The following is a 72,089-nucleotide window of genomic DNA, read 5'->3' as shown; positions in this document are numbered from 1 at the left end:
CCCTCCGTGAAGCTCTGGCGAAGTCCACGGAGGAGCAGGCTGTTCTGAGGGCTTCACTGGAGGAGACCTGAAAGAAGTCTGGGGAGGAGCAGGTGACTTTAAAGATCCAGCTGGAGGAGGCTCGGAAGAGCGAGAGCTTGGCGCAAACTGAGCTGGAGGAAGCTCGGAAGAGCTGGAGTTAGCGCGGACTGAGCTAAAGGGGGTGAGGGTATACCTCATCAAGTCTGAGGAGGGAAGGACCAAAGTAAAGGCCAAAGTAGCGAGGTCAGAGGCGAAGTTGGCTGAAGTAGATGTGTCCGTCTCATCGGCTCATGCTGTTGTGGTGGAGGAGTATAAAGCCTCCAAGGAGATGGCCAACCTGGTAGATGTTTATTATAACCATTATAACCTTGGTTATAATAAGTGCCTCAAAGAGGTCAAGGGAAAATATCCCCAGCTTGACCTAAGTGGTTTGGATGAGGGATCTTCCCAAGGTCCCCCTTCTAAAGCGGTGGAAACTGAGCAACCTTCTCGGACTGATTAACCCCCTCCCCCCCACAAAAAAAAATACCTGTACTTATCTTTTTCTTTTGTACTTTGAAATTTCATACATAGAAATTTAATTTTTTAAAAGATTTATGTTGTTCCTTTTGGTATGATTTCCTGTTAACCGTGCATGTAGTGGCTGAGCTTATTATAAGCTCATGGCCAATAAATCATTCATAACATGACTAGTATTGTAGGGCGGATAGTATCAGGTCGGACATAATGGCCGGAGTAGATAGGTCAATCGGTCTTTAAAATAGTCGACATAGTCGTAAGTCGAGCTCAGAGGACCTTCTTTCCGCAAAGCGAGGTGGTCAAAATGTTTGGGAGGAGTTCTTCCCATTTCTTTAGGGAAGCCTTGCCCTCGTAGAACACAAGAAGAATTCACTACACCGACTTGCTCATAATAGGCCGAGCAGCTTGGCGAGAGGATTATTTTCCCTTGGACTAAGAGAAATCCTCATAGTAGGCCTTGTAGTTTGAGTAGCTAAAAGAACAAGTAGAATTTTAAAATTTCTGAGCTTAGGAACTTTTATAGTGGATTCTGTGGTACAAGTAGACAGGCCGTTCCGACCTCTTGGGTCAATTATTTCTGTCTTGAGATCTGATAGGCCTTCACGGATAGTAGATCTTCAGGTGTTCCGCATTCCACGGGTGCGGTAGAGGTCACCCATTCATATCTTCAAGTCAATATGTCCTTCATTGGGTCGTACTCATTATCTCATAGGGCCCTTCCTAGTTCGGCCTTAGAGTTCCAGAGCCGGGCTCCTTGGTATTTTGGAAGGTTCTTTAGAGGACTAGGTCTCCAACTTTGAACCTTCGCACTTTCACTCGGGAGTAGTAGAACCGTGCGACTTGCTGCTGGCGAGTCACAGTCTTCAGCTGTGCTTGCTACCTTTCCTCTTCAAGTAAGTCGAGGCTCAAAGCCATTTGTTTGACATTTTGAGATTCGTTGTATGATTGAATCCGCGCAGTAGGGAGCCACGCCTTGACTCGAACGACAACCTCTACCTTGAATGCTCGGGAAAGGGAGTTTCTCCTTTAGATGTCCGAGCAGTAGTTCGGTATGCCCAAAGGACATAGGCGAGCTCTTCGACCTAGGCCCCTTTAGCTTTTTCGAGCTTGGTTCTGAGGTGGTTTTTTATGATCTTGTTAACCGCCTCAACTTGGCCGTTAGCATGAGGATGCCAAGACGACAAATAAGCTTTAACACCCCGTACCTTTGGTACACGAGTGTTACCTTTTAAACCCACATCAACCTAAATCAGATTGGATTAATTAATTGGCGTGAACACAACAAATGCAGGAAGAGACTTCTAAGCACCACTAAGGGCCACCCATCAAAGGCCCTAGAAGCTGAAATGCACCTCATGATAGTCTAGAAGGTAACCTTGCCTAAACACCTCAAATCAGAATAGTTCCAACCCAACTAACTATAGCAATAGGCTGTGAATCAATCTCCGAGGGCTAGTAAATAGCCAACCGAGTGCCCATTTCGCTCTAAGACTAGAATAAACTGTTGAAATTTAATGCCAAACCAATCCAACCACCAGATCAGTGTACATGGGGCTAAATGGAGCCCGGGACGAGTAGTACGGCCCACCTGGGCCTCGGGTCTGCCCTAAAAATGGGCCAATACCCCCCCATGACCACTTATAAGGTATTTGAATGGACTAGATTTAACGTGACCATCCCTGTGGGGCTCGTAAAGTGTGCATGTGCATCCCATGCACGAAGTGCACTAGAACTGCTAGCCTAGTCAAACAAGCTTTGACCGAGCTCATTGCAAAATAAAAGGAAAATGCAAGATCTCCCACCATCTGGAGATTTGAACTAACCACCTTTGAGCTCCAAAGTGGCCCACCCAGGCCACTTTCTGATCAATCTGAACCGTCCACCTTGTTCATAAGGCCCGTCCGACCACAATGGTATAGGCCCTCAAGCTTATGCTTAGGGATGATAAAGATCGGGAATGACCGCTCGAAATCCTTCATGTGGCTGGGATCTGAGATGATGGGTCCATCTACGAGCATCTGGTTGACCCACGACCATTATCAATCACACGATACCATCCATCCGTTGGATGGATGTTCTTGCCCTTTTGCCAAAAACGACCGAACGGTCACCTGTAGCAGGAAAGGAGAGGGAATATTTTTCCCTTTTGGAAAGCCGATCCCGGACCGTCCGATGAACCACATCCAACCGTTGGAGCCCTCTCCTCCATGGCTATAAACGGAGCCTTGTAGCTCTTAGGATTCGCATCGAGGGAGGGAGAGAAAGAGAGTGGAGAGAGAGAGAGAGAGAGAGAGAGAGAGAGAAAAACTGGGTGACTGACCCCTTGTTGCAACTTAAGAGAAGCAGGCAGCGGCCGTCTCAGGTAAAACATTTTTCCATTTCCCTGTAGCTTCAGCTAGGCAAAGGTAACACTTGCCTAGACCGAAATCAGGCCAAGCAATGGTTGAGTTCGGTCCAGCAACAGTGGTGTTTGGGTCGAGCCAAACAATGGCCGGTTTTAGACAGACAACAGGCCAATTGATGGCCATTTTTCAGGATGGTACTACACACACCTAGTCGGCATTAGTGGTAGCCCCCTTATATTGAGTTGATTGACCACATGTTGGTGGGTGCTACACACACCATAAGACGGTAGCCTCATGGGATAGGGATGGTGGTCATGGGACACTATGCCTAAGCCGTTGGCCTACATTGGGTCATGTGCTCCCCGTAGTGACCGTGAGCTTAATTAAATTGGCTGAGTGTAATTGGACTAATGACAGATTCGCTAATCATGCATACATGACATAGACCATCATCTATTGGTATTGTACGTGATGTACGTATTTGACCGACTGGATGCTTTTCCCAGGTCAATGATGTCCGACTGGATGCTTTTCCTAAGTCGATGATTGCATGGGTGACGAGCCCACTGTCCGCACAGGTGAGCATCCTCGGGGCGATGATTGCATTCCATATATCCATGCACTTAAGAAGACTGCATCTACTATGTTTTGGATTACTTGTGTGTTTTATGTTATTCCTTGTTTAGGGCGGCGGTGTGTAATCTTGAGAGGAGATCACACTGAGCTGGACACTCATTCATCAATGTTCAACTGTACAGAGGACGTAGGTATAGGATCTAATGAGTATGCAGCTAACTTGGAAGCGGTGGCGGTCGAGGAGGAACTCTACAGTGAGGAGCCGCAGCAAGAGGCGACCGCCTATTTTGGGCTGAACCAGTAGATTAGCCCCTTTATTTTTATTTCCGTATAGTTGAAATTTGAGAAACATGAGGTTATGTACTTGGCCCCCAGCTGAGTGGGCCGAAATATTGTTCCCATTTTTGGATCACATCTATGCTACGTTTCATTCTAGTTATGCACTTTGATTTATCGATTATCACTATTAGCAATTAACTCCTGAGTTTTTAGAAAACGAATTGTGTACTCAGGTTTTGAAAACTGGGGGGTTACAAGTTGGTATCAGAGCAGAGTATGAGACAGCCTGGCTGTGGGATCAGCATACGAACCTTAAGAGATTAACTTAGGCAAAACTTAGAAACTTTCCCTTAGAAGGATAGCTAGGATGAATGAATATAAAAACAAGAGCACTTAGACCCCTTAAGCATGCAATTGTCAAGATCTCTGACCCTTTTAATGCTTCATACTAACTAGAACCGTTCTTCTCCCTTCTATTTCCTAAACCACGAAAATCTAATCTCGTAAGAAGCCATGCCACCATTAACGCAATCCCGTCAGACCAACACGGTCGACATTCACCCCATCCCGTCAACAAAGCGCCGGCAGGAGCACAGCCCGGTCTACACGCCAGGCCTTCCGCCTAGAGTAGCAAATGGGGACATGAGGTCTGAGGTGGTAGGAGACTCTCCCTCCCCTCGAATAGTCACTTCTGGGATGCCCTCGCAGTACTTTGGCAGCGAACCCCTTCAGCCGAGCCCTTAGAGGGTGTACACGCAGATCTACCAAAGGAAGCAGCAGCCTTTGCGGCATTTGTACAGATAGCTGCCACTATATAGTAACAACAGGACATGTTCATGCGATAGCAGCAGGACATGCACACACTAATGATGGAGTCCTTGAGGGACAGGGACCGTGGGGAGGCGTCTCAGGAAAGATATAGCAGGGGCGCAGATATCTTTGAGCGGTTCCAAAAGCTTCAGCCGTCGACATTTGAAGGGGCACCAAACCCAGTGTAGGCAGAGCACTGGTTGGAGAGGATTTTTAAAATAATGTGACCCCTGGAATGTACTAAATCACAGATGGTGAGCTTGGCCACATACTTATTAGAGGGGGAGGCAAAGAATTGGTGGCAAAGCCTACAATGGAGTGTCCTAGCCACCTACTCTTGGACATGGGCTGAATTCAAGATAAAATTCCTAGAAAAGTATTTCCCACAGTCATGTCACAGTGAGAAGATCGCACAGTTTTTACGGTTGGAGCAGGGGAGCCTTACAGTTGCCAAGTACGAGGGTCGGTTCGACGAACTCTCCCGATATGTACCCAAAGCCTCGGAGGATGCCGAATACAAATTACAGAAGTTCAAGGAGGGACTTAGGCCAGGGATCCAGTCGCGGCTATGTGCCTAGGATTTTGAGGACTTTGCAGAACTAGTAGAGAAATCCATGCAGATCGAGAAAGACTTCGAGCGCACCCTGAGAACCCGCCCTCCAGCTAGAGATGCCTAGTTCAGACCAAGGCAGGTGCCTCCCACTCCACCTACTCTTGCAGAGAGGTCTAAGCATGTACCGGTGCGAGCTCCACCCTTGCCCTCTGGTAGAAGTTATGGCTACTGTGGCAAAATAAACCACATCACTCGTAACTGTTTTCAGAGGATACGAGACCAGGGCATTCCACTCTCGGCGAATCAACCACAGTAGAACCAGGCAGCAGCTAGAGTAGCACCCAGGCCTCACCAGCCCAGACAAGGGCCTCCAGCTCAGAAGAGAGCTCCCCAGGCTAGTGTATACGCTGTTGCCGCTACAAAAGCAAAGCAGGACCCTTTGCAGACCATCCACGATACTGCCCATATTAACGGTACTCCTGTACTTACTCTTTTTCATTCCGGTGCAACTCTATCCTTTATTGATTCTACTATTGTATCTAGACTAGCATTGAACAACACTAGGATGCATGGTCCCTTAGTTGTAGCATCTGCTATGGGCAAGTTTGTGGAAACCAATAAGGTATGCAGAGCATGTCCCATCACGCTCGTAAATTGTGAGGTTGTTGTGGACCTAATTGTCATGCCTGTTAGGCAATTTGACGTCATCCTTGGGATGGACTGGCTTACATTGGTGCGTACGGTCATAGATTGTCACGACAAAACAGTGACAATATCCATCCCAGGGCAGGCCCCTTTAACTTTGAAAGGGAGGGGCAAATGCCAAGAATTCAAGAGCTTGCAGGCTCTAGAGGAAGCTGAGTCAGTGGAAGTCACCACCAGACAGATATCGGTAGTCCGAGATTTCCCCAAAGTATTTCAATAAATACCAGGGCTACCCCCTAGAAGAGCGATAGACTTCTGCATTGACCTCAAGCCAGGGACTGCTCTTATATCACTCCCTCCGTTTCACATGCCTCCTTGCGAGATAGAGTTGAGGAATCAAATTAATGAGCTACTAGCTTAGGGCTTTATCTGTCCCAGCGTTTCTCCCTGGGGAGCGCCGGTCCTCTTTGTTAAGAAGGACGGGTCGATGCGTCTCTGTATAGACTACAGGAGACTGAACGATGAAATGATCAAGAATAGATATCTCCTACTGCGTATTGATGATCTATTTGATCAGTTGAAAGATGCCAAGTACTTCTCCAAAATAGACCTGCGTTCAGGTTATCACCAGTTGAGAATCAGGGATGAAGACATCCCAAAGATGGCCTTCAGGACTCGTTATGGGCACTACGAGTTCCTAGTGATATCTTTCAGTCTCACAAATACTCTGGCAGTTTTTATGGACCTTATAAACCAAGTCTTCATGCCTTACCTAGATCAGTTTGTAATCGTGTTCATTGATGACATCTTGGTCTACTCCAAAAGCCAAGAGGAGCATGAACAGCATCTGCGTACAGTCCTAAGTACACTAAAGGATCACCAACTGTACGCTAAGCTATCCAAATGCGAGTTTTGGGAGCAGAAAGTGAAATTCTTGGGGCACGTGGTGAAAGCAGAGGGAATAGCGGTTGATCCAACTAAGGTGGAAGCAGTATCTAAGTGGGAGCAGCCCACTACAGTGACCGAAGTTCAGAGTTTCTTAGGTATGGCCGGGTACTACAGACGCTTTATCAAGAAATTCTTCAGAATCGTGCGACCGCTCACTCAACTGACAAAGAAGAATGCCCGATTCACATGGGATAAGAACGCAGAAGCGGCGTTCCAGGAGTTGAAGATGAGACTAACTTCTTCACTGGTGCTCACTCTCCCATAAGAAAGGGAGAAGTTCATGGTATATAGCGATGCCTCGAAGTTAGGACTCGGCTGCGTTCTGATGCAGAACGATGGAGTAATTGCTTACGCCTCTCGCCACTTGAAGAATCACGAGGAGAACTACCCGACATACGACCTGGAATTGGCAACGGTGGTTTTTGCCTTAAAGATATGGAGGCATTACTTGTACGGAGAAGATTTTCAGTTATTTTGCGACCACAAGAGCCTGAAGTACATATTCACGCAGAAGGACTTGAACATGCACCAGTGTCGTTGGATGGAGACTCTTAAAGATTTCCACTTAATATCTCATACCACCCTGGCAAGGCAAACTCTGTAGCTGATGCTCTGAGTCGTGAGCTGGTGGCCACTCTGATGCTTAAGGAGTGGGAGATGATGAAGTTCATACAGGACTTCGATATCCAGCTCACCCTCGACGAACCTAATGCTTACGTGGCTCTATTGACTACAGAGCCAACCCTGGTCCAACACGTGATCTCCACACAGGACCAAGATGAATGGCTAGTCAAAATAAAAGAAAGGCGTAAGAATGAAGAGATGCCTGACTGGAGGGTTGGTGACAAAGGTGATCTTTGGTATCAGGGGCGAGTGTGTGTTCCAAATGACACCAAAATAAGGAAGTAATGATAGAAGCCCACCATTCCAAGTTAGCCATCCACCCAGGAAGCACTAAGATGTACAATGATGTTAAAAGGTAGTACTGGTGGAGCAATATGAAGAGGGACATTACCGACTTTGGCAAAATGCATGGTGTGCCAGAAGATCAAGACTGAGCATCGCAAGCCTTCTGGCCTCCTTCAGCCACTACCCTTAGCCGAGTGGAAATGGGACAACATTTCTATGGACTTCATATCTAGTCTTCGTAGGACGCAAAGGAAACATGATGATCTGAGTCATTGTTGATAGGTTGACAAAAGCTGCTAGATTCCTCCCGATCTGCACGATAGATTCCACCGATAATTTGGCAAAGTTATACATCCGAGAAGTCGTGCGATCCTATGGAGTTCCGCAAGAAATCATATCGGATCGAGACTCCATATTTACTTCTGCCTTCTAGAAGAGGATGCAAGAAGAGATGGGTACAGAACTCAAGTTCAGTACGACATTTCATCCTCAGACAGATGGGCAGACTGAAAGTGTGAACCAGATCTTGGAATACATGCTGAGAGCATGCGTTCTGGACTTTCAAGGCAACTGGGATGCTCACATGGGTCTGGAAGAATTTGCGTATAAGAATAGTTTCCAGTCCAGCATAGGCATGGCACCATACGAGGCTCTCTATGGTCACCCTTGCCGAGCCCCTCAGTGTTGGGCAGAAATCGGAGAAAGAAGCTTGTTAGGTCTCGAGCTAGTTCAAGCTACTACTCAGATCATTGACATAATGAGGAAACGTCTGTGTACCGCCCAGAGCAGACAGAAGAGCTATGCGGATAACCAACGTCGCAACCTGGAGTTTGCAGCTAGCGACCATGTATGCCTGAAGGTGTCGCCTATGAAGGGTCTGATGAGGTTCGGACAGAAAGGGAAGCTAGCACCACGGTTCATTGGGCCTTTCGAGGTTTTGGATCGTGTGGGAGCCGTGGCATACCGCCTTGCACTACCTACTGCACTGGCCGGTATTCACAATGTCTTTCACATATCCATGCTGAAGAAATATAAACCAGACGAGTCGCACATCATTAGCTGGGAGTAGATCGAGCTGACAGATAACGGCTCTTACACCAAGGAACATATTCGTATCGTAGACCACAAGGATCAGGTCTTACGAACAAAGACTATACCTCTGGTCAAGGTTCTTTGGTCGCACCATGGGGAAGAAGAAGTGACATGGGAGCGAGAAGCAGAAGTTAGGGAAAAGTACCATCACTTGTTCAGTTACACACTGCAGGTAATTTCGAGGATGAAATTTTTTTTAGGGGGGTAGATTGTAATACCCCGTACCTTTGGTACACGAGTGTTATCTTTTAAACCCACGTCAATCTAAATCAGATTGGATTAATCAATTGGCGTGAACACGACATATGTAGGACGAGACTTCCAAGCACCACTAAGGGCTACCCATCAGAGGTCCCAGAAGCTGGAATGCACCCCATGACAGTCTAAAAGGTAAACTTGCCTAGACACCTCAAATCAGAATAGTTCCAACCCAACTAGCTATAGCAATAGGCAGTGAATCAATCTTTGAGGGCTAGTAAATAGCCAACCAAGTGCCCATTTCACTTTAAGACCATTAATAAACCATTGATATTTAATGCCAAACCAATCCAACCACCAGATCAGCAGACATGGGGCTAAATGGAGCCCGGGACTAGTGGGACGGCCCACCTAGGCCTTGGGTCCGCCCTAAAAATGGGCCAATACCCCCCCCCCCCCCCCCCCCAAATAAACACTTATAAGGTGTTTGAATGGACCAGATTTAACGTGACCATCCCAGTGGGGCTCGTACAGTGTGCATGTGCATCCCATGCACTTGTGCACGAAGTGCACTAGAACTGCTAGCCTAGTCAAACAAGTTTTGATCGAGTTCGTTGCAAAATAAAAGGAAAATGCAAGATCTCCCGCCATCTGGAGATTTAAACTAACCACCTTTGAGCTCCAAAGTGGCCCACCCAGGCCACTTTCTGATCAATTTGAACCATCCACTTTGTTCATAAGGCCCGTCCGACCACAATGGTATAGGCCCTGGAGCTTATGCTTAGGGACGATAAAGATCGGGAATGGCCACTCGAAATCCTTCATGCAGCTGGGATCTGAGATGATGGGTCCATCTGCAAGCATCCGGGTGGCCCACGACCATTAACAATCACATGATACCATCCATTCGTCTGTTGGATGGATGTTCTTCCCCTTTTACCAAAAACGACCGAACGGTCACCTGTAGCGGGAAAGGAGAGGGAATATTTTCCCCTTTTGGAAAGTCAATCCCGGACCGTCCGATGGACCACATCCAACCGTTGGAGCCCTCTCCTCGACGGCTATAAATGGAGCCCTATATCTCTTAGGATTCGTGCCGAGAGAGGGAGAGAAAGAGAGTGGAAAGAGAGAGAGAAAAATAGGGTGACCGACCCCCTGTTGCAGCTTAAGAGAAGCAGGCAGCGGCCGTCCCAGGTAAAACATTTTTCCATTTCCCTGTAGCTTCAGCTAGGGGAAGGTAACACTTACCTGGACCAAAATCAGGCCAAGCAATGGCTGAGTTCGATCCAGCAACAGTGGTGTTTAGGCCGAGCCAAACAATGGTCGGTTTTAGACAGATAATAGGCCAACTGATGGCTGTTTTCCAGGAGGAGGAACCAACCAAACAATGGTTGTGTACTCAGATAAAATCTAGGCTTAGTTCGAGTTGGAGGCCGGCCAAATGATGGCCGTGATCCGACTCCTCAATGGCTGTGGGACGGGCTGAGTTTAGGTCCCTATTTTTAGTATGAAGCTAAGCCAATCAATGACTCTATTTTGGTCTGAAATCAGACCCAAATGCAGCACCTGTATTGGGCCGGGACCCGGCCAAACGATGGCCATGCATTAGGCCAAAACCAAGAAGGATTGAGGCTCTGTTTTGAGCTGAGAGTTGGCCAATAAATGGCTGTGATTCAAGGCTTACTGCAGGCCTCTCTGGAGCTCAGTTCTAGGCCGAACCCAGGCTGTCATCAGGCTCCCATCCCATACCTTAAACAGGTTTGGAGTTTGTGGTGGAAACATCCTATGGTATGGACCGAGATCGAACCCAGATTCAGCCTCAGTAAGCGGCCTCCTGTTTAAACGAAGAGCGGGCATCGGATTGAGCAAGGACCTACTCATTTTTAGGCCATGTTCTGGGATCAGACAGAGCCTCCACGCCAAGGCAAGGTGAACTCCAGACGAGTCGGATACGGGGCTGCAGGTGGCGGACTGCACACTGGCGGCAAATGGACTCCACTGGCTAATGCAGGGGGCCACACCGTCTTTAGACAGCGGGCCACACCATGCAACGAAAGCATGATAAGAGGAAAGTCCTTCGGACCTGAAGATAGGACCCAGTTGGGCCTTAAATCCCGCCAAAAACAAGCTGGAAGTTGGGCTAGAAATAGGGCCTTTGTAAAGGCCGAAAACTAAGTGCGAGTAGGCCCGTTAGTTGGGCCCAAAACTGGGCCGAGACCAGCCCAAATACTTGGTAGTAGAGTGGGCCCAACTGCAACACCATGAATGTCAATCTGGGCCTAAATTAGCCACCCAGAAGTGGGCTGAAACCGGCCCAGGAATGGACCCTGGTATGGGCCGCACCCTGCCAGGCCGTGTGCCGCACCATGTAAAATGGTGGGCCACTCCCTGCCCCACGTGAAATAGGTGGGCCGCTCCCTGTTTGAAAACAGGTGGGTCGCACCATATATAATGGTGGGCCACACCCTAACAGCCGTGGGCCTCACCTTGGTTAAAGGAGATTCAAGTGGGCCTCACTACATGTAAAGATGGGCCACACACAAGGTGACAATAGACCAGCCCTATTGGGCCTGTTAATGGGTCCAACAACTGGACTAAAACTGGCCCAAGTGGGCCACCTTATTGGACAGGTGTATGGTGGGCCGAGTTGTTTTGGTTCAGGACCAACGTCCTCCGTAGCAAGCCCGACAAGCTCCATACACCTTCTACACTTATCCAATGTGGGCTTTTAAATCAGAAATGGCAACCAGGATATCACCTGCTTAACACTGGGGGGCAAAACGCTCATGAAAGCGTGGATCAAGGAGCACGCTGCTACTTACTTGGTGATGATTTTCTTCCCCTTAAGCTTTTCATCCCTAGCTAGACCAGAAATAGTAGCTTTAGTTAATTTAATGGCTAGTTAGGCTAGTGATGAACTGTATGTGGAAATAGACCGCATTCATTTAAAATGCTTACTATCGTTAGACTCTTGATTTCTTTGAACTGTCTAGGTGAATAATCTAACTATTCATGTCATGTATCTTATGTTAACTCAGTTAGTCTGTATTGATAGAAATACATGTATTGTTCCTTATTCCCTATTCATGTTAAGATCTATGTTGCTGTTATGATGATATGACACACATACTATTGGAATCTCTCCATGGGAAGTTCTAAGGAATGTAGAGTCCGTGTTTAGGATGTAATTGGATTAGTCGTGATGTGAGTAGGCCCCTGACATGGAGGTTTTAGTTGTTGGTATTTGGACATGGGGTTTACCATCCATGTGTGGTTTCACCTAACTGACTTGGGATGAACTTCACAACCTTTCTAATATCGCTGTTTACTCATCTTTGAACCATTCATGCTGTCATGTTTTAATCACCACATTTGGTAATTTTAACATTTCACTCCCAGTCGGCATTAGTGGTGGCCCCCTTATATTAAGTTGATTGACCACATGTTGGTGGGTACTACACACACCCTAAGACAGTAGCCTCATGGGCCAGGGATGGTGGTCATGGGACACCATGCCCAAGCCATCGGCCTACGCTGGGCCATGTGCACCTCGTAGTGACCGTGAGCTTAATTAAATTGGCTGAGTGTAATTCAACTAATGACGGATTGGCTAATCATGCATACATGACACAGACCAGCATCTATTAGTATCGTACGTGATGTACGTATTTATCCGACTGGATGCTTTTCCCAGGTTGATGATATCCGACTAGATGCTTTTCTCAAGTCGATGATTGCATTGGTGACGAGCCCACTGTCCGCACGAATGAGCATCCCCGAGGCGATGATTGCATTCCATATATCTATGCACTTAATAAGATTGCATCTACTGTGTTTTGGATTACCTGTGTGTTTTATGTTATTACTTGTTTAGGGCGGTGGTGTGTAATCTTGAGGGGAGATCACACTGAGCTGGCTACTCATTCATCAATATTAAACCATACAGAGGACACAGGTATAGGAGTCGATGAATATGCGGCTGACTTGGAAGTAGTGGCGGTCGAGGAGGAACTCTATAATGAGAAGCCACGGTAGGAGGCGGCCACCTATTTTGGGCTGAACCAGTAGATTAGCCCCTTTATTTTTATTTTAGTACATTTAAAATTTGAGAAACTTGAGGTTATGTAATTGGCCCCCAGCTGAGTGGGCCGGAATATTGTTACCATTTTTGGATCACATCTATGCTACGTTTCATTCCTGCTATGCACTTTGATTTATCGATTATCACTATTAGCAGTTAACTCCTGGGTTTTTGGAATGCTAGTCGTGTACTCAGGTTCTGAAAACCAGGGCGTTACATAAGCACTACGAATTTCGAGCTTTTCACACATGCCTCAGAACCGATTATTATTGAATTGCTTACCATTGTCTGAGACGATTGTATGCGAGGTCCTGTACCAACAGATGTTATTCTTCCAGACAAAGTCGGTAATCTTCTGCTCGGTAATCTTGGCCAACAGCTCGACCTCGGCCCATTTATTGAAGTAGTTGACTGCAATGATGGTGGACTTGGTCTGGCCTTTGCCCGTAGGCAATAGGCCGATGATGTCTATCCCCCATTTGGCCAACAGCCACGGTCTAGTCATAGGGGTCAGCTGCTCAAGTGGTTGTCAAGATATCACTGCGAATCTTTGACACTCACATCTCCGAGTATACTGCTTGGCATCTTCTTGGATGGTCGGTCAAAAGTACCCTTTTCGAATGACCTTATGGGCAAGGGCCCAGCCGCTAGAATGGTTGCTGCAAATTTCCTAACGTATTTCTCTCAAGACGTACTCAGCCTCCTCAGGTCGAAGGCACCTCAAACAAGGTAAAGAGAAACCTTTTTTTTACAGGGTCTCTTACCATGGTATACTGGACTGACCTGGCACGGGCCCTACGCACCTCGAGCCTATCTTCAGGTAACTTTCCCTCCTAAAGATACTCAGTGATCGGGTCCATCCAGCTCGGTGTCGAGATGACGGGACAAGATATTTCTTGGTTGGACTCCCTGATGCTCGGATTTGATAGGAACTCAACGGGAATTGATTTCGAGATGTCATCTTCGGTCGCTATGGTCAGTTTTGCCAAAGCATTTGCCTTAAAATTTTCTGCCCTGGGGACCAAGACGACTTCACATTTTCAAAATTTACTGATGAGTTCCCGGGCTTTCTGGAGATAAGCGATCATTTTCTCACCCTTGGCCTGATACTCGCTAGCAACCTGGTTGACAATGAGTTACAAATCGCTACGAACTTTTAGGGCCTGGGCCCCCATTATTACTCCCAACCTGAGATAAAGAGATTAAGGGCGACAACTCTACTAGTGAGGCACCGAATCTCTTTCGTTGTCCTGGACGAGCTCATGTTCAGCAGGGCTTGTATTTTCTTGGGGTTTGCCTCGATTCCACTCTTGCTCACCAGGAAGCCAAGGGATTTTCCCGAGCTAACACCGAAGGCCCACTTTCTCAGGTTCATATTTATTTGGTATTTTTAAAAGATCGCGAACATGTCCTCGAGGTTAGCAGTATGACCTACCACTTTGATACTCTTGATGAGTATGTTGTTGATATAAACCACCATGGAGTGTCCAATCTGTTGAGAAAACATTTTGTTGACGAGCCGTTGGTATGTGGCCCCAACATTTTTCAGCTTGAAGGGCATAACCTTGTAGCAGTAGAGCCCCTTATCAGTGATGAAGTTTTTCTTCTGCTTGTCGTATGGGTGCATGGTGATGTGGTTATAGCCCAAATATGCATCCATGAAGCTTAAGAGCTCATGCTCTACTGTACTATCACCAGTTGGTCAATCTTCAAGAGGGGGAAACTATCCTTGAGATAGGCCTTGTTTAGGTCTGTGTAGTCGATGCAGACCCACCATTTTCCATTGGACTTTTTAACCAGGACGACATTGACAGTCCAGTCAGGGTAGTAGACCTCCTCGATAAATCCAGCTTCCAAGAGCTTACCGACCTCCTCCCCAATGATGGCATATCCTCTCGGCTAGAAGGTTCATCATTTCTGCCTCATCGGTCAATAGTTGAGATCAACATTTAACTTGTGGACCATTACTTCTGAACTGATGCTAGGCATGTCCTAATGGGACCATGTAAAAACATCAGCATGACATCGCAGAAGGTTCATGATCTCGTCTTGTAAATTTGGGGGTAACAATGAGCCGACCTATATGGTACGGGTCTGGTTAGACTCAGAAAGAGGGATAGCTATGAGGTCTTCCACGGGAGAGCCTCCGGGAAGTGATGGCCATGGCACGATGTTGTGCCCCTGCTCTCAAAGTCGTGGAGTAACATTGGTGGGTTTCGTGGTAGTCTCCCCTAACTTGTCTGACACCGTGCTTGGTTGGGAACTTTATATAAGGTGGTAGGTAGAAACCACTGCTCGCATGACTTTGAGGGATGATCGTCCGAGGATGATGTTGTAGACTGAAGGATAGTTGACCACAAGAAAGTCGATCATCGTGATCGTTTGATTATGTTCCTCTCCGGTAGTGACTAGAATGTGTATAGATCCTTCGGAAGTAACCTTTTCTCCTGCGAATCCGAGTAAGAGGGTTCAGATGGGTTGGAGTTGGGATCTTCCAATCCCCATTTTGTCGAAGGCGACGACGAAGTGGATGTCGACTGAGCTGGCAATGTCCACCAAAATTCAAAATACTTGCGGTTGGCTATGGTCATGGCCACCACTAGGACATCGTCATGGGGTTGGTGGACTCTTTGGGCGTCCTCTTCAGTGAACGTTACTTCGTAGGGGATCATCTTTTGTTCTTTCAGAGGTCGACGGGTGAGGTGGATATGGTGCTCTGGGCTAGTATGACTGATGCTTTGAGCATGAGCCTAGCGAGCTTGGTTCAAGTCTCCTCCTTCCGTAGGCCCACTAGAGATAGTGTGGATTTCACCCATAGCCTTGTTGTTGTTTCCATTTCCATGCTACTCGTTCCTCTGATCTAGTAGTTCTTCCCTCCTGCTGATATATTCGCGCAAGTGTCCGACGTGGATGAGAGCTTCGATCTCCTCCTTGAGGTTGAAACAGTCACTGGTAGCGTGGTCGTGGTCGTGGTGAAAGTGACAGTACTTTCGCATGTCCTGCTTATCGGCATTAGTCCTCATTCGGTTCAGCTATTTCAAGAGCCTTTTGTCCCAAACTTCCATGAGGACCTACTCGGCCATAGCATTCAGAGGAGTGTAAGAGCGGAACCTGCTCTCAGGTCATCGACTTGGTCGCTGTCTGGACGAGTCGTCATCTCTCCTCCTTTTGTTGTTAACATTAGGAGGGGGCTCCTCTTTACATTTCTTTTCCTTGGGTGAACTCTCGGCATTCCGAGAAGGCTTACGAGTATTGAACAACTCTTTAGTGTTGGAATACTTTTAAGCTCTATTTAGGAGGTTGACCAATGTCGTCAGAGGGTTTTTGCCGATTGAGAAGAGAAATCTCCCCTCCTTCAATCCAACCATCATGGCTGCCATGGCTATCTGATATGAACATCTCTCCACTTGCATTGCTTCTTGGTTAAAGCGTTTGATCTAATACTACAGCAACTCATCCTCCTTCTGAGTGACAATAAGGAAGTGGGTCGCCAGCTTCTACCTGTTCTTTCCTCCAATAAATTCAGTGATGAAGATTTTACTGAGCTGGGTGAACAAACTGATGGATTTCGGTTTCAACTGTTGAAACCATTCTCAAGATGCTCCTAACAAAGTTAAGAAGAATGCCCTGTACATCACCACAATTGAGGCACCATGAAGTTCCATCCACGCCCTGAAAGACTCTAGATGCTTTGCTGAGTTGGTAAACCCGGAGTAGGGAGTAATCTGTGGCATCCAGAATCTGGGCAGGAGCTGAGCTTGCATGATATTGTCGGTGAATGACAGTTTAGTTTCCTCCAACATTGCTTCTATCAATGTCAGAACCTGTGCGTGATAGGCTTGGTGTATGCCGTCGATCTAACCTCGAAGCTCTTTGAGTTTCGCTTCCCAAGGAACTTCGTTTTCTCCCACCGCCTCGGGTGTTTTTCCACGCCTTCAATTCACTAGTGCATGATGCAGGTCGGTTCCTAATACTGCGGTTGGACAACATGCTCGATATGCCAGAAGGGGCTAAGGTGTTCTCTAAACTAGACCTGAGGAGCAGGTACTATCAGATTTGTATCCGACCTGGTGATGAGTGGAAAACGGTATTCAAGACCAAGGAAGGGTTGTATGAGTGGCTGGTCATGCCCTTTGGTCTGTCGAATGCACCAAGTACTTTTATGCGTTTGATGAATCAAGTTCTAAAACCGTTCACTGGCTGATTTGTGGTAGTATATTTTGATGACATACTGATATCTACCTAGGATGAGATGGAGCAAAGAAAACATCTCAGGCAAGTGTTGCAAATCCTACAAATTAACAAGTTGTATCTCAACTTGAAGAAGTGTAGCTTTTTAATGTCCAACCTGTTGTTTCTAGGATTTGTTGTAATGTCCACGGGCATCCGCATGGACGATGAAAAGGTGCGAGCCATTAGGGAATGGCCAATCCCGATAAACATTCATGAGGTGAGGAGTTTTCTCGGGTTGGCAACCTTCTATCATCGATTCGTGTGAAATTTTAGCACAATAGTCGCACCTATTACAGATTACATGAAAAATGATCATTTCAGTGGACCGATGAAGCTGACAAGAGCTTTCATGAGATCAAGCATCATTAGTCCACAACACCCGTCTTAGGGCTTCCTAATTTCGACAAGTTATTTGAGGTTGAGTGTGATGCTTCATATGTCAAAATTGAAGTATTATCATAGGAAGGCGAGCCAGTAGCCGTCTACATCGAGAAGCTCAGCAAAGCCCGAAAGAAGTGGTCGATGTATAAGCTTGAGTTGTACGCAGTTATTCAGGCACTGTGACATTGGCGGCATTATCTGATTCAAGGAGAGTTTGTTCTGTACAGTGATCATCAAGCATTAAAGTTTATCAATAGTTAGACTAACGTGAATCATGTGCATGCTAGATGGGTTACGTTTTTACAGAAATTCACATTCGTTCTGAAGCATAAGTCAGGGCAACAGAATAAGGTGGCTGATGCACTTAGTAGTCGTGCATCACTACTTGTTACGATGAACAACGAGGTGGTTGGTTTCGACTATCTCAAGGAGCTGTATGCCAAGGACGAGGACTTCAAAAATTCTTGGATGAAGTGCTAAGAAGGTCACCCTAGTGACCTTCATATACAGGACGGTTTCCTCTTCAAAGGGAATCGATTGCGCATCCCCCAAAGTTCTCAGAGAGAGCAGATTATTCAGGAGCTACATGGAGGTAGCCTCGGTAGACACCTAAGGCGAGACAAGACGCGAGCTCTTGTGGAAGAGCGGTATTACTGGACGTAATTAGTATTTGATGTGGGAAAAGCCAACAATGTTGTCATGTTTGTCAGACCTCCGAGGGTTAATCTCATAATACGAGCCTTTACACCCCGTTACCTGTGCCTAACGGTCCTTGGTAGGTTTTATCTATGGACTTCGTGCTTGGTCTCCCGTAAATACAATACGGCATGAATTCAGTGTTCGTGATGGTAAATCAATTCTCCAAGATGACACATTTTATCCCATGCAAAAAGACCCTTGATGCAACACACGTGGCGAATCTATTCTTCAGGGAGGTCGTACGACTACATGGTGTCCCCAAGACCATTACTTCTGTTCATGACAAAAAGTTCATTAGCCACTTTTGGTGGACTTTGTGAACTAGATTCAATACATGACTTCATTTCAACAGTGCCTAACACGTATAGACTGATGGGCAGACTAAGGTTGTGAATCACACGTTGGGAAACCTCCTTCACTGTATTTCAGGAGAAAAATCGAAACAGTGGGACTTGGCCTTGTCTCGAGCAGATTTTGCATTCAATAACATGGTGAACTGCTTGACAGGGAAATCACTGTTCCAGATTATCTATGGACGAGTGCCTCACCACGCACTTGACTTGGTCCCTTTACGCAAGCTCCCAGGCATGAGCATTGCAGCAAAACATATGGTAGATAAAATTATGGGTATCTATGCGGAAGTGCAGACCAAGCTACTTGCCTCGAACGAGAGGTACAAGGAACAAGTGGACAAGCCTCGGCGACAAAAAGTGTTCGAGGTCGGCGACCGCCTTATGGTTCATCTACACAAAGAGAGATTTGTGACTGGGACGTACAATAAGTTGAAGAATAAGAAGATTGAACCTGTACCAATCATCCGAAAGATCAATGACAACTCTTATGTTGTTGATCTTCTAGATGATATGGCGATCTCACGAACTTTCAATGTCGCGGACCTGACCGAGTATCATGAACTAGAGAAGGATGAGAACTTGAGGACAAATTCTTTTGAAGTGGAGGACACTGATGTAGAGCAATTCGTGGACAGTTTCACGTCTAAGATGGATCAGCAAAGGCCCGATCGACGACAGAAGTGATTCGGACTGTCGGACCTTAGATCAGGCGTATCTCACAATCCGGAATGAGTTATTGGGCGTAAAATATATGATTTTGGGGTAGAACGAGCTACTTTAGCCAAGCAACCCAGCTATGTCGGGTTATGCAAGCCGAATTTTCAAAATACCACCGGATTGACGGTCATTTCCCTAATTTAATTCCGTTTTTACTATAAATAGTAAGTTTTGGTTTGATTATAACTCTTCATCCGTTGGGCTTTAGGAGTTGCGTCCAACATGAAAAGAGCTTAGAATAATTAAGAGAAAAACTTGGTGAGGCCAAATAGGACACTTACTATTTTTGGCCGAAAACTGTGCACACTAGTAGACACCACGATCATCTATAAATAGTAAGTTTACTATTTATAGTAAGTTGCGAATTGTAGGAGTTTATTTATAGTTTTCTTCTGATTTCTCTCCCATTGCTTGGTATCCCTATTTAAAGGGTTGTGAACTCATTTATTTCATTCATTAATCAATTTCAAATTTTATAGAATTTATTTTCCGTTTTGCTTGCTTTCTTTCTTGTGGATTCGAGAAGCCTCTGTGAGGAGTCCAGAGAAATTCCATGGATTCGGAATAGTTATCCTCTTGAGGAAGATGGTGCTCGACCTCATCACATTCATCCCTGCATCAATTACATGAAGAGAAATGCTTCCTAAATCATAGGCGTACATTTAGCAGCGTTTCTCAACTATTTCAAGAAATCTTCGGTGGCGATAAGATCAAGTGGTCAAGATCTGAAGTCATATGGTAGGAGACCGAGGTCGAGCAGCCAAACTGAGCTTCACGACCTTCATGAGAGAGAGGTCCTTAAGTTGAGCCCTTCGGTGGAATATGGTTGAACATCCTTGATTGGATTACCGACCTGCCTGTGACGGCCGCATCCGAGTACTGAGACCGAGCTCCCTTCCTTAACGAAACAGGCAACATCTCGGATGACCATCCTCTTAATCTTATCATATGGCCGAATCTGAGTCCTTCACGACCGTTCGATTTTTGGGCTACAAATAGTTAACAAGAGAAATACAACAACAGTTGGATCACATGCAAATGAAAGAGGTGCGAGCTCCAGTGGTATTGGTTCCACCATAGGCTTATGACAATACAAGGCATATGTGAGGTCTATATGTAGGACATCCAAACTGCCCATCAGATGCGCGAGCTCATGTTAATCCCATGTATCGAAAATTAACTGGGTGCAACACTCAGGTGGGCAATGAAATAGGGATCAAGATGGGAGGGAATGACCAACCTTGAGTTGCACCCTGGCCGACCTGATTTGCTAAACATCTTGGTTTTGGGACTGACCCTTCATCCAATCCAGATAAAGTCTCGGTTGCAAATATGTTAGGTGTTGTACTTCCCTCTAGTGTAGGTGTCCATTCTAAGCTTGTTCCCTGCCTTTGGTGTGGCCCACCTGAGTTATAAGATGGACTGATGGTTTTGCTACTGGATTAAAGTTAAGGTTACATTTCTAATGGCCCCCTTTTGTCCGGTACCACCGGACAGCACCACCAACTGGAAAAGGTCCTAAAATTGAACACTGGGAAATCTTTGGGGCATGATCCTCAAGTATATCAATGGTCTCGATTGCAAACCAATTTGTTCCATTTGATAGCCGTATTTGCTTTGCAAAGATGCAGGTTGGGATAGGTTTTGGCCTAGATTTTGAACTGTTTTGAGCCAGGATGTTGGGCTAAATTTATTTAAAATTTCAATTATCAGGCCCGAGCCCAGCCCATTAACACTCCTAGCAGTAGGCCTTGTGAGTGGTGTCATAAGAGAGTCTTGAGCTTCCATGTAGAGCTGTACAGTGTCAAGCTAAGTCGAGCTTGGCATAACCTGACTTGGTTCGGCCATTAGCTAACCTCAGCTTGACTTGGCTCAATCCTCGAGCTTGATTGGCCAGCTTGGCTCGGTTCAGTCAGCAGCTCGGGCCAACTCAAGCCAAGTTGGAGCCTACGCCACATTTTCTCAAACACATGACGTGCACCTTCAACTTTTCACAATATACAAAACAACAACAACAGTTTTCAGTTTTTTCATCAAACACTCGGTAGGAAGCATCAAAATCAAGATACGAAATCAATTCGAGCTCAGACAAGCTCAATCTCAACTCGAAATTTTTTTAAGCTCCAAAAATCAGTTCGACTCGGCTCAAACCTAGTTCCAAATTGTGACGAATCGAGCTTTTTCAAGTCAAGTCGAGCAAGTTAACCGACCTAACTCATGTACAGCTCTACTTCCACATGAACCAACAATGTGGGATCCTTACTGTAGGGCCTCCTCGATGTATGCATTTGTTTATCCCTGCTGTCCATGGTTTTTCTAGCTTGTTTTAGGCTAAGATACAAATTTTAGGTGGACCACACCACAAGAGATAGTTGTTATTGACCATTAAAAACCTTTTGTGGGCCACGATAGTTTTGATTCAAGCTTATATTTATTTTTTTCCTTTCATATTGATCTTGTGACCTTATCAATAGGTTGGATAGTTAATAAACATTACTGCGGACCCTTGAGAAGTTTTAATGGTGAGCATTCAATGACCATTGTTTCCTGTGGTGTAGTCCATCTGAAAATTTTTATCTTCTTCATTTTTGGAACATGGCCTAAAATAATCTAGAAAAACATATACAATCAAGGCCCTACGGTCGGGTTCCCACCCATATCATGGTTCCGGGTCGCAGCGAAGTCGCATATCCACTCATGAAACTGGACTGTCCAAATTGTATCATTGACAAAACAAAAAAAAAATTGGTTTAACATTATAAAAATAATAATTATTGCCAACCGTCCAAACTCAACAAACAAATGTCCATTTATCAGAGGTTAGGATCGTTCACCCAATATTGTTTGGGATGAATGATCGCACGCTTTCAATCTATGGTAATTATAGTATATTTTAGCTGGATGGGGGCCACCATGTTGTGTTTTTTTTTTTTTTTTTTTAGCATGCACACAATCACGCTAGTGGAATTTCACCACATATGGATACTCGAACCCTTGACCGGGTGTTGAAACTCCAGAGAGTCTACCACCTGAGCAAGAGTAAGGATCCATTAGATGTTGTGTGAGTTCCATCCAATATTTTAGCTGGATGGGGGCCACCATGTTGTGTGAGTTCCATCCAATATGTCCAGTAGATGCCCTGTCACCCAATATTAGGCCTAGTCCCCACAATCTAATTCGTACATCAGGTGGGCCATACAAAAAGAAACAATTGGTGACATTGAGGGGGACCTGAAGTATAGAAACCTCTGGATGGAATGTGGGTCCCATTGTTGAAGGGACACATCTAAACTCAAGCCATTCCAAAATTTAAGTGAGCCTAGATCCCTTCATCCCACCCGCCCATTAGATGCTTCCTTCTACAAACGTTAGGCCCAGGTACCCACCATCTAATCCATACATCAAGTGGGCCACATCAATAGGAACAATGGGGGACATTGATGGGACCCACCATGGAAACTTCTAGATGAAATTTAGGGTCCTCAGTGTCTTTTATACATCATCCAATCCATTTATTGGGTGCACCCCACCAAGATGAAGGGACATGCCTAAACTCATTTCATTCCCAAAATTTGGATGAGCCACAAAAGCTTTAGGCATGATTTTACATTGCCCTCCGTGGCATTGTGTACCTAACTTTTTGATATGTATGATTGTTGGCATGTGCGGTTAATATGAGGTGATGGATAAAATGTATGGTTTGGATTCCTTGCATACCTCATGGGTGGACCCCACATATCAATCTTATGGGTAATAAGCATAGATTCGAATGCATGTGGTAATTCATCCTGTATGTATCTGAATGTACCAGTCTAATCTTTACAACAGTTCATCTCAATGGTGGACCCACCTTATGAACACCAAGCAGTTCCTTGAGGGTGGCAGGATTGTCAGGTCACACGTGTAACACGTGAGCTGTTCTGAATTTTAAAAAATCAAAAATCAAACATCAAAGTTCTAGACCAAAGTCACTCAAGTAAAGAGAGGAATGTGATGAGATTGGCAATTGCAATGGGAGGGTTCTCTTTCAAATTGTAGCTTTGATTTGTTGTATATTCACTCAATTTCCAAATAAGTGGACTAGAGGGGTTGTCCCTTGCAATACTTAGATCGCTTCTTCTATACGGTGGTTAAACTTTGTCGAGACCTCTATAAATCCCTGTTAGGGTAAGATTGGATATGATTGTTGCTCCTATTAAAAATATGTTGGATTGGACTCCCATTGTAGGGACGATACAATTGAAAAAAAATTTTAGTTGTGGGAGAATGGTAGAATTGGACCCTATTTATGGGGAATACTGAGATTGGAATTGACTTTTCTTCGTGGTAGGTTATTGGAATTGAACCTAGTTTGTGGGGAAACACCGTGCTTGGTTTCTGTTTACGGAGTATGTGTTGGAACTTGAAACTGGCTTCTGCCTGCTATACGTCGGAATCCGACATTAGATTTCGTTAGGGAGAGGATTTGACTAGAGCTAAGCTGGATGCTCATTAAGGGCATGATTTGACTGAAAAGGATTCCTAGTTGCTAGATGCTAAATTGATTGGAAGAGGCTCCCATTAGCACTAAAAACTGAAATTTGGAGTAAGTGTAAGGAATTGATTGACTGTGAGATTGGGTGCCTGTGCTGAAATGATTTGAGCAGGGGTGCGGCCCCACCCTAGAGGAGTATGGTTACTAGGTCTTCCAACCTTTGAACCCTTTGGGCCACCTCAATGAGTTCTGAATATTCTGCCAGAAGGGCCACAAGCACATTTTCTTTGGTGTCCATGACCACTAAGTCTGAGTACATATCGATATGCAAGATGTGATTGTGAAAATTCTTTTGGTGTGCCGAGCTTGTTGGCTGCTTTTGAGTGCAATGGTGAAGGTTGATATCTTTTTGCTCTTTCTTTTACATCTTAGATTTCTTTTTGTTTTATATATTTTTTTTATTCTTTTTATATTTTGATCTCTTGATTACTTTTGTTTACTTGCTATTGCAAGCATGCTAGTTATACATGCAATTAGAGGCTCCTAACAAAGTTTCCAAAGCGACATACCTAGCAGTCTGAATGGATTGATCTTTGATGTGTTATGGTGCTCCTTATAGCCCAATTAGGGTAATCCTACATGGAAATCGTCCTTGTTATATGCAAATGCAAGTGGTTCATGTACTTCTTCTAGTTTAAAAAGGAAATTGCACAATAAAATAAACTATGCATGAAGGTAAGATTAAAGGAAATTTTATTGCAGGAAGCGAAAGCGTAAGAAAGTGTAAGTGTAACGTCTCGGAAAAAACCATACAAAGACCCGAGGACCACCTCAGGCAAAAATCACTAAGGACCAAATCCTTTAGAAATTAAACGAAGATTAATTAAGGGCTAAACAAAATCACCTATCGAATTAGCTTGGATAGCTTTCAAAATGAACTGCAAGACCCAAAATTACTAGAACCGTTAACGCTACATTACCTAAAAACCTAGGATCCATATCAAAACCCAGTTGCTCTCGGGAGCATCACGAAACTCCGTATCGGACCTGGACCGTGCGTCGAAAGTCCGATTACTGCGAAACTATACGGTTATGACCGCCTTACTGGGCTTGATAACCATCTCGGAAATTAAGTCCTAATAGTATCCAGAAACGCACAACTTGAGCCCAGAGTGAAGTGTGTGAGAAATGCGAATATCTTTAGGAAATGAACTGAAACTTAAGTGAATTGAGTCGTTCGCTTGCAGGCCAAATATAAGGTTCCAGACCGTTAGATTCTGACCCAACTACACCCTCGGATCAGGTAAAATTTTCAACACATGTCAGTGTACTTTGGCCCTAATCGAGTAACGGTGACCGTTGAACTGAAACTTATCCTCCGCGGTCGATCTATAAATTCGATCAGATCGAAAACTTAACTTGACCTAGATCTAATGTCAGGGGACTTACTCTGGACCATATGCAGAAAAGGAGCCTCCAGATGTGCTCCGTTGGACTAAAACAGCCAACTTTTGGCTATAACCTAAGTATACCATGGCCCTGGGGCCATTCTCATCAGTTCTGAGCCTATATAAGGGCCTTAAACCCTCTCTTTCCCTTGCCATATGAATTTTAAAACCCTAGGAGAGAGAAGAGAGAAAAGAGAAGAAGAAAGTGAGGAGAAGAGAGAGAGAGAGAGAGAGAGAGAGAGTTAGGGATTGTTCCTGGGATTCAATCCCACCACTCCACGTGCTTAACCACCGCTTCCATGTCGCTATACCGGCGATTTTGATTCTATTTTCGGGTAAAAAATCCTAACCCTAATCTATTTTAGGGATTCAAATAGAGCAGATGGTGGAATAGCTAACCTATTTAAAGTTATAGGTTGTCGTTGTGCCATAGACAAAGACTTTGTATTTAATTAAACTGAGTTCGTTACGAGTTTACCGGCAAAAGGTGCGGACTATAAACGTATAGGTTATAGTTTTTAAGGCTTTCAAAGTCAATTAATGATTTATGACTGACTCGATTGCTATAACAAATGCTTAAATATGATGTTTCCGCGTATTACACATATATATGAACTATATTGAAAATAATGCATTTCATGTGTTTATTTAAATGTTTGAATGAATATGGAATTATGATTTGTGCTTATTATGATGGGTGTTTGGGAATCCTGATTGTTGTACATGTGGCAACTCCTATGTGGAAGGATTTGCTATAATATGTGTTTTAACTAATTTATTACATGTATGTAATATGTGTAGTCTAAGTGTTTGATAAAATGCCTAAATGAGAAAATGCTCAATGTAATATACTTAATGAGGATGTTGAGATAGGATTCTCAATTCCCTTATACATAGTTACAGTTTCCTTTATGTAACCTATCTTACTACTATATGATTTGCAGATAAAATGCCTATATATAATGACATGTGTAGTATGTGTTTGTTGAAATACTCAAATGAGATTTATGTTTAGATTTAGTTGTCACATGCTGTCTTAGATTATCACATATGAATGCTATTTGTTCGGAGTGTGATTGGGGCTACGATGTAGTCCAGGCAATCAATAATGGTTTACGATCGGTAGCCGAACTGTTTAGCCACGACGGATACGTCTGATGAATCCGAGTCATACGGTGGTTACCGACAGTGGTTAGGCCACGAGGGGTGCATATGCACTCCATGTCGACTAATTCAATGTATGTTCGTACTAGTAGAGCTTATCAAGTAACCCGATTGGCCCAATGTATGTTCACCATGTATGAACACTACTACTTGAATCTTAGGTACCAAACTCACTAGTGAAAAGCCCGTTTAACCTTGGTACCTCGATCCACTAAGACTCATGAGCCGGGCATGGTGGTATGGGACACCGTGGTCGAGTTGTCGGCCTACGCTGGGGTAACGAGCCTCCCTGTATTGTCCAGTAAGCAAATCAAACTCGTGAGCCAAATACGGTTGTATGGGATACTATATTCGAGCTGTCGGCCTGCGATTAGGTGACGAGCCTCTCGTAGTGACCTCGAGTATACACTGGGGCTACACTAAGGTGACAAGCCTTTCTGTAGTTACTTTGAGTATAAACTAAGCCTGCGCTGATGGTAACGAGCCTCCCCGTAGCGACCTTGAACTTACCTATCATATGTGATTAACTAGGATTGACGACCTTAGATGGATCATCGTTTAGGTAAACGATATAAAGGGAGGTACCTTAGATTCCCGAATCTGTTGTATGAATAAACCCAATTAAATTACTTGGCTAACACGACCATGCACCGCATTATATGTGCTTTAGCGAGGAAGCGCATGTTTAGGGAGTTTGCCATGTGCGATCATGAGATGATGTCGTTGAGGGAGTGCAAGCGAGGGCATGCATCATTACAACATACCATTCTTACATTAACAAGAGTACTTAAAATATGAGTGTTGTACTGTTTTATCATTACTGCTTAACTGAATTGATAACATGTTAACCTTTGCCTTATAGCTCCACTGAGTTGATCACTCACTCCCACTCTGGGACGGTATTTTAAAACACCAACCAGACTCTGTTGTAGTTGTAGGTGATGTCGAGGCTTACAAGATGGAGCCTGACTTTTATGATGATGAGGAGTAGTTCTCCTACATGCAAATCTCTAGCGGGTCTTTGTAGACCTGGAGTTACGCATCAGGGCTACAGGGATATAGATAGACGATATCACATTTTATCATTTTGTTATTTTAGGAATTGTACATGTAATTATTTGACCTAGTGACATGTTCATACTCTGGGGATTCACAACCACTTATATGCTTTATATATCTATCACAGTCTTCCGCTTGCATAATTTAACTGTCTCTGGAGTATGATATGTTGTTTTGGTATAATTTTACTCATGTTTAATGCACTAATATGAACAACATTTAATCATCATTATCTATGTTGCATAAGTGATGTGTTGGAACTCAAGAGTTGGGCTCCTACTCGACCCCCGATTTTCAAGGTGTTACAGTAAGTGATCTGGTACCCTGAAATTTCTTAAATTTCTAAAACCCGATGTTTCAAGTTAAGGTCTTGGCTAGTGGCTACCACATGATATCCAGTGGAGTCATCATTCTGTATATGCTTTCTACGCAAGGTGGGTGTTATGGGTAAAAATGAACTGACCAAGACAACCTCTTTAAATGGGTGTTATGGTGGGTGTGGCCCCGCCCTAAAGGAGTTTGGTTACTAGGTCTTCCAACCTTTGAACCCTCTGGGCCACCTCAACGAGTTCTAAATGTTCTGGACCAAAAGGGCCACAAGCACGTCTTCTTTAGTGTCCATGACCACACGGATGACCACACGGTCTATGTACGTATCGATATGCAAAATGTGATTATGGGAATTTTCTTGGTGTGCCGAGTACATTGGCTACTTTTGAGTGCAATGGTGAAGGTTGATGATTCTACCCCTCTCTCTCTCTCTCTCTCTCTCTCTCTCTCTCTCTCACACACACACACACACACACATTTTAGATTTCTTTTTGTTTTAGATTTTTTATTCTTTTTATATTTTGATGTCTCTCTATTACTTTTGTTTACTTGCTATTAGAATCATGCTAGTTATACATGCAATTAAAGGCTCCTAACTTTAAAAAAGTTTCCAAAGTGACATACCTAGCAGTCTAAATGGATTGATCTTTAATGTGTTATGGTGAGCTTTTCAAAAGGCCTTCTCAATGGAAAATCCAGAGAGGTACTCTCTACAGCCCAATTAGGGTAATCCTATGTGGAAATCATCCTTGTTATATGCAAATGCAAGCGGTTCATTGTTCACAACCCCAAGTGTAGGGTCGCGATGTAATAATAATTTCGGTGAGACCAATGTCGAATCCACAGGGACTAATCTCGTGAGTATTCCGAAAGTGGCTAGAAGAAGAACTAGAAAAAGATGAAAATGCAAATCTGGAAGTATAGAGAGTAATTGTAAGAGATTTAATGAAAACTTAAGAAATTCAAAGGTGGGAAACTAGGGTTTCCAAGGATCCACTTGTAGAGATCATGGAGATCTATGCTTGATTCACGAACACAATTGGAATCAGAGTCTCATCTTATCCAATTAGAAGATATCTCAGTAAAATTAAATCTGAACTTCCTTTAACCTAATTCTCAATGGAAGAGTGGCGTGAGAACTAGAAGTGATTCCATCACAAAACTATGCCCATAAGACAATGGCTCACAACAAGATTTACCATTCCCGCAATCAATCCAAGAGAATTGTGAAAGTTAGGGAGGATTCCATCATCTAACCATGCCCAAGGGACGATGGTGAACAACAGAATTTCCTAGATTCACAATCCCAAAACATGAAAAGAATATCCTCAAAGATATCGCAGATCCATTCTAATTTGAGTCACAACAAACCATTAAAAACTGAAAGTATTCCTTATAATCAAACTAGAATCAAAGAGAGTTCAATATAAATATAAATCAAAGCAATATAAATATCCCATCACGCTACAAGCTTCACCTCTTAACCCTAGCTAAGAGGTTTAGCCAACTATAGACAAGATTGAACTAGAATCTCTTATGTAATGTCCTGGATTTTCACTATTTTGGATTGCCAAAGATCCTTTTAAAAAAAATTGTAATCAACTTATATTATCACTTACTGACCATTAGCACTCAATGTTAGTTTATACACGGGTGGAACCAGTAAAGAACCACACAAGTCCGATTAATCAACCATAGGAAGCCAACGAATCCGCCCGATCACTTGAACATCAAGTTTAGCTCCATGATTTACTCATATAGGGCCCAAATCTAACCGACCCATCACTAACTAATCAAGACAATCATAATTAAATTAAAGATTTAACCGAAGCCGAGTCAGATAAGGCCCGGATCTTAGCTAATAGACCAAATCAACCCCATTACTCTTTTAGCCTAAAACCGATAGTTTAGAGTAATCATGACTAAATCTCCACTTTCACTAGTTATAAATAAGTCACACTATGAACATAGTTAATCTAAATCCTGATCATTGACCACGAGAAATCTCAATACCTAATTCATTTCAGAAATGCCCCAATTTTTTGAACAAGCTCTATACCGCTTGTTGGTGGGCCACTAGTTCTAAAACTATAGAATAATGTCCGTCTTACTGGGCTTGACATCCATCGTGGGAGTCAGACCTGAATACTGTCCAGAACCGCTCAACTTGAGCCAGAGGACGAGTGCATGAGAAGTACAAATATCATAAAGGGAGAAGCTGAAACTTAAGTGAATTGGGTCTTCACTCTTATGCAAAGTTGAGGATTTTGGACCGTCGGTTTACGACCAAACTTCACATGTGGGGTAAGGATATTTTCTTGCTCATATCCGTATAGTCGCGGCCCCGATTGACCATCAGTGACTATTCAATAGACTTCTAATCATATCTGTCGATCGACGCATCCAAATGGCGGGCCGATCATATCCATACGTAGATCATTATTAGGGCTAATTATCCTATAGTGTATATCAACATGTACACCCCATAGTGGGCTCTAAAGGTTAGAAATACCCTCCCATAGGACTAGTATAGTAAAAACCTAGCCCTTGGGGCCATTTACACAAAATCTGGCCCTATATAAGAGCTTCTTTGGGGCACCCCTCTCCCCATACGAATTTACCCTAAAGAAAAGAAAGAGAGAAAGAGAGAAAGAGGAGAAAAGAGGAGAAAGAGAGGGAGAGCTTGGAAGCATGAGGGTTTGTGCACCTTCACCCTTTCATCTTCTCTATAACAACATCGTCTTTCATTAGTGTCGATTCGGCGACGATTGAAGGTAAGTATGGAGTTATGTTTGTAGGTTTAGGTCTTGGGTTAAATTCTTTCCAATTCTTACAAGCTTGTATGCTTATTTAGGCATTTCAACAAGGATTTCCTAACACCATAACCCTACGAGCGCCGTGGATCGAGCGGTTCGTCACAAGGTGTGGACTATTATCCTTAGGTGGCCTAGCACCAATTTTACTATGAGCTTAATGATTATGAATGTTAGTATGAGGTGCTTGATTAATCTAGAGAGAGCTTAGCTAAGACCCTACATGATAGGTCCCCCTAAATTTCATGAAATGAATAAGTGTTGTTTATTTGCTCTTCAACAGGATTGGGTTTGATTTTGGTGTGGCATGTATGATTGCATTAATCCTTGTATGTTTATCCTATGAGTGATGTGTAGCTCTTGTTCTCTTCGTTAACCCCACACAACACACATACACATTTATTTCATATTATTGTTAGTAGTTGCAGTTGTAGAAAATCTAAATTTATATGTTTAATGTATGAGTGCATGATATCACTTGTGTTAGATGATGAATTCTGATTCGTGGAAGTGTCATTGAATGCCATAAATCCCTGGGTTGGTCAGGGAACTGAAGTGGGAGAAAATGGTCCCATTAGTAGGACCATCCTGTGGCTAAACCAGCGGGTTTGGGCGGATGCGAATGGGCGACAGTAGTTGGACTACATGGGTCGCTTGTACTCGATGTCGTCTGTCACGTACTTGCCTGAACTCGCACGGTCTAGTTCACTCACTGACCAACCATGTTCGTTAACTATATCTGCTCATGCCTGTATGGAACCTGGAACACCCTTCAACCACTAAAGCCTATTGATAACCATCTGAAACTGATCCACTGACTCGAGAGCCGGGCATGGTGGAATAGGACACTGTGTCCGAGCTATCAGCCTACGCTGGGGTGACGAGCCTCCCTGTAGTGACTGCAAGCGATCCCTCTTCTCAGCACTCCCCATGTGCTTGAAATTGAGGATGGAGAACCTGATGGGATCAAATATCATGGGGTCCTGGCCTTGCACATTGAGGGGCCTTGGCCTCGCAACCAGTTCAGGGTAATGATACGTGGGGTGTACCAGTTTCCCCAATCTGCTGGATGAACGGAATTAATTAAACACTCGGCTAACATTATTCATGCATCACATTAGCTAGTATTTGGCTACTTGGCAGTTGAGGTCGCAATGAGGGAGTATTGGTCATGCAACACCATGAGATGAAGTCGCTCGAGGGAGTGTTGTTGCGAGGTCATGCATCATATCATAATACATGCATATACATTAACAAGACTAGTTAGGGATCTGTGAATGTATGTCTTTCATTAAATTCATCATATAATTAATGCTTGTTGTAACTTAAGGCTAATAGTATCCACTGAGTTAGCTACTCACTCTCACTCTGGGACGGTGTTTTAAAACACCAACCAAACCCTTTACTAAATGCCGGTGAGGCGGATCTCGACGAGGCGAGCGAGGTGAGCATGGATGAGGAAGAGGAGCTTCCTACTTTCAGCTTATGGGTAATTCACTGTAGACTGTGTAGGTTGATTATGGGTTGTGGAGTTGTGGATCTAGCGCACCATTTCTTTTGGATATTATTTTATAAGAATTTTGTCGGGCAACGCCTTGTGCGACCCGTTTGATATTCTTATAGACTTGTATTTCTTAGTCGTATTTGTTTTAGTAAATTAGTTGTGGTTGTGGTTTATGTTTTACCCAATTCCTTTATTGCTCATTTAAAATGATTTATGTACAAATTACCATAATTAGAATATAAGTGACACCCGGGAATTCGAAGGTCGAGTTCCTACATGGACCTTAAAAACCCGGGGTGTTATATCATAAGAAAAGCATAAAAACAACTAAGGAAAGAGAAGAAAAACTCTTGGCGATGGCTTCTTCACGCTTTTGCCCCACTCCACAAACCCTAGAAGATGCCTAGGAACATCTTGGGGAGTCCTATTTATAGTTGTGGAACTCCAACTTTCGCACCTAGTTGGAAAACTCTAAAAATCGTTTCAAATTTACACAGTTTTTCAAAATAGGCTTCACTCTGTATAATTTCACAGAATGACCCAGAGTTTCAGAATATGCTTCTTCAGGACATTTCATGAATTTGTTTATTTTCAGGATAATTTCAGGATTCCCTTTCTTCCCTTCAAATATTTAATTCTCTTCATTCCTCACTTGATTTTCTTGGATCTTTAGCATGTGAATTCTTCAATCTTGGCCTTCTAAGATCCATCCCTTGCCTTGGTGATTCTTAAGTATCAAACCATGCTTTTAGCACCCTTTTCAATCTAAGCTCTTAAATTCACCTTGCAACACAAACATAAGTAAAATAGAACATTAAGCATTATCATGTTCATAAAACCAAGTAATAAATGGGGGCTAATATGCAATATTTAACCCTCAACCCAATCCCCAACCAGCATTTTGCTAATCCCGAGCAAAGTATGCGAAAAATATTTCAAGAACCATAAGACAATTTCTATAAGCTCAAGTGGCTTTAAAACAATCCAAATGATAGAGTTTAATAATACATCAATGTTGAGCATTATTTTCTCCTAAACTGTAACATGCAGTAAATTTCATAATCAAGTTAAAAGTATTAATCCAGAAATTAGAACAATTCTAAACATTGAGTTCCACGGGTGCATAGTAAAATCTGGACTTATCACAATCAAAGGTTCAATTCTTAATTTTCATGATAATATTGATAATTAAAAGAGCATTCAGGAAAACCAAAGCCTAAACCAAAACTTACCTTATAGTTCATCTTTTCATTCTTCCAGCTTTTGATTTTTCCATTGATGGCTTTCACGCTATGTCAACCTTTTTTAAAGATCTTTAATAGGTAGCCGTTTTCGACAATAATTGCTTTTTTAGCTAGGTATTTATTTATTTATTTATTTATTATTTTTCAGTTCTTCTCATTGAACATGATGGAAAAATTTCCCAAGTTAGTTCCTTCCATGCTTAATAATCACCAAGTTAATAATTCAATATTAAACTGACACCTTAATGTGTAAGTTAGATATGACATGTGAAATCATGACTCAATCAATGTTTAAAACTTCTAATCATGGATTAATAATTCGAACTTAAGAGTCATAAATCATCAATATTAAGTATCTAACAATTGAACCCAAGAGTCATAAATCACCAACATTAAGTATCTTATACTTCTAAATTATGGATGAACTTCAAAATCGCTTGAATTTACAAAAATTTTCACAAATTTTGCTCATAGACTAAGAATACACTGATTAGCTTGCCTAATCTACACTCCCAACCTAAAATCTACGTTGTCCTCAATGTAAAAGATATAAGCATGTAATGCACATGAGACAACGAAAGTAAAGGAGAAGTGATGGAAAGGTAGTACCCAAAGAAGGAATCTAGAGGCTTTTCCATTGGTCTCAGTGTGAAGATGGGTTAGCACAAGAGTTAAACTAACAAAAAGCAAACTATCCTAAAACAAATGGAAAGTAAACTATCCTAAACAGCATAAAGCCGACTATCCTAGACATAACATGAAAGAAATAAACTAATCATAAACTAGCAAAGCAAGGGAAAATCCACTTAGTCATGCCGCAAGGTTTTTCCTCCGGCCAATATCTTGATAAATTTCTCAGTAGGTTTCTCAACAAGATCATCCAAAAGCCCTTTTTGCAATAAGCTTGGATGCCCTGGATCATGAATTTTTAGAGAAATTTATAGACCTCAGCAAAAAATTGTCGTTGAATCGCTTGAGATATCCAAAGTATATATAATTCACCTATGACCGAAAAAGTTTCAATGTTAGTACTCCACGGTGAATCAGACACTACAGGTTGAAAAAATTCAGAAAAATTCTTAACAGATAATGTAGTCTCAACACATTCTGAAGTTTCAGACTTCGATTCAATTGTCAGCTCCCCCTTTTGTGATAGTAAACATTCAGGATATGTGGAGGGAAAGGTTGCAGAATAAGGGTTCTCTTACTCAGTAACAACTACTGAGGTGTTTTCAAGCAAGGCACTTACTATGTCTTGTACTATGGGATCATTTGAATCTACAAAGTGTGTCAAGCAATCGTCCAAAGAGTTGAAAAATTCAACTGAGAGTGAGTCATTTTTCTCATTGAAATTTGTGATAATCTGCCTAAGGATTCCATCATTTCTGGAAGTGGATGGAAGCATGATCTCTTACTCTTCATCACGGTGAGAATAAATTGTCACCAGAGGTATCTTATCTTGCCTTTCATAGGCCGATAGAGAATTAACAGGTGAATAATTGATGTGAAGACTCTGTTCATCGGTACTACTCAGTAAGGGCATTGTATTGTCAAAAATATACAACTCAGATGGTAGCCTCAACTGGGTGGTTTCAACTTCCAGAGTCATATCGAGCAATTCGTCCATCTCCCGAATCATATCATCATTCAATTTAGGGGAGTGGTCTAAACATGTCTCACAAAAGTTAGAAGGGTTGATTGAAAGGGGCTCATCCTCCACATTTAAATCAGTCATGTCAGATGAGTGGAGTAGCTTATTATGATCGATCACTTCGTGTACTTCTTGATCATTGACCTGGACCAAACTTGAGATTGATTCCAGAAAAATTTGGGTTGCACGTTCATGATTGTCATCCCAATACTCATCATTTTCCAATTCAGTGCAGTACACACTTGGGATGGGATCACTTTCCTCACATTCTATTCCTAAATTAGGTTGAGGTTCAAATAAACTAACCTCTCCCTCATCATTGAGACCAAGTGTGTCATGTGAGTGAAGTTTGTCATTATCATTATATTTGAAAGACACTCACATCTATTGATCATTCCTTTAGACTGTCATTGAGATCGACTCTTCGAAAAATTGAACTATATGCTCATTAAACAATCCAACTCTTCATTCTCAATTTCAGTGTTCTCCATAATCGGATCATGTGAACTCCACTGTTGTATATCTTTTATAAGTTCTTCAAATCTTTAGAGTGTGTTTTGCTGACTAAGCTTTAGAGTTTGTATGGAATTCTAAAGTGAATTCTCTTAGATCGTTTCTTATTGGATTCAGAGGTATATGACCCAAAAGAATTGTCACTATGTTGCATTGTTGATTCAGCTTCCCAATCTTAATGTTTCCACTGATCATAAGTAGGGAGTTGGGAATGAAGAATTGGATTGGGTTGAGGCCGGGGTGAACTAGCCTCAATTAGCTTATCGAGGTGCGATTCAAGCGCTTCTATCGTTATTCTGATGCCAGTAAAATTGTAACGTCCCGAATTTTTGCCAACTTAGAGTTAGACGTCCTTGGGCAATAGGTCTATCATAACACCTTATTTACTTCTCAGAACTCAACCCCAAAGTCACAAATCCCCTTCTCAACCCATTTCCTTCAAAATCTCACATTTTACCACCTTATTCTTCAAATTTTTCTAAGTACTTTCATATTAAATACGGATCTTAAAGTTTAAGTAATGAAGAACAATACTTAAACTAAAATTTAGTATAAATAGTAAATAAAATGAGTTTTTTACCATTAAACTTTTGAAATCTCATGAAATAAATAGGTTATTTGGATAGAGCAGCTTCTCCTACCCCAAAATCATATATTGCACGTCACATAACTTATTCTGGATTGAAAGATACACCCATTTCAAATATTGAGTGGTGAAACCACTACCAGATAGGACAGCGAGCGGTGATAGCATCGCCGCAACGGTGAGGCCTCGCCGTCCAGCCGGCTAGGCGGGCTAGAGCGGGCCGGGCAGCCTATTTTCTGTAGTTTTTGTCCAACTTCGAAAAGTCATATCTCCCTTGATATAACTCTGATTTAGGTGATTCAAAAGATAAATTGAATCTTGATAAGTCTAGTTTATATAAAAATAAGTAAAAAATATAATAAAAATTTTAATATAGTTAAATATAGGTTGTTGTGACAACTGTCCAAAAATTATTAGTTTGAATAGTTGCTGCTTCTAGAATTTTTAGAATTTTTTTACAATACGAAATCTAATGAAATTTGGTAAAGATGAAGTAGACTTGATGATAAACTACTAAAAAAATAATTAAAATAATATACTAACTAAAAGTGTCAAAAAGGGGCATAGAACTATCCTAGGACCTTATTATATCATAATTAGGATGGAATTTAATTAAGTACTAAATTAAACAATTGATGGATTTGGCTTGAGCCACTTTCTATACAAGGTAGAAGACCCAAAACAATTAAAATCACTAACCCAACATTACTTAAAAACCTAAGGGCAATCTTAAAACCCAGTTGCTCAAAGGAGCACATTGGAACTACGTATCGGACCTGGACCGCGCATCGAAAGTCCGACGACCGCGAAACTATACAGTTATGACCGTCTTATTAGGCTTGACAACTATCGTGGGAATCAAGCCCAACTAGTGTCCAGAAACGCACAACTTGAGCTCCAAGTGAAGTATGTGGGAAACGCGAATATCTTTAAAAATGAACTTAGATTTAAGTGATTTGGGCCGTTTGCTTATGAGCCAAATTTAATGTTTCAGACCGTCAGATTTTGACCCAACTACACCCTTGGATCAGGAAAATTTTTCTACACAGGTCAGTGTACTTGTGGCCCTAATTGAGTGACGATAGCCATTGAACTGAAACTGGTCCCCCACAGTCGATCTACAGATCCGATCAGACTGAAATCTTAACCTAGCTTAGATCCATTGTCAGGGAATTTGCCCCTGACCGTGTGCAGGTAAAGGACCTCTAGATGAGCTCCGTTGGCCCAAAACAGATGCCTTTTGGCTATAACCTAAGTATACCATGGCCCTGGGGCCATTTGCGTTAGTTCTGGGCCTATATAAGGACCTTAATCCACCACTCTCTCATTCCATACGAATTTCCTAACCCTAGGAGAGATAAGAGAGAAAAGAGAAGGAGAAAGTGAGGAGAAGTGAGAGAGAGTTGTGGTTTGATGCCGGGATTCGTTCCTGCCACTCCATAGGCTAAATCCCTTCTCCCGTGTCGCTACACTGACGAATCTGAATCCATTTATGGGTAAGAAATCCTAACCCTAATCTATTTTACGTATCCAAGTAGATGAAACGACGAAATAGCTAACCTTGATTCACATAGCCGTTGTGCCATAGACAAGGACGTAGTATTCAAACTGAGCTCGGTATGGGTTTACTGGCGAAAGGTGTGAACTATAAACATTTAGGTTATGATTTTCAAGGCTTTCAATGTCAGTTAATGATTTATGACTGACTTGATTGCTATCACATGTGCTTAGATATGTTGTTTTTCATATATTACACATATATGTAAACTATGTTGATTTTAATGCATTCCATGTGTTTGTTGAAATGTTTGAATGAATATGGAATTATGATTTGTGCTTGTCATGATTTATGTTTGAGAATACATGATTGTTGTACGTGTGGCAACTCCCTTGTGAAAGGATTTGCTATAATATATGTTATAACTAATATATTACATGTATGTTTATATGTGTAGTCTAAGTGTTTAATAAAATGCTTGAATGAGAAAATGCTTGTTGAAATGCATTTAATCAGGGTATTGAGATATGATTCTCAATTTACTTATCTATAGTTACAATTTCCTTCATATAACCTATCTTACTGCTATGTGCTTTATGGATAAAATGCTTATGTATGACAACATGTGTGCTATGTGTTTGTTAAAATGCTCAAATGAGATTTATACTTGAATTGGTTGTTATATGCTGTTTGACTATCACATATGGATGCCCATTGTGTTTGATTATGATTGGGACTACTGCATAGTCCAGGCAATCGGTAACTATTTCTGAATTAGTGGCCGAGATCGTTTCGCCACACAAGACACGTTCGATGAATCTGGGTCATACGCTGCTTGTCAACAGTGGTTAGGCCACGCGGAATGCTTACACACTCCATGTCAATTAAGTCAACGTACATTTGTACCAGTCGAGCTTGTCAAGTAACCCGATTGGCCTAATGTATGTTCACCATGTATGGACGCTACTGCTTGAATCTAAGGTACCAACTTGCCAGTGGAAAGCCCGTTTAACCTTGGTACCACGATTCGCTAAGACTCATGAGCCGGGCATGGTGGTATGGGACACTATGGTCGAGCTGTCGGCCTAGGCTGGGGCGACAAGCCTCCCCATAGTGATCAGTAGGTAAACCAAACTCGTGAGCCGAATACGGTGGTATGGGACACTGTATTCGAGCTGTCGGCCTATGCTAAGGTGACGAGCCTTTCTCGTAGTGACTTCGAGTAAAATAGGCCTACCCCGACGCAACCTGGTTGCAGTCTCCAGTCGGGTTGGTGACGAGCCTTCAAAAATAGACTGTCAGTTGGCAGGGCGTTGGTGGTGTGACATCGAGTGTGAGTTAAGCCTACGCTGAGGTGACAAGCCTCCCGTAGCAACGTACAGTGGAAACTCGTGAACTTGCCTATCGTATGTGATTAACTAAGATTGACGACTCTAAATGGATCATTGTTTGGGTAAATGATATAAAGGGAGGTACCTTAGCTTACCAAACCTGCTGTATGAATAAGTCTAATTAAGAACTTGGCTAATCACGTACATGCACCGCATTGCATGTTCCTTTGGTGTTGGAGTTAAGCATAGTGGAAGGGGTGCATGCGCGATCATAAGATGATGTCGCAGAGGGAGTGTAGGCGAGGGCATACATCATTATCGCATACCATTATTGCGTTAACAAGAGTAATTAAGACCTAATTGTTGTACTGCTTTATCATTATTATTTGACTGAATTGATAACATGTTAACTTTTGCTTTATAGTTCTACTGAATTAGCTACTCATTCCTACCTGGGATGGTGTTTTAAAACACCACCCAGACTCTGGTTTAGATACAGGTGATGGTGAGGTCTATACAGCAGAGTTGGACTTCGTAGGTGAGGAAGAATGATTTTCTTACGTTCAACTATCAGGTGGATCTATGTAGATCTCATACCGATGCGCAGAGACTACTGAAATACTTGTTTAGTTGAACACATTTACTTCCTGCATTTATATGTTTAGAAACAACACATGTATATATTTAGCCCGGTTTCATACTTATACTCTAAAATTTGTGAAGCGTTTTCATAATTAAATGCATATATTTCAGTCTTCCACTTACCAAATTACATTAACTCTGGAGCATGATATGCTGTTTTAGTATAATCTCACTCATGTTTAAATGCACTAATATGGACAACATTCAATCATCATTATCTATGTTGCATAAGTGATGCGTTAGAACTCGGGAGTAGAGCTTTACTCGACCCCCGATTTTCAGGGCGTTACAAAAATTGTCTGTGTAACCCTGAAATGACTCTTCTTGGATTATTTCTGATTGGGTTTCAAAGGTAGAGACCTAAGAGAATGTTCACTATAATGTCTTGCTGGTTCATCTTCCCAACATTGATGTTTCCACTGATTATAATCATATGGGTCATAAGTGGGAGAATCTAATAGTTGTTGATACATATTATCACCCATAATATAATCTCTCATTGTTTTCTTCTTGTCTGATGGGTGATAATAATTTTCACTCATATAGTTATGATAACCCCAACACTCACGTACTGTTTTCTTAATCCGTGGAGTGTAATTGTTCTCCCGCATATGATCGCGTAAGGATTTCTTAACCGATGGAGCATTGTATTCCATTCAGTTCTCAATAATGGTTTTAAAAAAAAATTGAGACATGGTGTAAGACCCGTATCCTAGACTGTACCGTTCCTTAGGTTTCTGCGGTCTTCTCGGTCGAATTTCAGCAACCTTCGACCTTTATCCGATGTTTGCGCGCAATCCTAAGCCGAGTCCTACAAACCTGAGTTGACTCAAACCGAGACTTGTACCTTAGCGACCGTGCCATCGCCGTGGTTCTGATGCCGCGTCTTGCTCCGAGACGATACACAGGCCAGGAGATGTGGGTCCATGTTAAGTTCGAGAAAAACGCCGCGCGTTGCAAAACCCAAGAGAATCTCTACAACATGTCACCTCAATCCATCAATCAATCCCATCAAGGGTCAAGTACATGTCAAGTACACCATCACCTCTCACCCATCCCCAAGCAACCCCAAAAGTCAAAAAGTTTTTACACCATCTACCCTAAAGTCAAAGAGTTCTTACACCCATCACTCACTACATCCATCACTCCATCACCCATCTCTCTCTTTACAACCCTCTCTCTCTTTCATTTCTCAAACTCACCTTTCCCTAGCAAGAAAAATCACACGTCCAAAGCTCTCATGGAGGAGCTTTAGTGTAGCCCACTTTCCTACCCTTTTATCTCTCATCTCAACTATCCAAACTCCATCTCTTCCGCTAGGATCGAAGCCAAGGAGTAAAGGAAGCCTAGGGAGCAAGAAGATGTGGACGATGGGTGATCTTGGAACCACATTTTTTTTTTGTGATTTAAGGGCCCACTTGTTGTGGGACCCACTTGATGTATGTATTATTTAAGGGAAAGCCCAATAGTGGCGGGGTCCCTCCCCTACACCTTCCCTTCTCTCTTTCTCTCTCTCTTTCTATGATCAATGGCCCACCTATGATGTGTATATTTTATCCATGCCGTCCAACAAGTGGGCCACTTTGATCCCGATTCGGGGCCCGCATGACCGGACAGTCACACAGGCCCGGATGAAAGGAAAAAATAAATAAATAAATAAATATCGGCTTGATCCAAACCTAGTGGCCCACTATGTGGGACCACCATGATTCAGGTGCATTGTCCAGCACCATCTAACTTACTGGACAGTGGCTGGACAATGGATATAATATATATATATATTATATAAATATACGTATATATAAGATATGTATAAATCATGATATTATATCATATGATATAATATTATATAACAGGGCACATATATATATATATATATATATATATATATATATATATATATATATATACACCTGTGGGTCCCACGTGAGATCCGGACCGTCCTGATAGTGGGACCCAGATCCACAGCTCAATGGTAGACGGAGTGAAAGATTCCTCGTTTCAAGGCTAAGGTCTTGGCATTGACAGGGAGTGGCTAGCAGTGAAGTGTGTGATTGGACAGTTGGGTCCGTGGGACCCACCCTGTCTCACGCCGTCCACCCATTTGTTGGGCCACACCGTGATGCGTGTGGAGTTTCCACCGTCCTTAGACGGTGGGACCCACCCCACGTGTGGGGCCACCTTGGTGTATGCGTCTGTCCAGGCCTGCCTGGATGGCCTGGACGGTGTTGATATTTAATATAATCTTAATATAATATATAATATATTATATTATATATTGTATTATGATATTAAATATTATTATAACTTTAATGTTGTGGTGGCCCCTACGTGGGACCCACCACTGCCCTTTTAATGCAGTAAAGCTGCACCACAGCAACTACTTTATTATATATAATATATATACTTGAGGGTGGGCCCTACGTGGGACCACCACTGCTTCTTTTAAAAGCAGCACAAAAGGTTGTATGTTTGTATATAATATAATATATAATATTAATATATTATATTTCATATATATGTTGGGGTGGGCCTTTACGTGGGACCCACCTCTGCCCTTTTTAACGCAGAAAATGCTGCACGTTCAGCAGCTATGTAGCTACTCTCCCTTTGAACGTCCCAAGTTTTGCAGGTCCCACATGATGTACGTGTACATCCCAACTGTTCTGACGGTGGGACCCACTCTAAATGTATGGGATTCATCCCTGTAACGTGGGCCCCAATGATGTATGTGCTTTATCTACACCATCCACTATTTGGACGGCAGGACCCACCATAACGCATGTGTTGTATCCATACCGTCCAACCATTCGAAATATCATTTTATGGCGTGGGCAAAGGAATGGGTCAGGTCTAACGTTCAAGTGGACTCCCACCATTTAAATTGTGTATAGTGACATCCACCGTTCAAACTTCTATGGGCCACAGTAGTTTCCAATCAAGCTAATATATGTTTTCACTTCATTTATCTTTATGTTATCTTATGAATAGGTCGGGTCTCAAAAGCATTAGGGTGGGCCCGACTTGATATACATGAGGCCAATCGGTGCAGCCTATTTGATTTACATGAAGCCCGATGGTGCGGCCCATATAATGCAACCCATGTGATGTGGCCCACTGGACATATGAGGCCCAGTGATGAGGCCCATGGGCGAGGCCCTTTATGATATATTTGAGGCCCAGGTGCGAGGCCCACCTGTTGTGTATTCGAGGCCTGATGTGAGGTATGTTGGCCCATATGGCGAGGCCTATGTGACATAAATGAGGCTCATCGTGGTTGTACGTGTGGCCATGAGCCCACTATATGTTTGGCCCTATGTAGGCCACTCCTTGGGAGCACTGTTGGTTAGATGTCCACATTGATGGGCAATGATGGTTGGATGTCCACATTGTGACCTTCCCTTAGGCCTTGTTAGGCCCATTCTCATCATTCCCTTAGTAGGTTAACCCAAACAAGTGGGTCCCATTCGCCGTAGACGGATGACTTCGTACTATCGGATTTGATATAACCACGGCCGAGTGCCAATATTTATATTATGGTTGATTGGCTAATCATCTATGAACCCCGCTTTGTTTATCTACTGATTATCGGTGCCGATTATTGAGGCCAACACTGATTATTGAACCTGATTATCGGTGCCGATTATCGATATTGATTATCGGTGCCGATTATCGATGTCGATTATATAGGCCGATTCTGATTTGTCAAGGCCAATTTTGATGTGTCGAGGCCCATTGTATAGGCCGATTCCAATTGTCAAGGCCAAGTATTGAGGCTGATTCCGATTATCGAGGTTGAATATCGAGGCCAATTCCGATTTGTCGAGGCTGATTATACAGGCCGATTCCGATTGTCAAGGCTGAGTATCGAGGTCGATTCCGATTGTTGAGGCCGATTTCGATTGCCGAGGCCGATTGTCGAGACCAATGTGATGTATATGAGGCCTATGTGATGAGGCCCATTGTGATGCATTTGAGGGCCAGGCGATGGAGCCCATTGTGATATATGTTAGGCCCATGTGAAGGGCCCATCGTGATGTGTATTAAGCTATTGAGTGAGGCCTATGATGTTGTATATTTGGCCCTTGTGTGAGGCAATGGGTCCACTATATGTTAGGTTCTATGTGGGCCATTCCTTAGGGGCAATGTTGGTTAAATGTTCGCATTGTCGAGAGCCGATTGTCGATGCCGGTTATTAGTACCGATTATGAGTATGTGATAACATAGCATCATGATACATACCCATGCGCATCATCTGCATATTTGTTATGAGATATGATTGACCATTGCATATGTCATAGTGCTGGTTATTATGAGACTCCCTGATTGGTGGAGATTGTCTCGCAGAGCGCACAGTATGCATAAGATTGATGCATGATTGGATTGTATGACTCATGCATCTTATATTGTGTGTTGTGATTACTATACGCCATAGCGACATCAGGGTCGTAGCCTCCACAGGCATATCGTGGATGCCTAGATGAGACACCAGAAATCTTTTCTACATGGGGAGCTATAGATATCCTTGGGTGAAAGTCCCAGAACCCTCTTGGTTCCAGAGGTTGCTCCAACGTCTAGACCGAGTGGATGCATGAGCGCATGAGAGCCGTATACCGTTAGGCCGCTTCTCTCACTGTGTCGTGGTTAGTTGGAAGGGGATACGGCCTTACCTGCCCGAGAGGAGGGGGCAATGCTAGGCTGAGTCTAACCAGCTCAAGGAATGGGTCTGCTATCGACGAGCCGGGCCCGATATTGGTAGGCGGATAGTGAGGTCTCTTCCACTCACCTTGTTGCGCGTGATGGGGCGGTAATCTGGTTTGGAGTGTAATAGACCCCGATGATTTTCCAAAGAGGAACCATACTGATATGTGGGCTTATTGAGTAGAAGTTGCATACTCATATATTCATTTCATTCACTATCCACTCGGGCTGGTGGTGCGCAACTAATTGTTGTGTACCTTCGCATGGCCAGAATTTCGGTTAGGCGCGCGACTAACCTGAGATTAGGAATTTACTACATTGAGTCTATCTATTCAAATTTAGGTATGAGACTGGTTTGGATAGAAGTCCTTTGTGAGGGACCCCATAGCCTGTGATACTACGTACTATCATCCCTACTTCACTCCAGCTTGGTCATTTCATTCGCACCGCATATTGCATTGCATCCGCAGCATTTAGCATTTTGGATTACTATATTTCTGCATTTATATGACCTAGATAAGACTGATGGTATTAGTAGCTCTTTCAAATTGCATATTGTATTGCATCCTTATTATCTGATATCTGGTTCATTATGTTTCCGCATTACATAGCCAATTTACATTACTTTCTCAGTATATGACATTGGCTTGCTATGTCTTTTCATCGCATATCCTGGATGAGGTTGATGATATTTTTATAGACTTGCAGTATTTTCGCTTACTCTGATATTGTATGATTAAGGCATTGTATTAAATACTTGGCACTCATCTTGTGCACACACTTACACCACCCTCTAAGCTTCTATAAGCTTATGCACGATAGATGCGTGCAAGTGACGATAGGACGCAGTCGAGCTGGGGCAGGAGCGTGCAGCAGAGCTTCTGGAGATTTTATTATATGCATGTATTCAGTATTGTACCCAAATAATTATATTAGTGGATATGTGGTGAGGATGTTATTCTTATGATTTGGGTATACTTGTGGTTATGTTTCTTATGAGACAAATTCATGTTGAAAATTCTTCTTGTAAGATCCGAAGATCAGAACCTGACATATGGGCACTGGGAGCCGAGAATGGGGTACTACAGAGGCTGTCGGCACCGGATTCGGCGATCGGGATTCCTGTGAATCCGATTTTTGAGTTTGAGGCGTGACACATGTGTTGTTTCCTCATATAATCATCTGACAGCCCTTTACAATTTCTCGCATTCTCTAAAACTAGCTCAGCATATTGACGTTCCTACTCTTGCATGGTGAAACCCTAGCTTTGAATCTAATCCTAAAAAAAGAATAAAAGAAAAATCTTACAGCAATATGGAAAGTAAGTAGAGGAGAAGTTAAAAGGAAGTGACCAGATTGGAGGACATCTATGTTAGGATCCTGCAAAAGAAAAAGGAAAGTGAATTAGTTTATAAAAAAGAAATAAGAAAGTTTCTAAAAATAAAAATAGAAAGATGAGTTAATGTCTAAAACTAAAAAGGAAAGTTTCTAAAAAAAAAAAAAAAAAAGCAACCTAGTTTCTAAAAATAAATTAGGAAAGTTTCTATTAAAAAAAAAGCCTAGTTTCTAAAAACGAAAAGGGAAAGTTTCTAAACCTAAAAAGCGAAGTTAGTTTCTAAAAACAAATTAGAAATAACCCTTATCTTATTTTATCTTATTTAATCTTATCTTATCTTATCTTATCCTGTCCTATCTTATTTAATCTTATCTTATCTTATCTTATCTTATTTTATCTTATCATATCCTATCTTATCTTATCTTATCTTATCTTATCATATGTTATTTTATCTTATCTCATCTTATCTTATCCTATCCTAGAATTAGAAAATAAATTAGTTTCTAAAAATAGAAAAAGAAAGTTTTAAAAAAAAACTGATTAGTAATAATCTCGGTGAGACCAAGGTTGAATCCAAAGGGACTAATCTCGTGAGTATTCTGAAAGCAACTAGAAGAATAACTAGAAAAAGATGAAAATGTAAATTTGGAAGTATAGAGAGTAATTGTGAGAGATTTAATGAAAAACTTAAGAAATTCAAAGGTGAGAAACTAGGGTTTCCAAGGATCCACTTGTAGAGATCAGGGAGATCTATGCTTGATTCACAAACACAACTGGAATCAGAGTCCCATCTTATCTAATTGGAAGATATCTCAGTAAAATCAAATCTGAACTTCCTTTGACCTAATTCTCAATGGAAGAGCAGCGTGAGAACTAGAAGTGATTCCATCACAAAACCATGCCCATGAGACAATGGCTCACAACAGGATTTACCAATCCCACAATTAATTCAAGAGAATTGTGAAAGTTAGGGAGGATTCCATCATCCAACCATGCCCAAGGGATAATGGTGAACAACAGGATTTCCTAGATTCATAATCCCAAAGCATGAAAACAGCATCTTCAAAGCTATCGCAAATCCATTGTAATTTGAGTCACAACAAACCACTAAAAACTGAAAGTATTCCTTAAAATCAAACTAGAATCAAAGAGAGTTCAATATAAGCATGAATCAAAGTAATAGAAACATCCCATCACGCTACAAGCTTCACCTCTTAGCCCTAGCTAAGAGGTTTAGCCAACCATAAACATGATTGAACTAGAATCTCTTAAGAAAAGCATAAAAACAACTAAGGAAATGGAAGAAAAACTCTTGGTGACGGCTTCTCCACGCTTTTGCTCCACTCCACAAACCGTAAAAGATGTCCGGGAACATCCTAGGGAGTCCTATTTATAGTTGTGGAACTCTAACTTTCGCACCTAGTTGGAAAACTCTAAAATCTCCTCAAATTTACGCAGTTTTTCAAAGTAGGCTTCACTCTGCGCAATTTCACAGAATGACCCAAAGTTTCAGAATATGCTTCTTCAGGACACTTTCAGGAATATGTTTGTTTTCAGGACAATTTTAAGATTCATTTTCTTCACTTTAAATATTTGATTCTCTTCATATCTCACTTGATTTTCTTGGATCTTTAGCATGTATATTCTTCAATCTTGGCCTTCTAAGATCCATCCATTGCCTTGGTGATTCTTGAGTATCAAATCCATACTTTTAGTACCTTTTTCAATCCAAGATCTTAAATTCACCTTGCAACACAAACATGGGTAAAATAGAACATTAAGTATTATTATGTTCATAAAATCAAGTAATAAATGGGGGATAATATGCAATATTTGACCCTCAACATTCATATACTTCTGGTTTAAAAAGGAAAATGCACAAGAAAATAAACTATATGGGAAGGTAAGATAATAGGAAATTTTGTTGCAGGAAGCAAAAGTGCAAGAAGGTGTAGGTGATCTGGTACCTGAAAATTCCTTAAATTTCTAAAACCTTGTGTTTCAAGTTAAGGTCTTGGCTAGTGGCTACCACATGATCTCCAGTGGAGTCACCATTCCATGTAAGCTTTCCGCATGAGGTGGGCATGCACACTCTTAAGGCTGCATCTATGCTTCTCTTTTGGCCTTGATTTTTAGAATAGGTGAGGTTTGGACTCGAATTGAAATGTTTAATAGACTTAGAGGTACCATTAGCTTATAAAATCCTAGAATCTACATTCAACTAGATATCATAGAATCTTCTTAAGTTGTAAAATTGGAGATTCCTCAACTAAGATGACTTTTGAATATGGTTTGCAGTTGAAAATTTTAGGTAAGGACCTCGATGATGGAGAAGAAATGAGTTTGACATCCTCTCCGCTTGCACTCATGTGTGGTCTTTACTTTAAATGATTTTATGATTTTTGGAGTTCTCATTGTTCTTATCTAACAGGTTGGTTGTTAAGTGTTAAATATTGTATGTTACATCCAATTTATATCTTGGTTTTATGAATATGATAATGCTTAATGGGTATATTTTATATATGTTTGTATTACAAGGTGAATCTGAGAGCTTAGATTGAAAAGAATATTAAAAGCATGAATTTGATGCTCAAGAATCACCAAAGCAAGGGATGGATCTTATGAGACCAAGATTGAAGATTTCAAGACCCCAAGATTTAAGGAAACCTAGTAGAGAAGGAAAGAAGTTGAAAGTGCAAAGTGCAAAAATTCACAAAATCTGAACTTCACTGTTTATGTCATCGACCATCCAAATTATGGTAAATAATGTATATGATTCATGAACCAAAATGTAAGCTCATTTTATTATCTTAATATCGGATTGGTGGACATTTATTGAACGGTTAAAAATGAAAAATATATCCAATGATCTTATTTTCACAAAGGGAAATATGTACTCATCTACACACAAGAAAATATGTGCATATGTGGCACATGTGTGAGATCCGAGCTCTTCATAATGTGAACTAAACTTTTAAGTTCTTCTTCCATAAAACTCTTTCCATTTGAAGCCTTAGATTGGACACAATTTATCAAAATAAACAGATGGCTATAAAAATTGAACCATAGATTTACATTGTAAGCTATATATAACCTGAATAATAAAATTATATTATATTTAAAACATTATGGAAAGTTCAGATCTCACACACGTGTTTCATATATGCACATGAGTCGCGTGTGGAAATAGTCGACATCGCACGCGCGTGGAATTAAAAAATCACCAAGAAACACATGAACCTTCCGAAGTCCCTCGCGGGAACTTTCAAAAACCCCTTACCTTCTCTTAGAAGTATACTTCTGCAACCCCAAAAAACTCACACCAGCATTCGGAATTCCAGCATTCTTCCGTACGATTTTCTTCGTCGACTTCAATAGTGAAGATGCTTTCGTCTTTAGGTAGAAGAAAAAGCAAGACTGCCTTCGGTTTCGACATTGCCTTTTCTTACATTGTAAGATTCTTCTTCTTCTTCTTCTTTCTATTTTAGGGTTGTTGGGATTGGGATTCCCGAATTCTTATTTTCTCTATTAGAGCTAGTAAGTGTTTGAATTATAGGTATCATTACAAATTTCGCTGGCTGAGACACAAACATTTATCTATATCATTAATTCCTTAAAAAATGTATCACTGACTGAGGAATTTATTGGGGAAATATGGGAAAATGGTGGAATTTTTAAATAAAATGAAGATGCTAAATATACACTATTTGAATATTTAGGAATCAAATAGTTCAAAAAAATATATATATACATAATAACTTTCCATTTAATGAGGGCCTAAATGTATACATAATAAGTTTCTATCACCATATATTCATTTTTATACATTTTCCTTATTTGCTAAGTTTTGGTTTGATTGTAATTTATTTAGGCTAGATTTGATTTAATTGTATTCTTCCTTATTTGAGACTATTCATTTTTTATTATTATAAATTCAGAATGTTATGCTCAATACATATATAAGCAATTATTCAATATAATCCTATTTTTCATTCTTCTTGTTTATTTATTTATTTATTTATTTCATGGTAACTGGGGAAACATGGGAGAATTTTTCAATGAAACTTCATGAGATGCTAAATACACATATTTGCATATTTAGGAATCAAAAAATTGTGAAAAGATGCATACATGATAAGTTTCCATTAATGGGGCCTATTCATCCCAACCATGCAACCATCCATCCATTCATCACGTCCATCAAACCATCAATCCATCCATCATGTCCAACCATCCAACAATCCAACTCTCCATCCATCTCATCCAACCATCAACCATCCAAACATCCATCCATCCTTCCAACCATCCTAAGATATGTCCATCCCATCCATCCGTCCAACCATCCAACCATCCCATCCATCCATCCCATCCATTTGCGTGGATCCCTGCACAATTTGGGAATGACTCTTTTTTTTATCCCTATTAAAGGTATCAATGTTACGACTAGGGAATGGATGATTCGCTTGCAATTATTAATTTGCAAAAGTGGGGCCCATAGAGCTTTGGCTTACAGGGACTCTTTGTGTCCTGATGGGTCCCAATGCCAGGTGGGCCATGCACCAGATATCTCCCTTGGTTTGAGATCCTGGATGTTGAAAATTTGGGCTTCTTTTTTTTTTCCCCTTCTTCTCTTCAATTGTTTGTGAATCGTTATTGTAGTTCCTCCATTATCCATCTAGTCGTCAATCATCAATTGGTGGTTTAGGACTCTTCCATATGGACGGGTTTGGATCGTTGAACTATGGCCCCACAGGTCCAAAGAGCAATCCGTCAATATTCTAGATTGAGCATTGCACTATCCATCTTCAAAAAGGTAGGGGGGACTGGCATTTTGAATATGTGATGGGATTCCCACCCACCGTTAATGGACGTTTATCATTTTGGACTTGTATTGTATGCTCTTGATATGTACCCCGTTTTTAAATACCTTCACCCAACCTAGGAGGATATTCATGGGATATGGTCCACAAAAGTGGGGCCATTGTTCTGATGGGTCACCCAGTTGTTAGTCAATACTCCAAGGTTTCCAGATTAGAAAATTCTAGCCTTCTAATTTCTCCCCCTTTTTTTCAGTTGAATGTTAACGGTTGTTGTTTTTCTTTCATTATTTATCAATTTGGTAGATGCCATATGATATTTCTTTCATTAGTTGTCTCATCAAGTTTATTTTAAGGGCATGGTCCATCCTCAGTGGGGCCTATGGGTTATGAGATCAACAGTTAGATTACTGAGTTGTGGGGACCACCTATGCATACTGAGGAACCTAGGCTACCATACATTTCATCAGTTTGATGATCAGATAATTAGTATATATCGCATTGTAGTAATGAAGAATTATATTATCCTCTGCTAGAGGGTATGTATAGCATCCCCCACCTTTTTTGGGCAAGTGGGGTGATGTTTTGTTAATCTGGATCATTGATCTGATGGGTCCCACGGTCCAAATGCCAAATATCTTCCTGATGGGACAATCTTATGCCATTGATTGGCAGCCTGCAAATGGACGGTTAATGAAAGATGATACAACAAAGGTCCACATTCCAATTTGGAAACATTTGTGGCATGGTCTGTCATGGTTGGGTCCCAAAAGATCAATGATCTGATCACTAACATGTGGGCCCTGCTTGTTGGAACTCACGGCCTAATTCTCCTGGGTCCTTAATTCTCTCTTCCACAGGATCAAAGGCTTCAAGATGTTTTGGGCCATTTCCAGAAGGATTTCGATAGAGGGATTTCTGCAGAGAATCTAGGTATGTATGAGAACTCCACCTCAGAATATGTAGTAAATCTGAGCTGAGCTATGATTGATAAGTTGCCACTCATCCCCGGACTTATGGCTGTACCCATCTGGTGGGACCTGACCCAAAGTTGGAAAAAAAAAAACATTGATTTGGAAATGCAAATGTCCAGTTTCTGGTTTTTAAGCTTATGGTGAAATAAAAAGCTATCGACAGCCCACATTCAAGTGGAAATATTCATTGACTGGAACATTGCAATTTGAAATCAGTGTGGTTTTTGTACCACCAACCATCCAACGTAGACCCACCAAATAGTTGGTCCAGATTCACCGAATATGCAACCATTTGTGCGGTTGTGCGTGGCAATTAACCTAGTCCAGCTCAGCAAGACAATCTCCAATACTTTTTATTTTTTTTGGAAGTTCTACTTCCATGTGCATTTGTCTTAGTGTTGTGTTTTCTCCATTCTATAGCAGAATTTTATAACCATTGTGTTTCACAATGTTTGAAAAAGAAGGTGCATTACATCAACACTTGGAATTTCTTGGTTTTTTTTTATTTATAAATTACTTGTTAAAAGAAGTAGCTTAACTGTGTATTTTGATGGGTTTACACTTGAGATTGTATCAATGACTATATTTGTCATAGGTGCGTTTGTTTATGCAATTGAATTGAATTGTAGTTATTAGTCTAGCACCCTGTGACAAATATTAAATTTTCATAAAATTAACCCGATATTAACATGAAAATTATTTGTAAATTTAATTGTGCGTTATATAATTATATATTAAAATTTAAAACTATTTACTAACTAATAATAAACATATATTTTTTGTGAGAATTTTACGATATTATCCCGAGATGAACATAAGTTTGGAAATCTCCCGAGAAATTCTCGAGAATGAGATTTGTCACTATGGTCCAACAATTGAATTTCCTTAACATTAAAATCAAGTATCTGGGCTCCAAATTGCATTTATGCTACTTTCAAGTTGTACTTGAAAGAGATGTAACTACAAATTGTGGCCTACTTCCTCATTTCGAATGCTAGGAAACGTCATTAACTTCTATCATTTCCCCTTGACTAAAGTGGAACTGCACAATCTAGTTCGCTTGTGCATCCAAACGTGGCCTGATTCTGGTCTCCTTGGGACCTTAGTTTATTTGATGTTGATGAGAAATCTCATATAATTCGGGCACCATTAGAATGCATCTGATAAACCATACAATTTGCCATGCAATCTGTGGTAAACAAATGAACTGCTAGATTTAGAATGTAATTTTCTTGTGTACATGATCAAAAGAATAAACAAAGTAAAATTATTACCTGCAAAATATTTAAATTTTAGAATGTTACCATTTGATCATGCAAACACGGCCTAGGAATAGATCAGACAACATGTCATACACAGTTATGTTCAGAATCTTAAAATTCGGTGACTCAACTCAAAACTTGGCTGAGTCAACTTGTTAAGATTTCAGGTGACTCGGTCTTAACTTAATCAGAATCATTAAGTTGGCTTTCTTGGTGAGAAGTTCAAATTTAAGAAAAGATGATACGAACTTGTGACCTCCACTCGTAAAGTCACCGTCTCTAACGAACTGAGAAGAATGAAGGTTTTTTTTTTTTTAATCTCTATTGCTATTTTTAATACTTTTAAAACTTAAATAACTATGTGAATATTTATTGCGCCAATAAATATATTTAATTTAATTATTTAATCCCTAATTGAGTCAATTAAAGACTCGATTGAGTCTTTGAGTTTACTTGACCTGGCTAGACATGGGGTCGAGTCCAGTTTTCGAGTTCTTGAATAACGGTAATGTTACCTCTAACTTATGCTATAAAATTAAATTGATACCTTAGAAAAATCATAGCATTAAAAAATTGGATTTTCTGTTGGAAATATGGTATGTTAAGAAGCAAGTCTAACAAGGCAATAGAATCATGATATGAACAATGAAAAGAACATCCAAAAGTAATTTTGGTGTCCTTACCTAGTAAATCTGTTGGTTTTTCATGAGCTTTTGGAATTTTATTAGAGCAGAAAATTCCAAAAAGATTTGGGACCTCTGTCATTGCATTAACTTGAAAGAAAATGGTTCCCCATTAGTCTTATTGGAAGTCGTAAATTATTTGCCCTGGTTCATGCGACAAGGGTAAGAACGGTTTTGAGGCTGATGATGTTGCTATCTCAAGGAGCATAAGTTCATGGTAGGTACATATTCTGAATGGGTGTGCTTATTGAATAAATAAATGGGTGTGCTTATTGAATAAATAAAGAAGAGCGATCGGTTATTATCTTTGAGATTAATGTGGTAAAGGTGCATAACTAAACTACATGTTAGTGAGGTTTGGTTTTGGGGTGAAGTGGAAGAAGTGAATGTAAGTTTGTAGGATCAGCCTTTTTCTCTATGCTTATAAATGGGTCTCCAAAAGGCCTTTTTTTTTTTCTTCGGGGCTTTGAGGAGTTTGCCTTTGTCATCTTTCTTGTATATTGTAGCAGCAAAGGCTCTTAGGAGACTAATGATTAAACCTAACTAGGAGGGTGTTTCAGATGGAAATTTGGGATTGGGGCTACAACTTCTATGAACTTACGTAACTTAAGGGTAGTCAAACGAGTTTAAGAAAACTAAAGCATTTTGAACTCACAATGAATCGGCCATACATTTCTCTTTTTTTGTGTCTTTGATCCTTCCTAGATGCCTTAAAGCACTCTTTGCGTTTTGATTTACAACAGATTGGTCAAGGAGAGTGATCATGGTTTGTATCTCCTTTGTTATTGGGTTGTTGACAAGCTGGGCTCATGCCAGGACAAGGTCAGGCCAACCCTAGCGCAGGAGTGAGCATAGGTCCAAGTCTAGCCCGAGCCTGAATCGTGTGCATGCATTTATGTTTATAAAAAAGAAAGGTTTAAGATTGAGGAATATATCGGAATCTTTTATTAGGGCTGCCATCAAAATTTCATATTCATTTCCCTTGTGACCACTTGCTTCCATTTATGATAACAATGCTTAAAGTCTATGTTTGATCCCCTTCATCAGGTTGATGTTTCTTGATATTTTTAACTGTTTATATGTAATTGTGCACCCATTTGTTGATTCATCGAATTCTTTGTTACCAGGGCCAAAATTTGGCCAGTACGGATCATTTTTACCAATGGTTCTACGGAATCCGCTTACGCAATCACAACATAAGAGTGTTACAAGTTTACAGAGTAGCAATATTCCCCAATTGCTCAAGAAATTTGAGGTAATTTTATTTTTGGAGATGTGCTAATATGTTTTTATTGTAAATAGTATGGTAACAAAATGTGAATCGTGAAAGTAGAAAATTTTATTCTATTGTTGACTGTATTTAATGCTTTCATGATTTTCAGAAAACGCACTCGACCACCACAAACAATACTACCCCACCTGTATGTGACAAAAAGGCACTAAAAATTCGCCTTAAAATTGGCGTTGGCAAAGCACCCAAAAGCAATTCTGTGGGTCATAGTAGTTTGGATTTTAATAACTGCTTGTCAGCTTCATTTGAGAGTACCCTGGAAAATAAAGATGGAAACCATGAACCGCTCTCTTCAATGGTGCAGGTGTGTCTTTTGCTTTGGATTGTACACCTTTTATTTTAGTTGAGAGCCCCTAATGAATTCATCTTCTGAACATATCATTAATTACTGTGTTTTATTGTTTTCCAGCAGGCTAAGGCGTTGTCAGTAATTCCTGATAATTCTACACTTTCGCCCGTTCCCGATTCTTTGTGCTTAGAAGAGAAGGGCAGCCCTGCTACAAGGAGTAGCAAGATGAGGATTGATCATGGTGAAAGACAATTACAAAAGGTAAATGTGTCCTCAATTTATAGAATGATAGTAGAGAACACAAAATTTCACTCCAAAATAAATTGGCATTCTATAAGAATAGGATTTTGATGTTGTGCAGCAGCCTACTCGAGATTCAAACAGAATTGAGTCATCACCTGCATTTGAAGGCGACCCATTTATGTTAGAAAAAGAACTACACAAGCAATGCATGAAGTTGAATTTGTTAAAACATCGTCGTAAAGGTTAGCCTTTTTCTGTATATATTTAATTTACTGCATTCTTTTTGGAATATCTTTTCCTTACGTCTTGTTTCCAGTCCAATTTTTGTTATGTTTTCAAGATTTTGGATATTTTATTTTAGTAGTTTTTTGCTATGATCTACATTGGTTTCATGATAGTTTTATACTCTTATCTTTTCTCTTTTTTGTTCATCATGTTAAACTAATCATTACACATGACAACAGGGCATGCGAAGCATAACACGCAAGACCGCTCCAACATTACAAAAAAAAGGAAGGAATACTCTGCAAGTGCATGTGAAAGCAATTTGAATGAGAGTGCAACAGAAAATAGTGGTGCCTTCTCAAGTGCTGGTCCATCAACTAAGTTATTTGGTGAGATGCAAGACAAATCCAATGTTACAAAAAAGAGGAAGGAGTGCTCTACAAGTTCAGGTAAAGGCAATTTGAATGAGAGTCCAACAGAAAATAGTGGTGTCTAATCAAGTGCTCATTCATCAACTAAGTTATTTGCTGAGTTGAGTGTAGATAGGCTGTAAATGTGGTTTTTGGATAAAGTAAGATGTGAATTGAACATGAATTAATACACATTTCACTTTTTTCGGGAAATCTAAGACACCCAATTCAGCCATCTATTAAAACTGAGTGCGAAGTTGATGCTAAAGCGTCAAAATTAGATCCAAAGGGGTTTTTAAGAATGAAAAGAAAGTTCTGAGTGACGAATGTCAACAGTTTGCATTGAAACCAACTGCTACTACTTCTAGCACTTTGAATGTCACCAGTTTCCAAGAAACAAAAGGTTCCTTAGAAAAATCAGATTTTCCGTACTCTTTTGTGATTGATTGATCTATTAAAATGTTGAATATAAAAGTTTTGAGTTATGCAGGGACAGCTGATGCAGCAAATGAAAGCTCACTCATCATGAGGCAGAAAGTGGGATGGGCAGATGGGGTAACTGAAGTTGTAGGAGTGCGAAAAGAGTCGAGTGAGCCTGATAATCTGAAGAAATTAGTTAAAGAGAGAACTCCATTTGGAAAGGACTATTCACTTGCTGAGAATACCTTGAAAGAAGCTATTAATTTGAAACATTCTGCTGACCGTTTAAAGGTAGCTACAATAAAGAGGATTTATATGATCCTCAACTTGATAATATGCATTGTATCATCAGGTCCTCAATTGGTGCAACCATGTTTTGGTGATCCATGCCATTAGTCTGATGGGATCCACAGTAGATGGGCCATGATTCACGAATCTCCTCGATGACAGTCCTACTTTTAGTTGTTGGCATGCTAATAGACTTGAGAAAGAAACCCAATAATAGTTCATATTCTACTGAAAGGGGGCCAAAGATTTTGGTCGACCCCATCCATCAGATCAACAATTTGGATCACTGAATCATGGGCCTCATTTTTACAAACTGAAGATAATCATCCTTGTGTCAAGTATCATAAATTCCTCTTGTCCTTCTAGAGTTCTTCACTTCTTTACTTCTCGGTCTAAATGTGCAGAATGGAGAATCAGAAGTTGAAGTTAGTGGAATATATCTTCATGCAGCCTTACAATTTCTACTTGCCGCATCGATGTTTGAGGTTCACGACATGGGAAGTGCAGAACTAGGAGAAATAACTGAATCAACAGAGATCTATATCGACACACAAAAGATCTTGAAGTAAGTTCTGTGCCATTTTGAGAAGAAAGTATGATTGACTCATCATTCATGAAGATACCTAGGCTATTGCTATGTGCATTTTTCACTAGCATTGGCCTGGATTTTGAAATAGTCGAGCGAGGCTGTGGGCTATGACCCTATTCAAAATTTTGATTTGCTTGACCCAAGCCCAGCCCATTGACAACCCTACTTTCTACCACTTCTTAAACAATGGTGACTCATCTACCATACACATTTGAGTAGTTTGGACAGATATGCATGGATTTGAAGTTTATGGTGGATGGGTCACCACCATTTTAGAAATGAAGAAAAATTCATATGTTACCTTCCAAAGAAATTTACTTTCACATTTGTCATGGAAAGGTTGAATGCAGAAAATCCATAGCCATTTTTTTAATGCAATTGCAAAATCATGCACAAAGATGAATTGCAATTTCCAATAATGTTTTCATGTATGCTCTGATTTTACCATTTGAGATGTCAACAAAGTGGATTCATTCTAGAATGGGCATTGCAATCTAGTAATTTGCGTGTGTATTTGAATACAGCAGACTTGGTTCCTGATGTAATTTGGTTTTTGGATTAATGAAAATTTTGATATTCAATGGAATAAATGAAGTAAATACACCACACAAGAATATTTGAATACAGAGGGATAAACAACTCGACTGAAATTGAAATGTTTGCACTACAGGCACTTAAACAATAACTCAGAAAACTATAGTGCCTTCCACATCCTAATCCTACTCTTTTTAGAATCGCAAAATCATTAGATAATCAACAAAATCAACAGGTATAATCTTTCAAAAAAAAATAAAAATAGCAGTTTTAGTTCTAGAATTTTAGCCCAAAAATAAACCACAACAGTCCAAAAATTCAGCACATGGTGGATCATACTGTGGGCCTTGGTCCTACAACATTCCCCTTCATTTCGAGGAACACTTCACCCTAGTAATTGACATCAGCATCTAACTTATTTCAACTCGTTGCCAAAATCAGCATGTAACGCATCCAAGCCAGAATGATCAAGAGGCCCAAAGTCGGTCTCTATTTATGCCCAATTCTGTGAACAGGCAGATTCAAGGTTTCAGATTGCAAATCTTGCCCAGATTAGGCCTACCCATTGGGGAGTTACGTTTAGTTGTTAACAGAAAAATCAGGGTCTGAGCCATGGAGTTATGATATGTTGTTAACAAAGTTAGATCACTCACATCTAGACTAAACACTTGTTTTCTTATATTGTTAGAGAGGCTTTTCTTCATTGATGATGAGCTGGCAGGAGGGTGTGATCCGGTCATCTCTTTCCATAGGAAATTCTCGCCTGTTATCTGGAATTCTCTTCCCTTAGCTCGGTTTTCAAAATTCAAGAATTGGTCTGAACTCGATGTTCATTCGGGTTGAGTCAAATCAAAAACTCGACCCGACTTGATAGTTAATAACTGTAAATTGAAAACAGTTGGGATGGCAGGAATAATTAAAATTATGTAAGTTTATATAACGATTATAAATAAGAAAATGAGAAATGCTTTACTTCTCTTAGAGAACTATAAGTTATATTGCTCCTAGTTGCATTGGTCCACTCGGACAGTCCAACTGATCAATCTGAACTGTCTATTAAGTCCGAACACCATTTTACGGAATACTATACAAATTTTTTTCTTTTTTGTAAGGGACCATGAATCATACTGATTGGATGATCTGCTTCGTCCTTTTTTCTCGCCTTATTTTCTTTAGCCATCCTTTTTTGGTTTTTGGGAAAGCAGGAAAAAAAAAAAAAAAAGCAGTAAAAAAATATGGATCAAATAAATGGGATTTTCTTTAGCCATACTTTTTCCAAGCTATGGACGGGATTGTCTAACAGTTTGTGATTCTTTGGAATCATAAGCAATCCATGATCGGCCCTAACAAATAAATGGGTCAAATGTTTGATTGGAACTATTTTGTGTAAACAATCTTGATTGTCTATATTAAGGCCATTGACCAACGGTTAATATTTGTTGGAGGTGGAGTATGTTTGCAAGTAGGCCGCGAAATGCCTTTTGACATAATGAACTGTCTGGATCAATGAATTGGACTGTGTAAATGTCCCAATGCAATTAGGAGCACTATAAATTGTAGCACACTAAGAGCACTGGAGCATTTCTCTAAGAAAATAAGCAAGCAATTTGTGCATAAGCTTGGTTGTTGAGTGCTCTACCTTTTTATAAAAAGGTCTTGGGTTCAAATCCTGTCCATGTTTTTTCCCCCTCACATCTAATTAACTAGAGGTCTGACAACGCGAGTGACCTGGCTTGAGTTAGAGCTACTTGCATTGAGTTGACTTAATCAGGGACTTGGCTTGAAATCTCTCCGAGTCGAGTCGACTTGGCTGGTAATCTGACTGAGTCGAGTCAACTCGACTGAGTTTTTTAGTCGAGTCAGCGAGTTTTAGAACTATGCTCAGCTTAATAAAATTTCATTATCTTATTAAAAAAAAAATGAAGAGTATGATTCACCAATCTTCTAGAGCATATCAATATAATTTCTCATGTGCAAATTTTGAATATTTTATGCCCACTTGCAATGTGTGCATATCTAGAGTTTTTGGACATTTGTTTTGTGCACTGAATGGAATATCAAAAAAGGATGTAGGTGATTGAATTTCATATTTACAATTTACTGTCCCATACACAGGCAATGTGCTATTTCCTTTGAGAGTAATGGGGAGACTGCTGCTGCCGCTCTTGCATACAAATGCGTGGAAGTAGCATATATGAGAGTGATATTCTCTATTTGCTCGCATATACGTAGAGACAGTTGCGAATTACAGGCATCTCTTCATGGTCATCCATTTGGTAATCAAACTAGCTCCTCGTTCTACTATTTGGAATATTATCTGTTCATTTTCTTTTCATTTTGTTTTGTTGTTGTTGATTTGCAAACCTTTCTACCCTTTTGGGAAGAGATGTAAATTGTAAATACTCATGGCACAAGTCCAATTTGGATCCATCTCTTGACAGCATGCCCTAGATATCCAACCCATTTATCAGGTGGGCCCACCATATTTGTTACCTGGCCAAGGAATAGATCAATATGTTGTTGAGAGGAGCTACACTCATACGCTGAATGCAGGCCACTAGATGATGTATTATACCATTGACTTATTTTGTATGCATTTGGCTGACGTGATGAGGGGACGGAGCTGATTTTGGCAAAGGCACTTGGTGTTACTCACCTGATTGATGACCCAGTTTGCCAAGTATGTGAATTGCGATGTTTATATGTGTTCCTGCCTAGAGTAGATTGTAATCTTACTTGCACAAGGATCCAGCTCTGGCAGAGCTCTTTCTATATTGATGCGAGGTGTAGTACCTGTGAAAACTGAATGGTGAAACCTCACCACCATCCAACCATGGAAAGTTGGTTGAAGCTGTGGAACCTGCTTCAACCTTGTCTGATTTTATCCAGTGCGCCATTCAATCACCACAAGTCATACTCTTGATGAACCATTTTGAAAAACCCAGTGTGAACTTTCCTATGGGTTAATCGCATTACTGTCCAGTGAAAGGGAAGTGGGCCCCACCTGCTTTGACTTGTTAGGAGATGATTGGGACTAGTTGGCCCACCACCCAGAGTGAAATTTCTTTCTGAGATATTCAACCCAGATTCAGCGAAGTAATTTTGAGAAACATTCCATGTTGTTTTATTCTTTCAGGCCAAGAATCATCACCATTGTCTGCTATTGATGTAAAGAATGTACGTGAAGATGGCACAGCCCCTGTGACTGAAGCGAAGGGGGTCAAGCCACTTGCCAGCAGACCTACTTGTAGCAGCCTGCAGCTCCTTGATTATGTAAGCTGAATCTCAAAACAACCCTCTTTCCTTGTTTCCGAGCAAGCTACCACTAAAACATGGAAAAAATTAACTTGGATAATTTGAATTTCTGGCTGCTGAAAATGAACAGATGCTAAGATTTTCTCTATTTCTTTCTAAATCAGAAACTCATAATAGGATTTGCTGTATTTATTTTATTTTATTTTATTGTAATTAGAGGAATTACAGGATTATAGAGTTTGATTTGTATGAATGGGGTCAACAAGTCAGTGATATACTGATATGTGCATTGAGGGATTTTGGGGTGCTTGGGAGGAAGGGAATGAGCCGATTTTGAATAATGTGGCTGTATCCACCACAAAAGTTTCTACATTAAGCACTTAAGCTTTACGTACAAATCAAGGCATGGGGCCCACCATGATGCTTTAATAACATCGAATCCATCCATCATTTGTGCCTGCTATTTTATTTCCTTTGCTCCCAAAAATCAGACCGATCCAAAACTCAGGCAAACCATAACCCAAGGAGCAATTGGGTTGGGGGCACCCACTATTAAGCACCTTCCAGATTGTGAGGCCCACTGTGTTCTGTATATTCCTTTTAATCCATTCTGAAGATGCATCCAACTAGGATGAATGGGAAATCATTAGGCCATTCCAAAACTGAAGTGGGCCAGAGCCAGTGATTTTTAGACGTTTTAGCCATGATTTTACAAGCTGTGGTACAAATTAGTGTTTGATGAAACTGAGTTTTGGGATCCAAGGAGATAGGAGGGGGCTCACACTATGGATGGATTGGATGCGGTAAATACATATGGTGGGCTGCACATGTCAATTTTTAGATTAGGCTTATCATAGAGAAGTTTGTATTGGATCTGCCCTGTTGTCTCCATTGATGGAACAACCTTCTTTATTGTCAATTGGACTTCTTTGTTTCTGATATACTTTGAGAATAGCTAGCACTTTTAAAATTAAGGAGTAAATGGAAGCCACCTCCAGTCTGTTGTTGGAAGCATGAGTTTGATGGGTTCCTCCCCCAGATATCCAGGGAATTGGTCAATCAGGGGTGGGTCTCACCACATCATGGTTTTTATATCACTGAATCATGGGTGACATTGTTTAGAATAGATGTATGGCATTGTTGATGGGACCCATTTTTGGGTAAATGGTTTCAACCATCCATGTTTAAGGCCACAGTTCAAATGGTTAATATCTGTGAGATCAGTTTCATGTTTTCATGGTAGCCCATGAAATATGAGTTGGACATATTGAACAGGACTAAGTGTCCCAATACAATACAACTGTGCGCTGTAACTTATGGTGGTCTAAGAGCACTGGAACATTTCTCATGTATAATTCCATTTTGCTTAAACCTGTTCATCTTGCAAGATTTATCTTGAGGTGTTACATGATACTTAGGCTGCCTGTGTTGCCTGATACGCAGGCACTCAGAAATTGTGCACCGTTCAGCCCACTGTTGCAAAGTCATAATCCCACTATCAAATTGGTTAAGCAATCCTAAACTCTGATTTGTGGGAACTTTCTGTGGAAATAGGACCATTGAATATCTTTCACTTCTAACCATCCATAAATGTCCATCAATCTGGTAGTCAGATAATCAAATAAGATTAAATTTTGGTTAGCTATACATCTACACTGGATTACATAATTTGTACTGTTTAATTGACTTGTATGCCATATGTGCAACTAAGCAATCTCTAAGTGCCTGCATATTACCTATCACACTATGACAGAGTATCAAAGTTTTTCTCATTTATCTTCATGCGCTTATTAACTGTGCTTTTTTTTTTTTTTTTTACAGGCTGACTATGTGAGTTCTGCTATGGACGCTACTCAGAGATCTCTATCAGCATTGAAAGCTGCTCAGTGGAAATATGGGTTGCAAGGCATCGCAGCTGTGAAAAAAGCACTTGATTTTCACTTCCATGATATGGATGGATTCCTACACCTGGTCCGGCTAGCATTGGAGGAGATTGACATCTAAACCATCCATCACAAAGATACAAATGGATGGGAATCTCCGCATTCATGGAGACATTGTACAGGGGCTCACATCTGTGAATCCAAATTTGAAGCTCCAGCTATATAAGTATGTATATGTGTATGAAAGCAACCTCAGCATTGATTTGTTTATTGTTTTTTCTTTTTTCTTTTTTAAATGCATGGTGAAAGCCTGAATGCATGTAAATTGATATCTCAACTGTAAAGCGATTCTTTGGCATCGGTAAGAGAGATTCAATCCCGAAATGTGGCCGTAACAAATAATGTATCAGTATTGTACAGCTGTAAAGCGATTCTTTCTATAAGAAATGAAATTTCAAGTTTCCCCACAGAAAACATACAAACAGTTTTTTGTATGAAGAGGAAATCTGTATTGGATGTGGCCTTATTTTTGCACATGCTTCTTTTAAATTCTTAACAATTGGGGCCCATGGGGGACCTTGTGTCCCTACCATGCCTCAAAAATATCCTTGATAAGATGATCATAACCTTCTCTCCAGAACGGTCTGCTTTACAGGGGCTTGCTTTTTTCGTGCTGGGCCATTTTGACTGTCACATGATCGGCTATTGGGTGACAGTTTGATCTCATGCTGGTGGTGTTTTGGCCTTATGCCTGATTTTACTAATCTTCATATTTTCGCCCCTGAGTTATCTTCTTGTGACATGCGTAGCATTTGAGGGACTTGAGTGGAGCAAGCTCCCAAGGAATTTGCTAGAATTCGAGCTTTCAGGGTACTGATAGAACATTGGCGTCTTCCCTTTATCCACATCAAGGGGAGTGGTAGGTGATGGATAGCCCACATCAAGTGGAGACCACATGATGGACGGCCCACATCAAAGGGGGCACTGAGTGATGGACAGTAGACCCCACATGATGGACAACCCATGTCAATGGTGGGCACCATGTGTGATGGACAATCAACATTTTGGTCGGCCTCTCATGATGGACAATGGACATTTCAGGCCGCCCCTGCATGATGGACAAGCCAAATAAAAATGTGGGTATCGCATGATGGATGATCAAATATCAAGGTCGTCCCATATCGACCACGCATGATGGACAGTCCACATCTAGGGTAGGCCCCACGTGATGGACGGTCAATATCAAAGTGGTCCCATGTGGACCATGCATGATGGACAATCCACATCCAAGGTGGGCCCCACATGGTGGACGGTCCATATCAAGGTGGGCTGAACACCCACATTAATGGTGGGCCCCACAGGATTGATGGCCCACCTCAAAGGTGGTTCCCATATGATGGACGGTGAACACATAAGGTGGGCCCACATATGTTGTGTTTTTAAAATAAAAAAATAAATAGAGTGTGTAGTTAGATGGTAAGCGAAGGGGTTTTTCCTTCTGCAATTAGAGTTCAAATCTCCTCAACGACAATTTCACACCGTCCGTGCAAGCCGCATGACTGTAACTTATTTGGCAATCTCATTATCTTTTTCCTCTATCATCTGTTGTATACAAGATTCTTTAATTTCTAACAACATAATATTTCTTTCTACTTTAATTTCTAACAACATAATATTTCTTTCTACCATATCCTTAATTACAAGTTGGTTACACTTGCAACCCAAATGGAAACCAAGTGTCTGGTGGTTCAAAAATGCTGAATCTCATCTCAATCATCATTCGTCAGGACTCTTTGGAGAAAGTTCGTTGGCCCACATGATGGATGGTCAACGTCAAGATGCACCCCACATGATGGACAACACACATTGATGGTGTGCCCCCACATAGTGGACAATTGACATTAAAGGTGGATCATATATGATAGACAACCCACATCAAAGGTGGTCATTGGATGATGGACGATCAACATCAGAGTGGGCCCTCGGATGATGGAGGATGCATATCAATGGTGGGCCCAAGATGATGGATAAGAGACATTAAAGGTAGACTCCACATGATGGAAAACACGCATTGATGGTGTGCCCCACATAATGGACAATAATCATTTGTCACGCCCTGAAATTCGGTATCTGAGTTAGCCAAGCCCGACTCCGAATACTACATCATGATTTAAAATTTTAAGCATATATAACTATACTTTTTTTAATAAAAAATCACATTACAACAAATTAATTTGAATTCCCACCATTGACCATACATTTAAAAAAAATAAAAATTAATCTCTCTTGTTGGGTGTGAAGTAGCTTTTGTAAGCTTTCTAAATTTAATAGTTATACACTACACAAGGAGTTGCGTAAGGTGAACAGTTTCGATCATGTTCTTTCAACAAGTTTCCATATCAAGACGCAATACTTATATGCTTATCATGTGAAGTTTGATCTTGGTAGGATTTTGGTGATCTAATGTATTCACCAATGGCCAGGGCCGTGCCCATACGGGCTACAAAATCATCTACAAATGACCACGTTGTTATTATTAAGGTGGAAAGATAGAAAACTAATCACTTAAAGATAGGCTTAAGGCGCGTTGTAATGTTGTTATCTTTAAAGCGATATTCGCACCCTACTGGTGATTAAACCAATTTGCAAGAAGGTTACAACAAATCGGCCTCCAGGATACAATAAGTCTCTTCTCCAAGATCGGAGAAATGTGGGTTTCGGCTTGCAAAATTGAAAAACTGCACCCCGAACACACCTTTGCAGCGTACACTCCTGACTTCTGTGTTGTTACAATTTACCCTCTGAAAACTGTTTGCAATTTATTGCCTGAAAAATTGTTTACAATTTAGTGCCTAAAAACTATATCTTTCCAAAAACGAAAATGGTGAAGAGGAAGAAGATGGAGAGGAGATTGTTGGAATTTTGGTTTCGAATTGACCCAAAGACGTGTTTATATAGAATCACAAGAGATGCTTAAGAACCTTTTCATGAAAAGACATCTTCTTCTATGGTATCCTTTCAACAATGGCATCCCTTCATTTCAAATTCAAATGATACTCCCTTTACTTAGAGGCATCACCATTCATAAATGAATGGTCACCAACAATCACCAAAAGCCACAACCCTTTTCCCAATTTCTTTTATAAATTAAAATTTATTTTCTTCTTATTTTGAAAAAACCCAACACACGTGTCATGTTTTGATAAACTATAAAATCATTTACTAACGGTCATGCGCTGTGCTCATACGCGCTATTAAATCATATGATGAAAAATAACATAACATGCAGGATGACATGCAAGAGCAATCAAACAAATAGCAATACATTGTATTCAATGAATAATTGAGATGGCCTATAAAACAATATATACACCATTCAATTGATTAAAATAACCTGCAAAGGTAATCAATTAGTGTCCTCTCAAATAGGAAAAGAAAAAGAATCTATATATGCTTGTGCATTACTCTTGCAAAATTTGAAGGAAAGTGCCCCTGTTAAGAGTCATTATTTTAGCATCGTAAACGATACCGAAGAGCCTTCTAAAGGTATTTTAGCATCGTAAACGATACCGAAGAGCCTTCTAAAGGTATGCGCTCTGGCATGTTGGTAAATGTTTTGAGAATGATGATTTTTTCCGAAGCACTGGTGTTACTTAAAGTAAACTAGAAATTCTATGTTTCATCCCTAGCAAAGTCATCAGTTTATTGATATGGTTTTGGGATAAATATAAATATGCTATGGGATCACATTTAATATCGTTTATTCATAGACATTTGCAAGTCATTCTCATCATATCCAATCAAGAGAAAAAAGTGCACATCCACTTGAAAGACTTTCATTATATTCTGGATTCAGATACATTTTAAACCATATGACATACCACAAGCTCTTAATAACATCTCAGGGATAACCCTTGATTCTAAGGTAAGATATAAATAAAGTATAAATAAAAGAATAAATGAAATAAGGTTATCATAAGCATGTAATATAAATAATATGGGTATTCAAGAGGTCAATGAGACTATATCAGATAAAGTCCTTGAGATGCAATTGAGATGACTCGCTTAATACGGGTTGTAAGACTAATAGAAAATGTAGTTAAACCATAAGAAATAGATTTACACGATTCGACGATTTTTCTATTTGGGAATCTTCCTACTCTAGAGAGAAGGCTAAAGCTTTTATTATAATAGAGGTATTAGAGATACAAATATGTTTCTAGATTCTTTGGCCACTGAAGATAAATATATATAGATATATATATATATATATATATATATATATATATATATATATATATATATATATATATCATAATTGAATGAAAGCATAAAAATGAACATGATGCATTGTAATGCATATAGAGTGAGTAATGCGCATGTGGCAAACATTTATGTCAAATGATTGACTTGTACAAACAGTAATAGTATAACAATGAATCTAGATATTAAGTAGATCAACATGGATAACAATTAAACTAAGTAATTAGTATTTGTTATCCATGTTGATCTAATTGTTATCCATTTAAAACCCATATATATGAGCAACTTATGGCTCACAATGGTAAATGGGCTTTGAGTCGTGATGCGAGCCATACGCTAAATAAATGGGCTTTAAGCATGTAACTGAGATAAAGGCCAATGGGATGAGTTTAACGCCATTTAGATGGGCCTTGGATCGAATCAAATAGGTCATAAGTAATGTAGATGGGCCTCAGGCTACTGAGCTAGGCCATAGGCCATGTGCAAGTGTTCACTCCCCGAGTATAGGGTTGTGATGTAGTAATAAACTCGGTGAGACCGAGGTCGAATCCCAAGGGACTGGAACCTGTACGTTATCTGAAACTAGGTAGAATTAAAATTAGACTAAGATGAAATCTAAATTGATTATAATTTGATGAATAATGGTGAAATATTAATGTAAAACTTAAGAAATTTAGAGGTAGGAAACTAGGGATTTGGAGGATCCACTTGTAGAGATCAGGGAGATCTTATGCCTGTTTCAAAAACTCAACTGGACTTAGAGTCCATCTTCATCCAGTTGAAGGATGTAACCATGAAAATCAACTGAACTTCCTTTAATATAGTTTTCAAGAAATAAAAGGTATATGAATTAGAATAGATTCCATCACCAAACCATGCCCAGGAGAAAAAGTAAACAACGAAATTAAACTAATTAAAAATCAATCAACATGATATAAAGGTTAGGAAGGGTACCGTCATCCAACCATACCCAGGAGACGATGGTAAACAATAGGGCTTCTTGACGTCATAAACATAAAAAGGAAAAAGAAATACTCAAAGCCATCGTAGATCTATTGTAATTTCAGTCACAATAGACCATTAAAGGCTAAAAACATTTCCTTAATAATCAAACCAAAATCAATTCAGTTCATAAATTAAAATTTAAAAGCATAAAATAGAGTCTCCCATCTCACTACAAGCTTCACCTCTTAGCCCTAGCTAAGAGGTTTAGCCACTCATAGACATGATTAATTAAATCTCAAAAAAGAAAAGGAAATAAACAAAAATAGTAAAGAAATACTCTTCTTCAACGGCCTCCACGCTGCTCGTCCGAAGCTTGGATCCAGAATGATTTGCTCACTCTTTTTCTCTTGCTTTTATAGGCAATGAAGGCAGTAGCTACGTGTAGATCCTGCTAGAGTCAGAGAACCGACTCTCCTTGCGCAAAGCCAATCGCAAACAACAAAGGCCACGTGGATCTTCTTTGCGCAGTAACGAACGGATGAGATCTGCACCATTTTCATTCCTTTCTTTCCAAAGAAATAGAGTTCCTTGGGACGATTTTCGACGGCTTACTCGATGAACGGTTCAGATATTCCATACGATCAACGCTATGATCGTGCATTGACCGAAAAAAATGGCCAGCGTCCGGCGCAAAAACAGGGCTTGCGAAGGGCTCTTGTGCTGTGACGTTGGTGGGGCTCAATACTGACAGTGATGAAGGAATCAACACTGTCCATCAGCTTAGTCTCAAAAAAACATTTTGAGATGGTCGGTTTTGGATTACTGATGACGTGGCTCACTTGATTTGCCATTTTTCTATCTAACCTGCGTTTGAACGGTGTTTTCCTATGTATTCGAACATGGGGTAGGAAGAACTTCCTTTATACGGTCGGTATGACCTTCTGGAACGAATGGATGGTCCAGATTGACTGCGTGATCAAAGGTGGTAGCCCACATCAGCACTCCATATGGACAGCGTGCGGATGCTGGAACAAAAACTGCAATTCCGTTTTTGAGAAGGAGAGATCGGTCAAACTGAGTTTGACCGGCTTGAGTGGTCCGGTGCACAGCGGCCATGCGTGTGCTATATGTACACGTGACTTCTATGTGGGGTCCAAAGAGATGTAGTAAAGGATCTACACCGGCCATTCAGTTTCTCATCCAATTTAAGGAGTTTGAGACCAAAATTGAAGCATATCCAGATCTCAGGTGGCCCCCAGATTGATGATTTATGGGCTGATTTATCTATTGGGTCACTTCCAAAGGGATCAAATGGCTGAAAATTTATTTGTACGGTTAAATTATGGTCCTCAAGCCACATATGAAGTTTCGAGCCAAACTGATGGTGGGAACCCTGTGATCTTGCATTCTAGCTGACTTTCAGGTTTGTTTAACGTGAACGGTTTAATTCTCATGATTCCCTAGAGTTCGTCCCTTCTCTTGGTAGCTTTAGGGCATTAAAACCATGCTCTTAGCATCCTTTTCAGTCATATGCTCGTGAATTCACCTTGCACAACAAACACGATTAAAATATACCGTTAAGCAGTACCATGTTCGTAAATCCAGGCAATAACTGGGGTCTGATATGCAATATTTGACCCTCAACACAACCCCCAACCAGCATTTTGCTAGTCCCGAGCAAAGTATGTGAAAAATAAGTTGAGAATTACGAGACAATTCTTGTGAAACCGAGTGATATTTTGAAAAACGATTCAGATACGAAAAATCTAAGATTCATGAATGCTGGACATAATTCTCTCCTAGACTCAAGCACACGGTAAACTTCATAATTAAGTTCAAAGTATTAGTCCATCAATTAGAACAATTCTAAACATTGAATTCCATGGATGTATAAACTAATCTCGACTTATCAACATTAAAATTCACTTCTCTATTTAAGGATATCATTGGTACCCAATAATAGAATTCATGATAACCAAAACTTGCCTCACACATCATCTTTTCATTCTTTTAATTTTTGATTTTTTTCATTAAAAGTAATGCCAAAAAGAGGAATCAAATCCTCACCTATAGGGAGCAAACCTATGGTAAAGACTGTACACCCAACTCTTTTTCAAATATCATCCATGGGGAATCGAATCCTCACTTATAGGGAGCAAACCTATGATAAAGACTGTTCGCCCAATCCATTCAGTTTTCTTAGGTTGGTTTCTTTCATGTTTAGTGATTACTAAGTTAATCCTTCAATATCGAACTGAACCCTTAATGTGTAAGCGAGATGTGTTTTGTGAAAACATGACTCAATCAATATTTAAAACCTCTAACCATGGATTAATAGTTCGAACTTAACTGTGAAATCTAACAAATAGTTGAATCCAATAGTCATAAATTTCCAACATCACTTATCTTGTAATTCTAAATCCCAGATGGCCATCAAAACCACTTCGAATTCATACAAAATTCCAGAAAAATTTAAAAATTCTCACAATTTTTGCTCAAGACCAAGAAAATACTGATTAGGTAACCTGATCTCCCACCCCCAACCTAAAATGTACATTGTCCTCAATGTAAAAGAAATAAGCATGCAATGCACATGAGAGAACGAAAGTAAAGGAAAAGTGATGGAAAGATAGTACCTGAATGAAGAAATCACGAGACTTTCCAAAGATATCTACGTAAGGGCGGGTTAGCACAAGAGAGAAACCAACAGAAGTAAAACAAAAATAACAAAAATAAAATCCTATCTACACCACTTTCGCAGGTACTCTCGATTGCATTTAGCGTATGCAACAAGCCTTTAAACCCCTACGTTGCCCCTAGTGGACGAGTTGTAGTCTCGTGAGGGTTTGCAGCAATGTTACCCATAAACATTGAAGTAACTAACTAGGAAAATGAAACGGAATGAAAAGCTGGGTTGGCTCCCAGGAGCACAAAGTTTACCGTCTATCTTAAAACAGCATAAAGGAAACTACCCTAGTCCTATGAAAACAGGAAACCCACCTATACCTCCATCAGACTAGGAGATCAATCCTGGTAAACAGGATCAGTTAGAGGTATGGACATGTCCTTTGAATCAAATTTCTCAACAAATGGCTTTAAGCGATGTCCATTTACTTTAAACTCCTTGCCATTGTCAGGATCTCTTATCTCAACGGCCCCATGAGGATACGCAGTGACCACAATGTAAGGGCCAGTCCAACGAGATCGAAGCTTACCTGGAAAGAGATGTAATCGAGAATTATATAAAAGGACTTTCTGACCAGGTGTGAATGATTTTCATAGAATACGTTGGTCATGAAACGCCTTCATTCTGTCCTTATAAATTCTCGAGTTCTCGTATGCATCGTTCCGAATTTCTTCGAGTTCATTCAACTGAAGTTTGCGTAGTGAGCCAGCGTTGTCCAGATTGAAATTTAATTTTCTTACTGCTTAGTAGGCTCTATGTTCCAACTCCACAGGCAAGTGGCAAGCCTTCCCATGGACAAGTCTAAAGGGAGACATTCCAATAGGGGTTTTAAACGCAGTACGGTAAGCCCATAAGGCATCAGTCAATCGGATTGACCAATCCTTACGGTCAGGGTTAACCGTTTTCTCCAAAATGTGTTTGATCTCCCTATTGAAAATCTCAACTTGCCCACTTGTCTGTGGGTGATATGGGGTGCTCACCTTATGAGAGATATCATATTTCTTCATTAAACTCTCGAATGGCCTATTACAAAAGTGTGAGCCCCCATCACTAATGATAGCTCGAGGCGTTCCAAATCGGGAAAGGATGTTCTCTTTTAGGAATTTAATGATCGTGCGATGATCATTATTCCGACACGGTATCGCTTCAACCCATTTAGTGACATAGTCTACAACGAGCAAAATATATAGATTTCCAAAAGATTGGGGGAATGGTCCCATGAAATCAATGCCCCAGCAATCAAATGGTTCTATGATAAGGATGTGATTCAAAGGTATCATATTTCGATGGGACAATGCTCCCAATTTCTGACAACGCTCACAAGCCTTGCAAAAGTCATGAGTGTCCTTGAACATAGTGGGCCAATAAAAGCCACACTG

The 72,089-nt window shown here is 40.8% G+C and overlaps 2 protein-coding genes across 3 annotated transcripts; both read left to right on the top strand.

Moving 5' to 3' along the window:
- The first annotated feature begins 7,021 nt into the window (after positions 1-7,021).
- LOC131224259 (uncharacterized) lies at positions 7,022-7,605 on the top strand. Its single transcript, XM_058219793.1, has 2 exons — positions 7,022-7,146; positions 7,254-7,605. The coding sequence occupies exons 1-2, from the start codon at positions 7,022-7,024 to the stop codon at positions 7,603-7,605; spliced, it is 477 nt and encodes a 158-aa protein (XP_058075776.1).
- A 46,928-nt stretch (positions 7,606-54,533) lies between these two features.
- LOC131224358 (uncharacterized) lies at positions 54,534-63,360 on the top strand. 2 transcript variants are annotated; one of them, XM_058219866.1, is made up of 10 exons: positions 54,534-54,644; positions 54,772-54,984; positions 55,093-55,230; positions 55,331-55,454; positions 55,677-55,886; positions 56,338-56,558; positions 56,960-57,120; positions 59,794-59,954; positions 60,815-60,951; positions 62,755-63,360. In XM_058219866.1, exons 1-10 carry the CDS (start codon positions 54,552-54,554, stop codon positions 62,935-62,937), a joined length of 1,641 nt encoding a protein of 546 aa, XP_058075849.1. In that variant the 5' UTR covers positions 54,534-54,551; the 3' UTR covers positions 62,938-63,360. The 2 variants fall into 2 exon arrangements, with proteins under 2 accessions (XP_058075849.1, XP_058075848.1); XM_058219865.1 differs by having other exon boundaries at positions 55,090-55,230.
- Positions 63,361-72,089: the final 8,729 nt, after the last annotated feature.

Source organism: Magnolia sinica, chromosome 13, assembly GCF_029962835.1.
Source record: "Magnolia sinica isolate HGM2019 chromosome 13, MsV1, whole genome shotgun sequence".
Taxonomy (NCBI): domain Eukaryota; kingdom Viridiplantae; phylum Streptophyta; class Magnoliopsida; order Magnoliales; family Magnoliaceae; genus Magnolia; species Magnolia sinica.
Note: the sequence above shows the minus strand (reverse complement) of the source record. Positions and strands in the feature narration are given on the sequence as shown.

What these genes read in the sequence shown, in the direction of transcription:
- LOC131224358 (XM_058219865.1), top strand. Translation starts at nt 54,552, where the DNA reads ATGGTTCTACGGAATCCGCTTACGCAATCACAACATAAGAGTGTTACA. An exon ending in AATTGCTCAAGAAATTTGAG is followed by an intron (nt 54,645 to 54,771) that starts GTAATTTTATTT and finishes CATGATTTTCAG; the next exon opens with AAAACGCACTCGACCACCAC. An exon ending in TCTTCATGGTCATCCATTTG is followed by an intron (nt 59,955 to 60,814) that starts GTAATCAAACTA and finishes TTATTCTTTCAG; the next exon opens with GCCAAGAATCATCACCATTG.
- LOC131224259 (XM_058219793.1), top strand. Translation starts at nt 7,022, where the DNA reads ATGCAGAACGATGGAGTAATTGCTTACGCCTCTCGCCACTTGAAGAAT. An exon ending in AAGATATGGAGGCATTACTT is followed by an intron (nt 7,147 to 7,253) that starts GTACGGAGAAGA and finishes AGACTCTTAAAG; the next exon opens with ATTTCCACTTAATATCTCAT.